This window comes from Psittacula echo, assembly GCF_963264785.1.
Source record: "Psittacula echo genome assembly, chromosome: 21".
Classification (NCBI taxonomy): domain Eukaryota; kingdom Metazoa; phylum Chordata; class Aves; order Psittaciformes; family Psittacidae; genus Psittacula; species Psittacula echo.
The window spans coordinates 2,394,918-2,464,495 of NC_137757.1; positions in this window are offsets into that span (position 1 = coordinate 2,394,918).

The window sequence follows — 69,578 nt, forward strand, 5'->3', positions numbered from 1 at the left end:
GAGTTGGGAAATGGAGGAGCGACAGCAATGCGGATGGCACCGTTGCAAAGCTGACTTTCTGCAGAAGAGGCACAGCTCAAGTTTTTTGCCCTGGCTCTTCGGCTGTGGGAGCAGAGGCCAACCGTTCGTGCTCTACTCCCTGGGATGCCGGGCAGCCGAGCACGGGTGCCAAAGAGGTTCCATTGTAATGGACTTTGAGTTGGGAAATGGAGGAGCGACAGCAATGCGGATGGCACCGTTGCAAAGCTGACTTTCTGCAGAAGAGGCACAGGTCAAGTTTTTTGCCCTGGCTCTTCGGCTGTGGGAGCAGAGGCCAACCGTTGGTGCTCTACTCCCTGGGATGCTGGGCAGCCGAGCACGGGTGCCAAAGAGGTTCCATTGTAATGGACTTTGAGTTGGGAAATGGAGGAGCGACAGCAATGCGGATGGCACCGTTGCAAAGCTGACTTTCTGCAGAAGAGGCACAGCTCAAGTTTTTTGCCCTGGCTCTTCGGCTGTGGGAGCAGAGGCCAAGCGTTCGTGCTCTCCTCCCTGGGATGCTGGGCAGCCGAGCACGGGTGCCAAAGAGGTTCCATTGTAATGGAGTTTGAGTTGGGAAATCGAGGAGCGACAGCAATGCGGATGGCACCGTTGCAAAGCTGACTTTCTGCAGCAGAGGCACAGCTCAAGTTTTTTGCCCTGGGTCTTTGGCTGTGGGAGCAGAGGCCAACCGTTCGTGCTCTACTCCCTGGGATGCTGGGCAGCCGAGCACGGGTGCCAAAGATGTTCCATTGTAATGGACTTTGAGTTGGGAAATGGAGGAGTGACAGCAATGTGGATGGCACCGTTGCAAAGCTGACTTTCTGCAGAAGAGGCACAGCTCAAGTTTTTTGCCCTGGCTCTTTGGCTGTGGGAGCAGAGGCCAACCGTTCGTGCTCTACTCCCTGGGATGCTGGGCAGCCGAGCACAGGTGCCAAAGAAGTTCCGTTGTAATGGACTTTGAGTTGGGAAATCGAGGAGCGACAGCAATGCGGATGGCACCGTTGCAAAGCTGACTTTCTGCAGAAGAGGCACAGCTCAAGTTTTTTGCCCTGGCTCTTCGGCGGTGGGAGCAGAGGCCAAACGTTCGTGCTCTACTCCCTTGGATGTTGGGCAGATGAGAACTGTTGCCAGAGAGGTTCCATTGTAATGGACTTTGAGTTGGGATATCGAGGAGCGACAGCAATGCGGATGGCACCGTTGCAAAGCTGACTTTCTGCAGAAGAGGCACAGCTCAAGTTTTTTGCCCTGGCTCTTCGGCTGTGGGAGCAGAGGCCAAGCGTTCGTGCTCTACTCCCTGGGATGCTGGGCAGCCGAGCACGGGTGCCAAAGAGGTTCCATTCTAATGGACTTTGAGTTGGGAAATGGAGGAGCGACAGCAATGCAGATGGCACCGTTGCAAAACTGACTTTCTGCAGAAGAGGCACAGCTCAAGTTTTTTGCCCTGGCTCTTCGGCTGTGGGAGCAGAGGCCAACCGTTCGTGCTCTACTCCCTGGGATGCTGGGCAGATGAGAACTGTTGCCAGAGAGGTTCCATTGTAATGGACTTTGAGTTGGGATATCTAGGAGCGACAGCAATGTGGATGGCACCGTTGCAAAGCTGACTTTCTGCAGAAGAGGCACAGCTCAAGTTTGTTGCCCTGGCTCTTCGGCTGTGGGAGCAGAGGCCAAGCGTTCGTGCTCTACTCCCTGGGATGCTGGGCAGCCGAGCACGGGTGCCAAAGAGTTTCCATTCTAATGGACTTTGAGTTGGGAAATCGAGGAGCGACAGCAATGCGGATGGCACCGTTGCAAAGCTGCCTTTCTGCAGAAGAGGCACAGCTCAAGTTTTTTGCCCTGGCTCTTCGGCTGTGGGAGCAGAGGCCAACCGTTCGTGCTCTACTCCCTGGGATGCTGGGCAGACGAGCACGGGTGCCAAAGAGGTTCCATTCTAATGGACTTTGAGTTGGGAAATGGAGGAGCGACAGCAATGTGGATGGCACCGTTGCAAAGCTGACTTTCTGCAGAAGAGGCACAGCTCAAGTTTTTTGCCCTGGGTCTTTGGCTGTGGGAGCAGAGGCCAACCGTTCGTGCTCTACTCCCTGGGATGCTGGGCAGATGAGAACTGTTGCCAGAGAGGTTCCATTGTAATGGACTTTGAGTTGGGATATCGAGGAGCGACAGCAATGCGGATGGCACCGTTGCAAAGCTGACTTTCTGCAGAAGAGCCACAGCTCAAGTTTTTTGCCCTGGCTCTTCGGCTGTGGGAGCAGAGGCCAACCGTTCGTGCTCTACTCCCTGGGATGCTGGGCAGCCGAGCACGGGTGCCAAAGAGGTTCCATTGTAATGGACTTTGAGTTGAGAAATCGAGGAGCGACAGCAACGTGGATGGCACCGTTGCAAAGCTGCCTTTCTGCAGAAGAGGCACAGCTCAAGTTTTTTGCCCTGACTCTTCGGCTGTGGGAGCAGAGGCCAACCGTTAATGCTCTACTCCCTGGGATGCTGGGCAGACGAGCACGGGTGCCAAAGAGGTTCCATTGTAATGGACTTTGAGTTGGGAAATGGAGGAGCGACAGCAATGCGGATGGCACCGTTGCAAAGCTGACTTTCTGCAGAAGAGGCACAGCTCAAGTTTTTTGCCCTGGCTCTTCAGCTGTGGGAGCAGAGGCCAAGCGTTCGTGCTCTACTCCCTGGGATGCTGGGCAGATGAGAACTGTTGCCAGAGAGGTTCCATTGTAATGGACTGTGAGTTGGGATATCGAGGAGCGACAGCAATGTGGATGGCACCGTTGCAAAGCTGACTTTCTGCAGAAGAGGCACAGCTCAAGTTTTTTGCCATGGCTCTTCGGCTGTGGGAGCAGAGGCCAAGCGTTCGTGCTCTACTCCCTGGGATGCTGGGCAGCCGAGCACGGGTGCCAAAGAGGTTCCATTGTAATGGACTTTGAGTTGGGAAATCGAGGAGCGACAGCAATGCAGATGGCACCGTTGCAAAGCTGACTTTCTGCAGAAGAGGCACAGCTCAAGTTTTTTGCCCTGGCTCTTCGGCTGTGGGAGCAGAGGCCAACCGTTCATGCTCTACTCCCTGGGATGCCGGGCAGCCGAGCAGGGGTGCCAAAGAGGTTCCATTGTAATGGACTTTGAGTTGGGAAATCGAGGAGCGACAGCAATGCGGATGGCACCGTTGCAAAGCTGACTTTCTGCAGAAGAGGCACAGCTCAAGTTTTTTGCCCTGGCTCTTCGGCTGTGGGAGCAGAGGCCAACCGTTCGTGCTCTCCTCCCTGGGATGCTGGGCAGCCGAGCACGGGTGCCAAAGAGGTTCCATTGTAATGGACTTTGAGTTGAGAAATCGAGGAGCGACAGCAATGTGGATGGCACCGTTGCAAAGCTGCCTTTCTGCAGAAGAGGCACAGCTCAAGTTTTTTGCCCTGGCTCTTCGGCTGTGGGAGCAGAGGCCAACCGTTCGTGCTCTACTCCCTGGGATGCTGGGCAGACGAGCACGGGTGCCAAAGAGGTTCCATTCTAATGGACTTTGAGTTGGGAAATCGAGGAGCGACAGCAATGCAGATGGCACCGTTGCAAAGCTGACTTTCTGCAGAAGAGGCACAGCTCAAGTTTTTTGCCCTGGGTCTTTGGCTGTGGGAGCAGAGGCCAACCGTTCGTGCTCTACTCCCTGGGATGCTGGGCAGCCGAGCACGGGTGCCAAAGAGTTTCCATTCTAATGGACTTTGAGTTGGGAAATGGAGGAGCGACAGCAATGCGGATGGCACCGTTGCAAAGCTGACTTTCTGCAGAAGAGGCACAGCTCAAGTTTTTTGCCCTGACTCTTCGGCTGTGGGAGCAGAGGCCAACCGTTCGTGCTCTACTCCCTGGGATGCTGGGCAGCCCAGCACGGGTGCCAAATAGGTTCCATTCTAATGGACTTTGAGTTGGGAAGTGGAGGAGCGACAGCAATGCAGATGGCACCGTTGCAAAGCTGACTTTCTGCAGAAGAGGCACAGCTCAAGTTTTTTGCCCTGGCTCTTCGGCTGTGGGAGCAGAGGCCAAGCGTTCGTGCTCTACTCCCTGGGATGCTGGGCAGATGAGAACTGTTGCCAGAGAGGTTCCATTGTAATGGACTTTGAGTTGGGATATCGAGGAGCGACAGCAATGTGGATGGCACCGTTGCAAAGCTGACTTTCTGCAGAAGAGGCACAGCTCAAGTTTTTTGCCCTGGCTCTTCGGCTGTGGGAGCAGAGGCCAACCGTTCGTGCTCTACTCCCTGGGATGCTGGGCAGCCGAGCACGGGTGCCAAAGAGGTTCCATTCTAATGGACTTTGAGTTGGGAAATCGAGGAGCGACAGCAATGCGGATGGCACCGTTGCAAAGCTGACTTTCTGCAGAAGAGGCAGAGCTCAAGTTTTTTGCCCTGGCTGTCGGCTGTGGGAGCAGAGGCCAACCGTTCGTGCTCTACTCCCTGGGATGCTGGGCAGCCGAGCAGGGGTGCCAAAGAGGTTCCATTGTAATGGACTTTGAGTTGGGAAATGGAGGAGCGACAGCAATGCGGATGGCACCGTTGCAAAGCTGACTTTCTGCAGAAGAGGCACAGCTCAAGTTTTTTGCCCTGGCTCTTCGGCTGTGGGAGCAGAGGCCAAGCGTTCGTGCTCTACTCCCTGGGATGCTGGGCAGCCGAGCACGGGTGCCAAAGAGGTTCCATTGTAATGGACTTTGAGTTGAGAAATGGAGGAGCGACAGCAATGTGGATGGCACCGTTGCAAAGCTGCCTTTCTGCAGAAGAGGCACAGCTCAAGTTTTTTGCCCTGACTCTTCGGCTGTGGGAGCAGAGGCCAACCGTTCGTGCTCTACTCCCTGGGATGCTGGGAAGATGAGCACGGGTGCCAAAGAGCTTCAATTGTAATGGATTTTGAGTTGGGAAATCGAGGAGCGACAGCAATGCAGATGGCACCGTTGCAAAGCTGACTGTCTGCAGAAGAGGCAGAGCTCAAGTTTTTTGCCCTGGCTCTTCGGCTGTGGGAGCAGAGGCCAAGCGTTCGTGCTCTACTCCCTGGGATGCCGGGCAGCCGAGTAGGGGTGCCAAAGAGGTTCCATTGTAATGGACTTTGAGTTGGGAAATCGAGGAGCGACAGCAATGCGGATGGCACCGTTGCAAAGCTGACTTTCTGCAGAAGAGGCACAGCTCAAGTTTTTTGCCCTGGGTCTTTGGCTGTGGGAGCAGAGGCCAACCGTTCGTGCTCTCCTCCCTGGGATGCTGGGCAGCCGAGCACGGGTGCCAAAGAGGTTCCATTGTAATGGACTTTGAGTTGGGAAATGGAGGAGCGACAGCAATGCGGATGGCACCGTTGCAAAGCTGACTTTCTGCAGAAGAGGCACATCTCCAGTTTTTTGCCCTGGCTCTTCGGCTGTGGGAGCAGAGGCCAACCGTTCATGCTCTACTCCCTGGGATGCCGAGCAGCCGAGCAGGGGTGCCAAAGAGGTTCCATTGTAATGGACTTTGAGTTGGGAAATCGAGGAGCGACAGCAATGCGGATGGCACCGTTGCAAAGCTGACTTTCTGCAGAAGAGGCACAGCTCAAGTTTTTTGCCCTGGCTCTTCGGCTGTGGGAGCAGAGGCCAACCGCTCGTGCTCTACTCCCTGGGATGCTGGGCAGCCGAGCACGGGTGCCAAAGAGGTTCCATTGTAATGGACTTTGAGTTGGGAAATGGAGGAGCGACAGCAATGCGGATGGCACCGTTGCAAAGCTGACTTTCTGCAGAAGAGGCACAGCTCAAGTTTTTTGCCCTGGCTCTTCGGCTGTGGGAGCAGAGGCCAAGCGTTCGTGCTCTCCTCCCTGGGATGCTGGGCAGCCGAGCACGGGTGCCAAAGAGGTTCCATTGTAATGGACTTTGAGTTGGGAAATCGAGGAGCGACAGCAATGCGGATGGCACCGTTGCAAAGCTGACTTTCTGCAGCAGAGGCACAGCTCAAGTTTTTTGCCCTGGGTCTTTGGCTGTGGGAGCAGAGGCCAACCGTTCGTGCTCTACTCCCTGGGATGCTGGGCAGCCGAGCACGGGTGCCAAAGAGGTTCCATTGTAATGGACTTTGAGTTGGGAAATCGAGGAGCGACAGCAATGCGGGTGGCACCGTTGCAAAGCTGACTTTCTGCAGAAGAGGCACAGCTCAAGTTTTTTGCCCTGGCTCTTCGGCTGTGGGAGCAGAGGCCAAGCGTTCGTGCTCTACTCCCTGGGATGCTGGGCAGACGAGCACGGGTGCCAAAGAGGTTCCATTGTAATGGACTTTGAGTTGGGAAATGGAGGAGCGACAGCAATGCGGATGGCACCGTTGCAAAGCTGACTTTCTGCAGAAGAGGCACAGCTCAAGTTTTTTGCCCTGGCTCTTCAGCTGTGGGAGCAGAGGCCAAGCGTTCGTGCTCTACTCCCTGGGATGCTGGGCAGATGAGAACTGTTGCCAGAGAGGTTCCATTGTAATGGACTGTGAGTTGGGATATCGAGGAGCGACAGCAATGAGGATGGCACCGTTGCAAAGCTGACTTTGTGCAGAAGAGGCACAGCTCAAGTTTTTTGCCCTGGCTCTTCGGCTGTGGGAGCAGAGGCCAAGCGTTCGTGCTCTACTCCCTGGGATGCTGGGCAGCCGAGCACGGGTGCCAAAGAGGTTCCATTGTAATGGACTTTGAGTTGGGAAATCGAGGAGCGACAGCAATGCGGATGGCACCGTTGCAAAGCTGACTTTCTGCAGAAGAGGCACAGCTCAAGTTTTTTGCCCTGGCTCTTCGGCTGTGGGAGCAGAGGCCAACCGTTCATGCTCTACTCCCTGGGATGCCGGGCAGCCGAGCAGGGGTGCCAAAGAGGTTCCATTGTAATGGACTTTGAGTTGGGAAATCGAGGAGCGACAGCAATGCGGATGGCACCGTTGCAAAGCTGACTTTCTGCAGAAGAGGCACAGCTCAAGTTTTTTGCCCTGGCTCTTCGGCTGTGGGAGCAGAGGCCAACCGTTCGTGCTCTCCTCCCTGGGATGCTGGGCAGCCGAGCACGGGTGCCAAAGAGGTTCCATTGTAATGGACTTTGAGTTGAGAAATCGAGGAGCGACAGCAATGTGGATGGCACCGTTGCAAAGCTGCCTTTCTGCAGAAGAGGCACAGCTCAAGTTTTTTGCCCTGGCTCTTTGGCTGTGGGAGCAGAGGCCAAGCGTTCGTGCTCTACTCCCTGGGATGCTGGGCAGACGAGCACGGGTGCCAAAGAGGTTCCATTCTAATGGACTTTGAGTTGGGAAATCGAGGAGCGACAGCAATGCAGATGGCACCGTTGCAAAGCTGACTTTCTGCAGAAGAGGCACAGCTCAAGTTTTTTGCCCTGGGTCTTTGGCTGTGGGAGCAGAGGCCAACCGTTCGTGCTCTACTCCCTGGGATGCTGGGCAGCCGAGCACGGGTGCCAAAGAGTTTCCATTCTAATGGACTTTGAGTTGGGAAATGGAGGAGCGACAGCAATGCGGATGGCACCGTTGCAAAGCTGACTTTCTGCAGAAGAGGCACAGCTCAAGTTTTTTGCCCTGACTCTTCGGCTGTGGGAGCAGAGGCCAACCGTTCGTGCTCTACTCCCTGGGATGCTGGGCAGCCCAGCACGGGTGCCAAATAGGTTCCATTCTAATGGACTTTGAGTTGGGAAATCGAGGAGCGACAGCAATGCAGATGGCACCGTTGCAAAGCTGACTTTCTGCAGAAGAGGCACAGCTCAAGTTTTTTGCCCTGGCTCTTCGGCTGTGGGAGCAGAGGCCAAGCGTTCGTGCTCTACTCCCTGGGATGCTGGGCAGATGAGAACTGTTGCCAGAGAGGTTCCATTGTAATGGACTTTGAGTTGGGATATCGAGGAGCGACAGCAATGTGGATGGCACCGTTGCAAAGCTGACTTTCTGCAGAAGAGGCACAGCTCAAGTTTTTTGCCCTGGCTCTTCGGCTGTGGGAGCAGAGGCCAACCGTTCGTGCTCTACTCCCTGGGATGCCGGGCAGCCGAGCACGGGTGCCAAAGAGGTTCCATTCTAATGGACTTTGAGTTGGGAAATCGAGGAGCGACAGCAATGCGGATGGCACCGTTGCAAAGCTGACTTTCTGCAGAAGAGGCAGAGCTCAAGTTTTTTGCCCTGGCTGTCGGCTGTGGGAGCAGAGGCCAACCGTTCGTGCTCTACTCCTTGGGATGCTGGGCAGCCGAGCAGGGGTGCCAAAGAGGTTCCATTCTAATGGACTTTGAGTTGGGAAATGGAGGAGCGACAGCAATGCGGATGGCACCGTTGCAAAGCTGACTTTCTGCAGAAGAGGCACAGCTCACGTTTTTTGCCCTGGCTCTTCGGCGGTGGGAGCAGAGGCCAACCGTTCGTGCTCTACTCCCTGGGATGCTGGGCAGCCGAGCACGGGTGCCAAAGAGGTTCCATTGTAATGGACTTTGAGTTGAGAAATGGAGGAGCGACAGCAATGTGGATGGCACCGTTGCAAAGCTGCCTTTCTGCAGAAGAGGCACAGCTCAAGTTTTTTGCCCTGACTCTTCGGCTGTGGGAGCAGAGGCCAACCGTTCGTGCTCTACTCCCTGGGATGCTGGGAAGATGAGCACGGGTGCCAAAGAGCTTCAATTGTAATGGACTTTGAGTTGGGAAATCGAGGAGCGACAGCAATGCGGATGGCACCGTTGCAAAGCTGACTGTCTGCAGAAGAGGCAGAGCTCAAGTTTTTTGCCCTGGCTCTTCGGCTGTGGGAGCAGAGGCCAAGCGTTCGTGCTCTACTCCCTGGGATGCCGGGCAGCCGAGTAGGGGTGCCAAAGAGGTTCCATTGTAATGGACTTTGAGTTGGGAAATCGAGGAGCGACAGCAATGCGGATGGCACCGTTGCAAAGCTGACTTTCTGCAGAAGAGGCACAGCTCAAGTTTTTTGCCCTGGGTCTTCGGCTGTGGGAGCAGAGGCCAACCGTTCGTGCTCTCCTCCCTGGGATGCTGGGCAGCCGAGCACGGGTGCCAAAGAGGTTCCATTGTAATGGACTTTGAGTTGGGAAATGGAGGAGCGACAGCAATGCGGATGGCACCGTTGCAAAGCTGACTTTCTGCAGCAGAGGCACATCTCCAGTTTTTTGCCCTGGCTCTTCGGCTGTGGGATCAGAGGCCAACTGTTCGTGCTCTACTCCCTGGGATGCCGGGCAGCCGAGCACGGGTGCCAAAGAGGTTCCATTGTAATGGACTTTGAGTTGGGAAATGGAGGAGAGACAGCAATGCGGGTGGCACCGTTGCAAAGCTGACTTTCTGCAGAAGAGGCACAGCTCAAGTTTTTTGCCCTGGCTCTTCGGCTGTGGGAGCAGAGGCCAAGCGTTCGTGCTCTACTCCCTGGGATGCTGGGCAGACGAGCACAGGTGCCAAAGAGGTTCCATTGTAATGGACTTTGAGTTGGGAAATGGAGGAGCGACAGCAATGCGGATGGCACCGTTGCAAAGCTGACTTTCTGCAGAAGAGGCAGAGCTCAAGTTTTTTGCCCTGGCTCTTCGGCTGTGGGAGCAGAGGCCAAGCGTTCGTGCTCTACTCCCTGGGATGCCGGGCAGCCGAGTAGGGGTGCCAAAGAGGTTCCATTGTAATGGACTTTGAGTTGGGAAATCGAGGAGCGACAGCAATGCGGATGGCACCGTTGCAAATCTGACTTTCTGCAGAAGAGGCACAGCTCAAGTTTTTTGCCCTGGCTCTTTGGCTGTGGGTGCAGAGGCCAACCGTTCGTGCTCTTCTCCCTGGGATGCTGGGCAGCCGAGCACGGGTGCCAAAGAGGTTCCATTCTAATGGACTTTGAGTTGGGAAATCGAGGAGCGACAGCAATGCGGATGGCACCGTTGCAAAGCTGACTTTCTGCAGAAGAGGCACAGGTCAAGTTTTTTGCCCTGGCTCTTCGGCTATGGGAGCAGAGGCCAAGCGTTCGTGCTCTACTCCCTGGGATGCTGGGCAGATGAGAACTGTTGCCAGAGAGGTTCCATTGTAATGGACTTTGAGTTGGGATATCGAGGAGCGACAGCGATGTGGATGGCACCGTTGCAAAGCTGACTTTCTGCAGAAGAGGCAGAGCTCAAGTTTTTTGCCCTGGCTCTTCGGCTGTGGGAGCAGAGGCCAACCGTTCGTGCTCTACTCCCTGGGATGCCGGGCAGCCCAGCACGGGTGCCAAAGAGGTTCCATTGTAATGGACTTTGAGTTGGGAAATGGAGGAGCGACAGCAATGCGGATGGCACCGTTGCAAAGCTGACTTTCTGCAGAAGAGGCACAGCTCAAGTTTTTTGCCCTGACTCTTCGGCTGTGGGAGCAGAGGCCAACCGTTCGTGCTCTACTCCCTGGGATGCTGGGAAGACGAGCACGGGTGCCAAAGAGCTTCAATTGTAATGGACTTTGAGTTGGGAAATAGAGGAGCGACAGCAATGCAGATGGCACCGTTGCAAAGCTGACTGTCTCCAGAAGAGGCACAGCTCAAGTTTTTTGCCCTGGCTCTTCGGCTGTGGGAGCAGAGGCCAAGCGTTCGTGCTCTACTCCCTGGGATGCCGGGCAGCCGAGTAGGGGTGCCAAAGAGGTTCCATTGTAATGGACTTTGAGTTGGGAAATCGAGGAGCGACAGCAATGCGGATGGCACCGTTGCAAATCTGACTTTCTGCAGAAGAGGCACAGCTCAAGTTTTTTGCCCTGGCTCTTTGGCTGTGGGTGCAGAGGCCAACCGTTCGTGCTCTTCTCCCTGGGATGCTGGGCAGCCGAGCACGGGTGCCAAAGAGGTTCCATTGTAATGGACTTTGAGTTGGGAAATCGAGGAGCGACAGCAATGCGGATGGCACCGTTGCAAATCTGACTTTCTGCAGAAGAGGCACAGCTCAAGTTTTTTGCCCTGGCTCTTTGGCTGTGGGTGCAGAGGCCAACCGTTCGTGCTCTTCTCCCTGGGATGCTGGGCAGCCGAGCACGGGTGCCAAAGAGGTTCCATTCTAATGGACTTTGAGTTGGGAAATCGAGGAGCGACAGGAATGCAGATGGCACCGTTGCAAAGCTGACTTTCTGCAGAAGAGGCACAGCTCAAGTTTTTTGCCCTGGCTCTTTAGCTGTGGGAGCAGAGGCCAACCGTTCGTGCTCTACTCCCTGGGATGCCGGGCAGCCGAGCACGGGTGCCAAAGAGGTTCCATTGTAATGGACTTTGAGTTGGGAAATCGAGGAGCAACAGCAATGCGGATGGCACCGTTGCAAAGCTGACTTTCTGCAGAAGAGGCAGAGCTCAAGTTTTTTGCCCTGGCTCTTCGGCTGTGGGAGCAGAGGCCAAGCGTTCGTGCTCTACTCCCTGGGATGCTGGGCAGCCGAGCACGGGTGCCAAAGAGGTTCCGTTGTAATGGACTTTGAGTTGGGAAATGGAGGAGCGACAGCAATGCGGATGGCACCGTTGCAAAGCTGACTTTCTGCAGAAGAGGCACAGCTCAAGTTTTTTGCCCTGGCTCTTCGGCTGTGGGATCAGAGGCCAACCGTTCGTGCTCTACTCCCTGGCATGCTGGGCAGCTGAGCATGGGTGCCAAAGAGGTTCCATTGTAATGGACTTTGAGTTGGGAAATCGAGGAGCGACAGCAATGTGGATGGCACCGTTGCAAATCTGACTTTCTGCAGAAGAGGCACAGCTCAAGTTTTTTGCCCTGGCTCTTCGGCTGTGGGATCAGAGGCCAACCGTTCGTGCTCTACTCCCTGGCATGCTGGGCAGCTGAGCACGGGTGCCAAAGAGGTTCCATTGTAATGGACTTTGAGTTGGGAAATGGAGGAGCGACAGCAATGTGGATGGCACAGTTGCAAAGCTGACTTTCTGCAGAAGAGGCACAGCTCAAGTTTTTTGCCCTGGCTCTTCGGCTGTGGGATCAGAGGCCAACCGTTCGTGCTCTACTCCCTGGCATGCTGGGCAGCTGAGCACGGGTGCCAAAGAGGTTCCATTGTAATGGACTTTGAGTTGGGAAATGGAGGAGCGACAGCAATGTGGATGGCACCGTTGCAAAGCTGACTTTCTGCAGAAGAGGCACAGCTCAAGTTTTTTGCCCTGGCTCTTTGGCTGTGGGAGCAGAGGCCAACCGTTCGTGCTCTACTCCCTGGGATGCTGGGCAGCCGAGCACGGGTGCCAAAGAGGTTCCATTGTAATGGACTTTGAGTTGGGAAATCGAGGAGCGACAGCAATGCGGATGGCACCGTTGCAAAGCTGACTTTCTGCAGAAGAGGCACACCTCAAGTTTTTTGCCCTGGCTCTTCGGCTGTGGGAGCAGAGGCCAAGCGTTCGTGCTCTACTCCCTGGGATGCCGGGCAGCCCAGCACGGGTGCCAAAGAGGTTCCATTGTAATGGACTTTGAGTTGGGAAATCGAGGAGCGAAAGCAATGCGGGTGGCACCGTTGCAAAGCTGACTTTCTGCAGAAGAGGCACAGCTCACGTTTTTTGCCCTGGCTCTTCGGCTGTGGGAGCAGAGGCCTAACGTTCGTGCTCTACTCCCTGGGATGCCGGGCAGCCGAGCACGGGTGCCAAAGAGGTTCCATTCTAATGGACTTTGAGTTGGGAAATGGAGGAGCGACAGCAATGCGGATGGCACCGTTGCAAAGCTGACTTTCTGCAGAAGAGGCACAGCTCAAGTTTTTTGCCCTGGCTCTTCGGCTGTGGGAGCAGAGGCCAACCGTTCGTGCTCTACTCCCTGCGATGCCGGGCAGCCGAGCACCGGTGCCAAAGAGGTTCCATTGTAATGGACTTTGAGTTGGGAAATGGAGGAGCGACAGCAATGCGGATGGCACCGTTGCAAAGCTGACTTTCTGCAGAAGAGGCACAGGTCAAGTTTTTTGCCCTGGCTCTTTGGCTGTGGGATCAGAGGCCAACCGTTCGTGCTCTACTCCCTGGCATGCTGGGCAGCTGAGCACGGGTGCCAAAGAGGTTCCATTGTAATGGACTTTGAGTTGGGAAATGGAGGAGCGACAGCAATGTGGATGGCACAGTTGCAAAGCTGACTTTCTGCAGAAGAGGCACAGCTCAAGTTTTTTGCCCTGGCTCTTCGGCTGTGGGATCAGAGGCCAACCGTTCGTGCTCTACTCCCTGGCATGCTGGGCAGCTGAGCACGGGTGCCAAAGAGGTTCCATTGTAATGGACTTTGAGTTGGGAAATGGAGGAGCGACAGCAATGTGGATGGCACCGTTGCAAAGCTGACTTTCTGCAGAAGAGGCACAGCTCAAGTTTTTTGCCCTGGCTCTTTGGCTGTGGGAGCAGAGGCCAACCGTTCGTGCTCTACTCCCTGGGATGCTGGGCAGCCGAGCACGGGTGCCAAAGAGGTTCCATTGTAATGGACTTTGAGTTGGGAAATCGAGGAGCGACAGCAATGCGGATGGCACCGTTGCAAAGCTGACTTTCTGCAGAAGAGGCACACCTCAAGTTTTTTGCCCTGGCTCTTCGGCTGTGGGAGCAGAGGCCAAGCGTTCGTGCTCTACTCCCTGGGATGCCGGGCAGCCCAGCACGGGTGCCAAAGAGGTTCCATTGTAATGGACTTTGAGTTGGGAAATCGAGGAGCGAAAGCAATGCGGGTGGCACCGTTGCAAAGCTGACTTTCTGCAGAAGAGGCACAGCTCACGTTTTTTGCCCTGGCTCTTCGGCTGTGGGAGCAGAGGCCTAACGTTCGTGCTCTACTCCCTGGGATGCCGGGCAGCCGAGCACGGGTGCCAAAGAGGTTCCATTCTAATGGACTTTGAGTTGGGAAATGGAGGAGCGACAGCAATGCGGATGGCACCGTTGCAAAGCTGACTTTCTGCAGAAGAGGCACAGCTCAAGTTTTTTGCCCTGGCTCTTCGGCTGTGGGAGCAGAGGCCAACCGTTCGTGCTCTACTCCCTGCGATGCCGGGCAGCCGAGCACCGGTGCCAAAGAGGTTCCATTGTAATGGACTTTGAGTTGGGAAATGGAGGAGCGACAGCAATGCGGATGGCACCGTTGCAAAGCTGACTTTCTGCAGAAGAGGCACAGGTCAAGTTTTTTGCCCTGGCTCTTCGGCTGTGGGAGCAGAGGCCAACCGTTTGTGCTCTACTCCCTGGGATGCTGGGCAGCCGAGCACGGGTGCCAAAGAGGTTTCGTTGTAATGGACTTTGAGTTGGGAAATCGAGGAGCGACAGCAATGCGGATGGCACAGTTGCAAAGCTGACTTTCTGCAGAAGACGCACAGCTCAAGTTTTTTGCCCTGGCTCTTCGGCTGTGGGAGCAGAGGCCAAGCGTTCGTACTCTACTCCCTGGGATGCTGGGCAGCCGAGCACGGGTGCCAAAGAGGTTCCATTGTAATGGACTTTGAGTTGGGAAATCGAGGAGCGACAGCAATGCGGGTGGCACCGTTGCAAAGCTGACTTTCTGCAGAAGAGGCACAGCTCAAGTTTTTTGCCCTGCCTCTTCGGCTGTGGGAGCAGAGGCCAAGCGTTCGTGCTCTACTACCTGGCATGCTGGGCAGCTGAGCACGGGTGCCAAGGAGGTTCCATTGTAATGGACTTTGAGTTGGGAAATGGAGGAGCGACAGCAATGCGGATGGCACCGTTGCAAAGCTGACTTTCTGCAGAAGAGGCACAGCTCAAGTTTTTTGCCCTGGCTCTTCGGCTGTGGGAGCAGAGGCCAAGCGTTCGTACTCTACTCAATGGGATGCTGGGCAGCCGAGCACGGGTGCCAAAGAGGTTCCATTGTAATGGACTTTGAGTTGGGAAATCGAGGAGCGACAGCAATGCGGATGGCACCGTTGCAAAGCTGACTTTCTGCAGAAGAGGCACAGCTCAAGTTTTTTGCCCTGGCTCTTCGGCTGTGGGAGCAGAGGCCAACCGTTCGTGCTCTACTCCCTGGGATGCCGGGCAGCCGAGCACGGGTGCCAAAGAGGTTCCGTTGTAATGGACTTTGAGTTGGGAAATGGAGGAGCGACAGCAATGCGGATGGCACCGTTGCAAGGCTGACTTTCTGCAGAAGAGGCACAGGTCAAGTTTTTTGCCCTGGCTCTTCGGCTGTGGGAGCAGAGGCCAAACGTTCGTGCTCTACTCCCTGGGATGCCGGGCAGCCGAGCACGGGTGCCAAAGAGGTTCCATTGTAATGGACTTTGAGTTGGGAAATGGAGGAGAGACAGCAATGCGGATGGCACCGTTGCAAAGCTGACTTTCTGCAGAAGAGGCACAGGTCAAGTTTTTTGCCCTGGCTCTTCGGCTGTGGGAGCAGAGGCCAAGCGTTCGTGCTCTACTCCCTGGGATGCCGGGCAGCCCAGCACGGGTGCCAAAGAGGTTCTATTGTAATGGAATTTGAGTTGGGAAATGGAGGAGCGACAGCAATGCGGGTGGCACCGTTGCAAAGCTGACTTTCTGCAGAAGAGGCACAGCTCAAGTTTTTTGCCCTGGCTCTTCGGCTGTGGGAGCAGAGGCCAAGCGTTCGTGCTCTACTCCCTGGGATGCTGGGCAGCCGAGCACGGGTGCCAAAGAGGTTCCATTGTAATGGACTTTGAGTTGGGAAATCGAGGAGCGACAGCAATGCGGGTGGCACCGTTGCAAAGCTGACTTTCTGCAGAAGAGGCACAGCTCAAGTTTTTTGCCCTGCCTCTTCGGCTGTGGGAGCAGAGGCCAACCGTTCGTGCTCTACTCCCTGGGATGCTGGGCAGCCGAACACGGGTGCCAAAGAGGTTCCATTCTAAGGGACTTTGAGTTGGGAAATCGAGGAGCGACAGCAATGCAGATGGCACCGTTGCAAAGCTGACTTTCTGCAGAAGAGGCACAGCTCAAGTTTTTTGCCCTGGGTCTTTGGCTGTGGGAGCAGAGGCCAACCGTTCGTGCTCTACTCCCTGGGATGCTGGGCAGCTGAGCACGGGTGCCAATGAGGTTCCATTGTAATGGACTTTGAGTTGGGAAATGGAGGAGAGACAGCAATGCGGATGGCACCGTTGCAATGCTGACTTTCTGCAGAAGAGGCACAGCTCAAGTTTTTTGCCCTGGCTCTTCGCCTGTGGGAGCAGAGGCCAAGCGTTTGTGCTCTACTCCCTGGGATGCTGGGCAGCCGAGCACGGGTGCCAAAGATGTTCCATTGTAATGGACTTTGAGTTGGGAAATGGAGGAGCGACAGCAATGCGGATGGCACCGTTGCAAAGCTGACTTTCTGCAGAAGAGGCACAGCTCAAGGTTTTTGCCCTGGCTCTTTAGCTGTGGGAGTAGAGGCCAAGCGTTCGTGTTCTACTCCCTGGGATGCTGGGCAGCCGAGCACGGGTGCCAAAGAGGTTCCATTGTAATGGACTTTGAGTTGGGAAATCGAGGAGCAACAGCAATGCGGATGGCACCGTTGCAAAGCTGACTTTCTGCAGAAGAGGCACAGCTCAAGTTTTTTGCCCTGGCTCTTTGGCTGTGGGAGCAGAGGCCAACCGTTCGTGCTCTACTCCCTGGGATGCTGGGCAGCCGAGCACGGGTGCCAAAGAGGTTCCATTGTAATGGACTTTGAGTTGGGAAATCGAGGAGCGACAGCAGTGCGGATAGCAAAGTTGCAAAGCTGACTTTCTGCAGAAGAGGCGCAGCTCAAGTTTTTTGCCCTGGCTCTTCGGCTGTGGGAGCAGAGGCCAAACGTTCGTGTTCTACTCCCTGGGATGCCGGGCAGCCGAGCACGGGTGCCAAAGAGGTTCCATTGTAATGGACTTTGAGTTGGGAAATGGAGGAGCGACAGCAATGCGGATGGCACCGTTGCAAAGCTGACTTTCTGCAGAAGAGGCACAGCTCAAGTTTTTTGCCCTGGCTCTTCGGCTGTGGGAGCAGAGGCCAACCGTTCGTGCTCTACTCCCTGGGATGCTGGGCAGCCCAGCACGGGTGCCAAAGAGGTTCCATTGTAATGGACTTTGAGTTGGGAAATGGAGGAGCGACAGCAATGCGGATGGCACCGTTGCAAAGCTGACTTTCTGCAGAAGAGGCACAGCTCAAGTTTTTTGCCCTGCCTCTTCGGCTGTGGGAGCAGAGGCCAACCGTTCGTGCTCTACTCCCTGGGATGCTGGGCAGCCGAGCACGGGTGCCAAAGAGGTTCCGTTGTAATGGACTTTGAGTTGGGAAATCGAGGAGCGACAGCAATGCGGATGGCACAGTTGCAAAGCTGACTTTCTGCAGAAGAGGCACAGCTCAAGTTTTTTGCCCTGGCTCTTCGGCTGTGGGAGCAGAGGCCAAGCGTTCGTGCTCTACTCCCTGGGATGCTGGGCAGCCAAGCACGGGTGCCAAAGAGGTTCCATTCTAATGGACTTTGAGTTGGGAAATGGAGGAGCGACAGCAATGTGGATGGCACCGTTGCAAATCTGACTTTCTGCAGAAGAGGCACAGCTCAAGTTTTTTGCCCTGGCTCTTTGGCTGTGGGAGCAGAGGCCAAGCGTTTGTGCTCTACTCCCTGGGATGCTGGGCAGCCGAGCACGGGTGCCAAAGAGGTTCCATTGTAATGGACTTTGAGTTGGGAAATGGAGGAGCGACAGCAATGCGGATGGCACCGTTGCAAAGCTGACTTTCTGCAGAAGAGGCACAGGTCAAGTTTTTTGCCCTGGCTCTTTAGCTGTGGGAGTAGAGGCCAAGCGTTCGTGTTCTACTCCCTGGGATGCTGGGCAGCCGAGCACGGGTGCCAAAGAGGTTCCATTGTAATGGACTTTGAGTTGGGAAATCGAGGAGCGACAGCAGTGCGGATAGCAAAGTTGCAAAGCTGACTTTCTGCAGAAGAGGCACAGCTCAAGTTTTTTGCCCTGGCTCTTCGGCTGTGGGAGCAGAGGCCAAACGTTCGTGTTCTACTCCCTGGGATGCCGGGCAGCCGAGCACGGGTGCCAAAGAGGTTCCATTGTAATGGACTTTGAGTTGGGAAATGGAGGAGCGACAGCAATGCGGATGGCACCGTTGCAAAGCTGACTTTCTGCAGAAGAGGCACAGTTAAAGTTTTTTGCCCTGGCTCTTCGGCTGTGGGAGCAGAGGACAACCGTTCGTGCTCTACTCCCTGGGATGCTGGGCAGCCCAGCACGGGTGCCAAAGAGGTTCCATTGTAATGGACTTTGAGTTGGGAAATGGAGGAGCGACAGCAATGCGGATGGCACCGTTGCAAAGCTGACTTTCTGCAGAAGAGGCACAGCTCAAGTTTTTTGCCCTGGCTCTTCGGCTGTGGGAGCAGAGGACAACCGTTCGTGCTCTACTCCCTGCGATGCTGGGCAGCCGAGCACGGGTGCCAAAGAGGTTCCATTCTAAGGGACTTTGAGTTGGGAAATCGAGGAGCGACAGCAATGCGGGTGGCACCGTTGCAAAGCTGACTTTCTGCAGAAGAGGCACAGCTCAAGTTTTTTGCCCTGCCTCTTCGGCTGTGGGAGCAGAGGCCAACCGTTCGTGCTCTACTCCCTGGGATTCTGGGCAGCCGAACACGGGTGCCAAAGAGGTTCCATTCTAAGGGACTTTGAGTTGGGAAATCGAGGAGCGACAGCAATGCAGATGGCACCGTTGCAAAGCTGACTTTCTGCAGAAGAGGCACAGCTCAAGTTTTTTGCCCTGGGTCTTTGGCTGTGGGAGCAGAGGCCAACCGTTCGTGCTCTACTCCCTGGGATGCCGGGCAGCCGAGCACGGGTGCCAAAGAGGTTCCATTGTAATGGACTTTGAGTTGGGAAATGGAGGAGAGACAGCAATGCGGATGGCACCGTTGCAAAGCTGACTTTCTGCAGAAGAGGCACAGCTCAAGTTTTTTGCCCTGGCTCTTCGCCTGTGGGAGCAGAGGCCAAGCGTTTGTGCTCTACTCCCTGGGATGCTGGGCAGCCGAGCACGGGTGCCAAAGAGGTTCCATTGTAATGGACTTTGAGTTGGGAAATGGAGGAGCGACAGCAATGCGGATGGCACCGTTGCAAAGCTGACTTTCTGCAGAAGAGGCACAGCTCAAGTTTTTTGCCCTGGCTCTTTAGCTGTGGGAGTAGAGGCCAAGCGTTCGTGTTCTACTCCCTGGGATGCTGGGCAGCCGAGCACGGGTGCCAAAGAGGTTCCATTGTAATGGACTTTGAGTTGGGAAATGGAGGAGCAACAGCAATGCGGATGGCACCGTTGCAAAGCTGACTTTCTGCAGAAGAGGCACAGCTCAAGTTTTTTGCCCTGGCTCTTTGGCTGTGGGAGCAGAGGCCAAGCGTTCGTGCTCTACTCCCTGGGATGCTGGGCAGCCGAGCACGGGTGCCAAAGAGGTTCCATTGTAATGGACTTTGAGTTGGGAAATCGAGGAGCGACAGCAGTGCGGATAGCAAAGTTGCAAAGCTGACTTTCTGCAGAAGAGGCACAGCTCAAGTTTTTTGCCCTGGCTCTTCGGCTGTGGGAGCAGAGGCCAAACGTTCGTGTTCTACTCCCTGGGATGCCGGGCAGCCGAGCACGGGTGCCAAAGAGGTTCCATTGTAATGGACTTTGAGTTGGGAAATGGAGGAGCGACAGCAATGCGGATGGCACCGTTGCAAAGCTGACTTTCTGCAGAAGAGGCACAGTTAAAGTTTTTTGCCCTGGCTCTTCGGCTGTGGGAGCAGAGGCCAACCGTTCGTGCTCTACTCCCTGGGATGCTGGGCAGCCCAGCACGGGTGCCAAAGAGGTTCCATTGTAATGGACTTTGAGTTGGGAAATCGAGGAGCGACAGCAATGCGGATGGCACCGTTGCAAAGCTGACTTTCTGCAGAAGAGGCACAGCTCAAGTTTTTTGCCCTGGCTCTTCGGCTGTGGGAGCAGAGGCCAAGCGTTCGTGCTCTACTCCCTGGGATGCTGGGCAGCCGAGCACGGGTGCCAAAGAGGTTCCATTGTAATGGACTTTGAGTTGGGAAATTGAGGAGCGACAGCAATGCGGATGGCACCGTTGCAAAGCTGACTTTCTGCAGAAGAGGCACAGCTCAAGTTTTTTGCCCTGCCTCTTCGGCTGTGGGAGCAGAGGCCAAGCGTTCGTGCTCTACTCCCTGGGATGCTGGGCAGCCGAGCACGGGTGCCAAAGAGGTTCCATTGTAATGGACTTTGAGTTGGGAAATCGAGGAGCGACAGCAATGCGGATGGCACCGTTGCAAAGCTGACTTTCTGCAGAAGAGGCACAGGTCAAGTTTTTTGCCCTGGCTCTTCGGCTGTGGGAGCAGAGGCCAAGCGTTCGTGCTCTACTCCCTGGGATGCTGGGCAGCCGAGCACGGGTGACAAAGATGTTCCATTCTAATGGACTTAGAGTTGGGAAATCGAGGAGCGACAGCAATGCGGATGGCACCGTTGCAAAGCTGACTTTCTGCAGAAGAGGCACAGCTCAAGTTTTTTGCCCTGGCTCTTCGGCTGTGGGAGCAGAGGCCAAGCGTTCGTGCTCTACTCCCTGGGATGCTGGGCAGCTGAGCACGGGTGCCAAAGAGGTTCCATTGTAATGGACTTTGAGTTGGGAAATGGAGGAGCGACAGCAATGCGGATGGCACCGTTGCAAAGCTGACTTTCTGCAGAAGAGGCACAGCTCAAGTTTTTTGCCCTGGCTCTTCGGCTGTGGGAGCAGAGGCCAAGCGTTCGTGCTCTCCTCCCTGGGATGCTGGGCAGCCGAGCACGGGTGCGAAAGAGGTTCCATTGTAATGGACTTTGAGTTGGGAAATGGAGGAGCGACAGCAATGCGGATGGCACCGTTGCAAAGCTGACTTTCTGCAGAAGAGGCACAGCTCAAGTTTTTTGCCCTGGCTCTTCGGCTGTGGGAGCAGAGGCCAAGCGTTCGTGCTCTACTCCCTGGGATGCTGGGCAGCCGAGCACGGGTGCCAAAGATGTTCCATTGTAATGGACTTTGAGTTGGGAAATCGAGGAGCGACAGCAATGCGGATGGCACCATTGCAAAGCTGACTATCTGCAGAAGAGGCACAGCTCAAGATTTTTGCCCTGGCTCTTCGGCTGTGGGAGCAGAGGCCAACCGTTCGTGCTCTACTCCCTGGGATGCTGGGCAGCCGAGCACGGGTGCCAAAGAGGTTCCATTGTAATGGACTTTGAGTTGGGAAATGGAGGAGCGACAGCAATGCGGATGGCACCGTTGCAAAGCTGACTTTCTGCAGAAGAGGCACAGCTCAAGTTTTTTGCCCTGGCTCTTCGGCTGTGGGAGCAGAGGCCAACCGTTGGTGCTCTACTCCCTGGGATGCTGGGCAGCCAAGCACGGGTGCCAAAGAGGTTCCATTGTAATGGACTTTGAGTTGGGAAATCGACGAGCGACAGCAATGCGGATGGCACCGTTGAAAAGCTGACTTTCTGCAGAAGAGGCACAGCTCAAGTTTTTTGCCCTGGCTCTTCGGCTGTGGGAGCAGAGGCCAAGCGTTCGTGCTCTACTCCCTGGGATGCTGGGCAGCCGAGCACGGGTGCCAAAGAGGTTCCATTGTAATGGACTTTGAGTTGGGAAATCGAGGAGCAACAGCAATGCGGATGGCACCGTTGCAAAGCTGACTTTCTGCAGAAGAGGCACAGCTCAAGTGTTTTGCCCTGGCTCTTCGGCTGTGGGAGCAGAGGCCATCCATTTGTGCTCTACTCCCTGGGATGCTGGGCAGCCGAGCACGGGTGCCAAAGAGGTTCCATTGTAATGGACTTTGAGTTGGGAAATCGAGGAGCGACAGCAATGCGGATGGCACCATTGCAAAGCTGACTATCTGCAGAAGAGGCACAGCTCAAGTTTTTTGCCCTGGCTCTTCAGCAGTGGGAGGAGAGGTCAACCGTTCGTGCTCTACTCCCTGGGATGCTGGGCAGCCGAGCACGGGTGCCAAAGAGGTTCCATTGTAATGGACTTTGTGTTGGGAAATCGAGGAGCGACAGCAATGAGAATGGCACTGTTGCAAAGCTGACTTTCTGCAGAAGAGGCACAGCTCAAGTTTTTTGCCCTGGCTCTTCGGCTGTGGGAGCAGAGGCCAACCGTTGGTGCTCTACTCCCTGGGATGCTGGGCAGCCGAGCACGGGTGCCAAAGAGTTTCCATTCTAATGGACTTTGAGTTGGGAAATCGAGGAGCAACAGCAATGCGGATGGCACTGTTGCAAAGCTGACTTTCTGCAGAAGAGGCACAGCTCAAGTTTTTTGCCCTGGCTCTTCGGCTGTGGGAGCAGAGGCCAACCGTTCGTGCTCTACTCCCTGGGATGCCGGGAAGCCGAGCACGGGTGCCAAAGAGGTTCCATTGTAATGGACTTTGAGTTGGGAAATCGAGGAGCGACAGCAATGCGGATGGCACCGTTGCAAAGCTGACTATCTGCAGAAGAGGCACAGCTCAAGTTTTTTGCCCTGGCTCTTCGGCTGTGGGAGCAGAGGCCAGCCGTTGGTGCTCTACTCCCTGGGATGCTGGGCAGCCGAGCACGGGTGCCAAAGAGGTTCCATTGTAATGGACTTTGAGTTGGGAAATCGAGGAGCGACAGCAATGCGGATGGCACCGTTGCAAAGCTGACTTTCTGCAGAAGAGGCACAGCTCAAGTTTGTTGCCCTGGCTATTCGGCTGTGGGAGCAGAGGCCAACCATTTGTGCTCTACTCCCTGGGATGCTGGGCAGCCGAGCACGTGTGCCAAAGAGGTTCCATTGTAATGGACTTTGAGTTGGGAAATCGAGGAGCGACAGCAATGAGAATGGCACTGTTGCAAAGCTGACTTTCTGCAGAAGAGGCACAGCTCAAGTTTTTTGCCCTGGCTCTTCGGCTGTGGGAGCAGAGGCCAACCGTTGGTGCTCTACTCCCTGGGATGCTGGGCAGCTGAGCACGGGTGCCAAAGAGGTTCCATTGTAATGGACTTTGAGTTGGGAAATCGAGGAGCGACAGCAATGCGGATGGCACCGTTGCAAAGCTGACTTTCTGCAGAAGAGGCACAGCTCAAGTTTTTTGCCCTGGCTCAACGGCTGTGGGAGCAGAGGCCAGCCGTTGGTGCTCTACTCCCTGGGATGACGGGCAGCCGAGCACGGGTGCCAAAGAGGTTCCATTGTAATGGACTTTGAGTTGGGAAATCGAGGAGCGACAGCAATGAGAATGGCACTGTTGCAAAGCTGACTTTCTGCAGAAGAGGCACAGCTCAAGTTTTTTGCCCTGGCTCTTCGGCTGTGGGAGCAGAGGCCAACCGTTCGTGCTCTACTCCCTGCGATGCTTGGGCAGCCGAGCACGGGTGCCAAAGAGGTTCCATTGTAATGGACTTTGAGTTGGGAAATCGAGGAGCGACAGCAATGAGAATGGCACTGTTGCAAAGCTGACTTTCTGCAGAAGAGGCACAGCTCAAGTTTTTTGCCCTGGCTCTTCGGCTGTGGGAGCAGAGGCCAACCGTTGGTGCTCTACTCCCTGGGATGCTGGGCAGCCCAGCACGGGTGCCAAAGAGGTTCCATTGTAATGGACTTTGAGTTGGGAAATCGAGGAGCAACAGCAATGCGGATGGCACCGTTGCAAAGCTGACTTTCTGCAGAAGAGGCACAGCTCAAGTTTTTTGCCCTGGCTCTTCGGCTGTGGGAGCAGAGGCCAACCATTTGTGCTCTACTCCCTGGGATGCTGGGCAGCCGAGCACGGGTGCCAAAGAGGTTCCATTGTAATGGACTTTGAGTTGGGAAATCGAGGAGCGACAGCAATGCGGATGGCACCATTGCAAAGCTGACTATCTGCAGAAGAGGCACAGCTCAAGTTTTTTGCCCTGGCTCTTCAGCTGTGGGAGGAGAGGTCAACCGTTCATGCTCTACTCCCTGGGATGCTGGGCAGCCGAGCACGGGTGCCAAAGAGGTTCCATTGTAATGGACTTTGTGTTGGGAAATCGAGGAGCGACAGCAATGAGAATGGCACCGTTGCAAAGCTGACTTTCTGCAGAAGAGGCACAGCTCAAGTTTTTTGCCCTGGCTCTTCGGCTGTGGGAGCAGAGGCCAGCCGTTCGTGCTCTACTCCCTGGGATGCTTGGGCAACCTAGCACGGGTGCCAAAGAGGTTCCATTGTAATGGACTTTGAGTTGGGAAATCGAGGAGCGACAGCAATGTGGATGGCACCGTTGCAAAGCTGACTTTCTGCAGAAGAGGCACAGCTCAAGTTTTTTGCCCTGGCTCTTCGGCTGTGGGAGCAGAGGCCAACCGTTCGTGCTCTACTCCCTGGGATGCCGGGAAGCCGATCACGGGTGCCAAAGAGGTTCCATTGTAATGGACTTTGAGTTGGGAAATCGAGGAGCGACAGCAATGCGGATGGCACCGTTGCAAAGCTGACTATCTGCAGAAGAGGCACAGCTCAAGTTTTTTGCCCTGGCTCTTCGGCTGTGGGAGCAGAGGCCAGCCGTTGGTGCTCTACTCCCTGGGATGCTGGGCAGCCGAGCACGGGTGCCAAAGAGGTTCCATTGTAATGGACTTTGAGTTGGGAAATCGAGGAGCGACAGCAATGCGGATGGCACCGTTGCAAAGCTGACTTTCTGCAGAAGAGGCACAGCTCAAGTTTTTTGCCCTGGCTATTCGGCTGTGGGAGCAGAGGCCAACCATTTGTGCTCTACTCCCTGGGATGCTGGGCAGCCGAGCACGTGTGCCAAAGAGGTTCCATTGTAATGGACTTTGAGTTGGGAAATCGAGGAGCGACAGCAATGAGAATGGCACTGTTGCAAAGCTGACTTTCTGCAGAAGAGGCACAGCTCAAGTTTTTTGCCCTGGCTCTTCGGCTGTGGGAGCAGAGGCCAACCGTTGGTGCTCTACTCCCTGGGATGCTGGGCAGCTGAGCACGGGTGCCAAAGAGGTTCCATTGTAATGGACTTTGAGTTGGGAAATCGAGGAGCGACAGCAATGCGGATGGCACCGTTGCAAAGCTGACTTTCTGCAGAAGAGGCACAGCTCAAGTTTTTTGCCCTGGCTCAACGGCTGTGGGAGCAGAGGCCAGCCGTTGGTGCTCTACTCCCTGGGATGACGGGCAGCCGAGCACGGGTGCCAAAGAGGTTCCATTGTAATGGACTTTGAGTTGGGAAATCGAGGAGCGACAGCAATGAGAATGGCACTGTTGCAAAGCTGACTTTCTGCAGAAGAGGCACAGCTCAAGTTTTTTGCCCTGGCTCTTCGGCTGTGGGAGCAGAGGCCAACCGTTCGTGCTCTACTCCCTGCGATGCTTGGGCAGCCGAGCACGGGTGCCAAAGAGGTTCCATTGTAATGGACTTTGAGTTGGGAAATCGAGGAGCGACAGCAATGAGAATGGCACTGTTGCAAAGCTGACTTTCTGCAGAAGAGGCACAGCTCAAGTTTTTTGCCCTGGCTCTTCGGCTGTGGGAGCAGAGGCCAACCGTTGGTGCTCTACTCCCTGGGATGCTGGGCAGCCCAGCACGGGTGCCAAAGAGGTTCCATTGTAATGGACTTTGAGTTGGGAAATCGAGGAGCAACAGCAATGCGGATGGCACCGTTGCAAAGCTGACTTTCTGCAGAAGAGGCACAGCTCAAGTTTTTTGCCCTGGCTCTTCGGCTGTGGGAGCAGAGGCCAACCATTTGTGCTCTACTCCCTGGGATGCTGGGCAGCCGAGCACGGGTGCCAAAGAGGTTCCATTGTAATGGACTTTGTGTTGGGAAATCGAGGAGCGACAGCAATGAGAATGGCACCGTTGCAAAGCTGACTTTCTGCAGAAGAGGCACAGCTCAAGTTTTTTGCCCTGGCTCTTCGGCTGTGGGAGCAGAGGCCAGCCGTTCGTGCTCTACTCCCTGGGATGCTTGGGCAACCGAGCACGGGTGCCAAAGAGGTTCCATTGTAATGGACTTTGAGTTGGGAAATCGAGGAGCGACAGCAATGTGGATGGCACCGTTGCAAAGCTGACTTTCTGCAGAAGAGGCACAGCTCAAGTTTTTTGCCCTGGCTATTCGGCTGTGGGAGCAGAGGCCAACCATTTGTGCTCTACTCCCTGGGATGCTGGGCAGCCGAGCACGGGTGCCAAAGAGGTTCCATTGTAATGGACTTTGAGTTGGGAAATCGAGGAGCGACAGCAATGAGAATGGCACTGTTGCAAAGCTGACTTTCTGCAGAAGAGGCACAGCTCAAGTTTTTTGCCCTGGCTCTTCGGCTGTGGGAGCAGAGGCCAACCGTTGGTGCTCTACTCCCTGGGATGCTGGGCAGCCGAGCACGGGTGCCAAAGAGGTTCCATTGTAATAGACTTTGAGTTGGGAAATGGAGGAGCGACAGCAATGCGGATGGCACCGTTGCAAAGCTGACTTTCAGCAGAAGAGGCACAGCTCAAGTTTTTTGCCCTGGCTCTTCGGCTGTGGGAGCAGAGGCCAAGCGTTCGTGCTCTACTCCCTGGGATGCTGGGCAGCCGAGCACGGGTGCCAAAGAGGTTCCATTGTAATGGACTTTGAGTTGGGAAATCGAGGAGCGACAGCAATGCGGATGGCACCATTGCAAAGCTGACTATCTGCAGAAGAGGCACAGCTCAAGATTTTTGCCCTGGCTCTTCGGCTGTGGGAGCAGAGGCCAAGCGTTCGTGCTCTACTCCCTGGGATGCTGGGCAGCCGAGCACGGGTGCCAAAGAGGTTCCATTGTAATGGACTTTGAGTTGGGAAATGGAGGAGCGACAGCAATGCGGATGGCACCGTTGCAAAGCTGACTTTCTGCAGAAGAGGCACAGCTCAAGTTTTTTGCCCTGGCTCTTCGGCTGTGGGAGCAGAGGCCAACCGTTGGTGCTCTACTCCCTGGGATGCTGAGCAGCCCAGCACGGGTGCCAAAGAGGTTCCATTGTAATGGACTTTGAGTTGGGAAATCGAGGAGCGACAGCAATGCGGATGGCACCGTTGCAAAGCTGACTTTCTGCAGAAGAGGCACAGCTCAAGTTTTTTGCCCTGGCTCTTCGGCTGTGGGAGCAGAGGCCAAGCGTTCGTGCTCTACTCCCTGGGATGCCGGGCAGCCGAGCACGGGTGCCAAAGATGTTCCATTGTAATGGACTTTGAGTTGGGAAATCGAGGAGCGACAGCAATGCGGATGGCACCATTGCAAAGCTGACTATCTGCAGAAGAGGCACAGCTCAAGATTTTTGCCCTGGCTCTTCGGCTGTGGGAGCAGAGGCCAACCGTTGGTGCTCTACTCCCTGGGATGCTGGGCAGCCGAGCACGGGTGCCAAAGAGGTTCCATTGTAATGGACTTTGAGTTGGGAAATGGAGGAGCGACAGCAATGCGGATGGCACCGTTGCAAAGCTGACTTTCTGCAGAAGAGGCACAGCTCAAGTTTTTTGCCCTGGCTCTTCGGCTGTGGGAGCAGAGGCCAACCGTTCGTGCTCTACTCCCTGGGATGCTGGGCAGCCAAGCACGGGTGCCAAAGAGGTTCCATTGTAATGGACTTTGAGTTTGGAAATCGACGAGCGACAGCAATGCGGATGGCACCGTTGAAAAGCTGACTTTCTGCAGAAGAGGCACAGCTCAAGTTTTTTGCCCTGGCTCTTCGGCTGTGGGAGCAGAGGCCAACCGTTCGTGCTCTACTCCCTGGGATGCTGGGCAGCTGAGCACGGGTGCCAAAGATGTTCCATTGTAATGGACTTTGAGTTGGGAAATCGAGGAGCGACAGCAATGCGGATGGCACTGTTGCAAAGCTGACTTTCTGCAGAAGAGGCACAGCTCAAGTTTTTTGCCCTGCCTCTTCGGCTGTGGGAGCAGAGGCCAACCGTTCATGCTCTACTCCCTGGGATGCTGGGCAGCTGAGCACGGGTGCCAATGAGGTTCCATTGTAATGGACTTTGAGTTGGGAAATCGAGGAGCGACAGCAATGCGGATGGCACCGTTGCAAAGCTGACTTTCTGCAGCAGAGGCACAGCTCATGTTTTTTGCCCTGGCTCTTCGGCTGTGGGAGCAGAGGCCAACCGTTCGTGCTCTACTCCCTGCGATGCTTGGGCAGCCGAGCACGGGTGCCAAAGAGGTTCCATTGTAATGGACTTTGAGTTGGGAAATCGAGGAGCGACAGCAATGCGGATGGCACTGTTGCAAAGCTGACTATCTGCAGAAGAGGCACAGATCAAGTTTTTTGCCCTGGCTCTTCGGCTGTGGGAGCAGAGGCCAGCCGTTCGTGCTCTACTCCCTGGGATGCTGGGCAGCCCAGCACGGGTGCCAAAGAGTTTCCATTCTAATGGACTTTGAGTTGGGAAATCGAGGAGCGACAGCAATGCGGATGGCACTGTTGCAAAGCTGACTTTCTGCAGAAGAGGCACAGCTCAAGTTTTTTGCCCTGGCTCTTTGGCTGTGGGAGCAGAGGCCAACCGTTCGTGCTCTACTCCCTGCGATGCCGTGAAGCCGAGCACTGGTGCCAAAGAGGTTCCATTGTAATGGACTTTGAGTTGGGAAATCGAGGAGCGACAGCAATGCGGATGGCACCGTTGCAAAGCTGACTATCTGCAGAAGAGGCACAGCTCAAGTTTTTTGCCCTGGCTCTTCGGCTGTGGGAGCAGAGGCCAGCCGTTGGTGCTCTACTCCCTGGGATGCTGGGCAGCCGAGCACGGGTGCCAAAGAGGTTCCATTGTAATGGACTTTGAGTTGGGAAATCGAGGAGCGACAGCAATGCGGATGGCACCGTTGCAAAGCTGACTTTCTGCAGAAGAGGCACAGCTCAAGTTTTTTGCCCTGGCTATTCGGCTGTGGGAGCAGAGGCCAACCATTTGTGCTCTACTCCCTGGGATGCTGGGCAGCCGAGCACGGGTGCCAAAGAGGTTCCATTGTAACGAACTTTGAGTTGGGAAATCGAGGAGCGACAGCAATGCGGATGGCACCGTTGCAAAGCTGACTTTCTGCAGAAGAGGCACAGCTCAAGTTTTTTGCCCTGGCTCTTCGGCTGTGGGAGCAGAGGCCAACCGTTCGTACTCTACTCCCTGCGATGCTGGGCAGCCGAGCACGGGTGCCAAAGAGGTTCCATTGTAATGGACTTTGAGTTGGAAAATCGAGGAGCGACAGCAATGAGGATGGCACCGTTGCAAAGCTGACTTTCTGTAGAAGACGCACAGCTCAAGTTTTTTGCCCTGGCTCTTCGGCAGTGGGAGCAGAGGCCAAGCGTTCGTGCTCTACTCCCTGGGATGCTGGGCAGCCGAGCATGGGTGCCAAAGAGGTTCCATTGTAATGGACTTTGAGTTGGGAAATGGAGGAGCGACAGCAATGCGGATGGCACCGTTGCAAAGCTGACTTTCTGCAGAAGAGGCACAGCTCAAGTTTTTTGCCATGGCTCTTTGGCAGTGGGAGCAGAGACCAAACGTTCGTGCTCTACTGCCTGGGATGCTGGGCAGCCGAGCAGGGGTGCCAAAGAGGTTCCATTGTAATGGCCTTTGAGTTGGGAAATCGAGGAGCGACAGCAATGCGGATGGCACCGTTGCAAAGCTGACTTTCTGCAGAAGAGGCACAGCTCAATTTTCTTGCCCTGGCTCTTTGGCTGTGGGAGCAGAGGCCAAGCGTTCGTGCTCTACTCCCTGGGATGCTGGGCAGCCGAGCACGGGTGACAAAGATGTTCCATTGTAATGGACTTTGAGTTGGGAAATCGAGGAGCGACTGCAATGCGGGTGGCACCGTTGCAAAGCTGACTTTCTGCAGAAGAGGCACAGCTCAAGTTTTTTGCCCTGGCTCATCGGCTGTGGGAGCAGAGGCCAACAGTTCGTGCTCTACTCCCTGGGATGCCGGGCAGCCGAGCACGGGTGCCAAAGAGGTTCCATTGTAATGGACTTTGAGTTGGGAAATCGAGGAGCGACAGCAATGCGGATGGCACTGTTGCAAAGCTGACTTTCTGCAGAAGAGGCACAGCTCAAGTTTTTTGCCCTGGCTCTTCGGCTGTGGGAGCAGAGGCCAACCGTTCGTGCTCTCCTCCCTGGGATGCTGGGCAGCCGAGCACGGGTGCCAAAGAGTTTCCATTCTAATGGACTTTGAGTTGGGAAATCGAGGAGCGACAGCAATGCGGATGGCACTGTTGCAAAGCTGACTTTCTGCAGAAGAGGCACAGCTCAAGTTTTTTGCCCTGGCTCTTCGGCTGTAGGAGTAGAGGCCAAACGTTCATGCTCTACTGCCTGGGATGCCGGGAAGCCGAGCACTGGTGCCAAAGAGGTTCCATTCTAATGGACTTTGAGTTGGGAAATGGAGGAGCAACAGCAATGCGGATGGCACTGTTGCAAAGCTGACTATCTGCAGAAGAGGCACAGCTCAAGTTTTTTGCCCTGGCTCTTCAGCTGTGGGAGGAGAGGTCAACCGTTCGTGCTCTACTCCCTGGGATGCTGGGCAGCCGAGCACGGGTGCCAAAGAGGTTCCATTGTAATGGACTTTGTGTTGGGAAATGGAGGAGCGACAGCAATGAGAATGGCACTGTTGCAAAGCTGACTTTCTGCAGAAGAGGCACAGCTCAAGTTTTTTGCCCTGGCTCTTCGGCTGTGGGAGCAGAGGCCAACCGTTGGTGCTCTACTCCCTGGGATGCTGGGCAGCCGAGCACGGGTGCCAAATAGGTTCCATTGTAATGGACTTTGAGTTTGGAAATCGAGGAGCAACAGCAATGCGGATGGCACCGTTGCAAAGCTGACTTTCTGCAGAAGAGGCACAGCTCAAGTTTTTTGCCCTGGCTCTTCGGCTGTGGGAGCAGAGGCCAACCATTTGTGCTCTACTCCCTGGGATGCTGGGCAGCCGAGCACGGGTGCCAAAGAGGTTCCATTGTAATGGACTTTGAGTTGGGAAATCGAGGAGCGACAGCAATGCGGATGGCACCATTGCAAAGCTGACTATCTGCAGAAGAGGCACAGCTCAAGATTTTTGCCCTGGCTCTTCGGCTGTGGGAGCAGAGGCCAACCGTTGGTGCTCTACTCCCTGGGATGCTGGGCAGCCGAGCACGGGTGCCAAAGAGGTTCCATTGTAATGGACTTTGAGTTGGGAAATGGAGGAGCGACAGCAATGCGGATGGCACCGTTGCAAAGCTGACTTTCTGCAGAAGAGGCACAGCTCAAGTTTTTTGCCCTGGCTCTTCGGCTGTGGGAGCAGAGGCCAACCGTTCGTGCTCTACTCCCTGGGATGCTGGGCAGCCAAGCACGGGTGCCAAAGAGGTTCCATTGTAATGGACTTTGAGTTTGGAAATCGAGGAGCGACAGCAATGCGGATGGCACCGTTGCAAAGCTGACTTTCTGCAGAAGAGGCACAGCTCAAGTTTTTTGCCCTGGCTATTCGGCTGTGGGAGCAGAGGCCAACCCTTTGTGCTCTACTCCCTGGGATGCTGGGCAGCCGAGCACGGGTGCCAAAGAGGTTCCATTGTAATGGACTTTGAGTTGGGAAATCGAGGAGCGACAGCAATGAGAATGGCACTGTTGCAAAGCTGACTTTCTGCAGAAGAGGCACAGCTCAAGTTTTTTGCCCTGGCTCTTCGGCTGTGGGAGCAGAGGCCAACCGTTGGTGCTCTACTCCCTGGGATGCTGGGCAGCCGAGCACGGGTGCCAAAGAGGTTCCATTGTAATGGACTTTGAGTTGGGAAATCGAGGAGCGACAGCAATGCGGATGGCACCGTTGCAAAGCTGACTTTTTGCAGAAGAGGCACAGCTCAAGTTTTTTGCCCTGGCTCTTCGGCTGTGGGAGCAGAGGCCAACCATTTGTGCTCTACTCCCTGGGATGCTGGGCAGCCGAGCACGTGTGCCAAAGAGGTTCCTTTGTAATGGACTTTGTGTTGGGAAATCAAGGAGCGACAGCAATGAGAATGGCACTGTTGCAAAGCTGACTTTCTGCAGAAGAGGCACAGCTCAAGTTTTTTTGCCCTGGCTCTTCGGCTGTGGGAGCAGAGGCCAACCGTTCGTACTCTACTCCCTGCGATGCTGGGCAGCCGAGCACGGGTGCCAAAGAGGTTCCATTGTAATGGACTTTGAGTTGGAAAATCGAGGAGCGACAGCAATGAGGATTGCACCGTTGCAAAGCTGACTTTCTGCAGAAGAGGCACAGCTCAAGTTTTTTGCCCTGGCTCTTCGGCAGTGGGAGCAGAGGCCAAGCGTTCGTGCTCTACTCCCTGGGATGCTGGGCAGCCGAGCATGGGTGCCAAAGAGGTTCCATTGTAATGGACTTTGAGTTGGGAAATCGAGGAGCGACAGCAATGCGGATGGCACCGTTGCAAAGCTGACTTTCTGCAGAAGAGGCACAGCTCAAGTTTTTTGCCCTGCCTCTTTGGCAGTGGGAGCAGAGACCAAACGTTCGTGCTCTACTGCCTGGGATGCTGGGCAGCCCAGCACGGGTGCCAAAGAGGTTCCATTGTAATGGCCTTTGAGTTGGGAAATCGAGGAGCGACAGCAATGCGGATGGCACCGTTGCAAAGCTGACTTTCTGCAGAAGAGGCACAGCTCAATTTTCTTGCCCTGGCTCTTTGGCTGTGGGAGCAGAGGCCAAGCGTTCGTGCTCTACTCCCTGGGATGCTGGGCAGCCGAGCACGGGTGACAAAGATGTTCCATTTTAATGGACTTTGAGTTGGGAAATCGAGGAGCGACTGCAATGGGGGTGGCACCGTTGCAAAGCTGACTTTCTGCAGAAGAGGCACAGCTCAAGTTTTTTGCCCTGGCTCATCGGCTGTGGGAGCAGAGGCCAACCGTTCGTGCTCTACTCCCTGGGATGCCGGGCAGCCGAGCACGGGTGCCAAAGAGGTTCCATTGTAATGGACTTTGAGTTGGGAAATCGAGGAGCGACAGCAATGCGGATGGCACTGTTGCAAAGCTGACTTTCTGCAGAAGAGGCACAGCTCAAGTTTTTTGCCCTGGCTCTTCGGCTGTGGGAGCAGAGGCCAACCGTTCGTGCTCTCCTCCCTGGGATGCTGGGCAGCCGAGCACGGGTGCCAAAGAGTTTCCATTCTAATGGACTTTGAGTTGGGAAATCGAGGAGCGACAGCAATGCGGATGGCACTGTTGCAAAGCTGACTTTCTGCAGAAGAGGCACAGCTCAAGTTTTTTGCCCTGGCTCTTCGGCTGTAGGAGTAGAGGCCAAACGTTCATGCTCTACTGCCTGGGATGCCGGGAAGCCGAGCACTGGTGCCAAAGAGGTTCCATTCTAATGGACTTTGAGTTGGGAAATCGAGGAGCAACAGCAATGCGGATGGCACTGTTGCAAAGCTGACTATCTGCAGAAGAGGCACAGCTCAAGTTTTTTGCCCTGGCTCTTCAGCTGTGGGAGGAGAGGTCAACCGTTCGTGCTCTACTCCCTGGGATGCAGGGCAGCCGAGCACGGGTGCCAAAGAGGTTCCATTGTAATGGACTTTGTGTTGGGAAATGGAGGAGCGACAGCAATGAGAATGGCACCGTTGAAAAGCTGACTTTCTGCAGAAGAGGCACAGCTCAAGTTTTTTGCCCTGGCTCTTCAGCTGTGGGAGCAGAGGCCAACCGTTGGTGCTCTACTCCCTGGGATGCTGGGCAGCCGAGCACGGGTGCCAAAGAGGTTCCATTGTAATGGACTTTGAGTTTGGAAATCGAGGAGCAACAGCAATGCGGATGGCACCGTTGCAAAGCTGACTTTCTGCAGAAGAGGCACAGCTCAAGTTTTTTGCCCTGGCTCTTCGGCTGTGGGAGCAGAGGCCAACCATTTGTGCTCTACTCCCTGGGATGCTGGGCAGCCGAGCACGGGGGCCAAAGAGGTTCCATTGTAATGGACTTTGAGTTGGGAAATCGAGGAGCGACAGCAATGCGGATGGCACCATTGCAAAGCTGACTATCTGCAGAAGAGGCACAGCTCAAGTTTTTTGCCCTGGCTCTTCGGCTGTGGGAGGAGAGGTCAACCGTTCATGCTCTACTCCCTGGGATGCTGGACAGCCGAGCACGGGTGCCAAAGAGGTTCCATTGTAATGGACTTTGTGTTGGGAAATCGAGGAGCGACAGCAATGAGAATGGCACCGTTGCAAAGCTGACTTTCTGCAGAAGAGGCACAGCTCAAGTTTTTTGCCCTGGCTCTTCGGCTGTGGGAGCAGAGGTCAGCCGTTCGTGCTCTACTCCCTGGGATGCTTGGGCAACCGAGCACGGGTGCCAAAGAGGTTCCATTGTAATGGACTTTGAGTTGGGAAATCGAGGAGCGACAGCAATGCGGATGGCACCGTTGCAAAGCTGACTATCTGCAGAAGAGGCACAGCTCAAGTTTTTTGCCCTGGCTCTTCGGCTGTGGGAGCAGAGGCCAGCCGTTGGTGCTCTACTCCCTGGGATGCTGGGCAGCCGAGCACAGGTGCCAAAGAGGTTCCATTGTAATGGACTTTGAGTTGGGAAATCGAGGAGCGACAGCAATGTGGATGGCACCGTTGCAAAGCTGACTTTCTGCAGAAGAGGCACAGCTCAAGTTTTTTGCCCTGGCTATTCGGCTGTGGGAGCAGAGGCCAACCATTTGTGCTCTACTCCCTGGGATGCTGGGCAGCCGAGCACGGGTGCCAAAGAGGTTCCATTGTAATGGACTTTGAGTTGGGAAATCGAGGAGCGACAGCAATGAGAATGGCACTGTTGCAAAGCTGACTTTCTGCAGAAGAGGCACAGCTCAAGTTTTTTGCCCTGGCTCTTCGGCTGTGGGAGCAGAGGCCAACCGTTGGTGCTCTACTCCCTGGGATGCTGGGCAGCCGAGCACGGGTGCCAAAGAGGTTCCATTGTAATGGACTTTGAGTTGGGAAATGGAGGAGCGACAGGAATGCGGATGGCACCGTTGCAAAGCTGACTTTCTGCAGAAGAGGCACAGCTCAAGTTTTTTGCCCTGGCTCTTCGGCAGTGGGAGCAGAGGCCAAGCGTTCGTGCTCTACTCCCTGGGATGCTGGGCAGCCGAGCACGGGTGCCAAAGAGGTTCCATTGTAATGGACTTTGAGTTGGGAAATCGAGGAGCGACAGCAATGCGGATGGCACCATTGCAAAGCTGACTATCTGCAGAAGAGGCACAGCTCAAGTTTTTTGCCCTGGCTCTTCGGCTGTGGGAGCAGAGGCCAAGCGTTCGTGCTCTACTCCCTGGGATGCTGGGCAGCCGAGCACGGGTGCCAAAGAGGTTCCATTGTAATGGACTTTGAGTTGGGAAATGGAGGAGCGACAGCAATGCGGATGGCACCGTTGCAAAGCTGACTTTCTGCAGAAGAGGCACAGCTCAAGTTTTTTGCCCTGGCTCTTCGGCTGTGGGAGCAGAGGCCAACTGTTGGTGCTCTACTCCCTGGGATGCTGGGCAGCCCAGCACGGGTGCCAAAGAGGTTCCATTGTAATGGACTTTGAGTTGGGAAATCGAGGAGCGACAGCAATGCGGATGGCACCGTTGCAAAGCTGACTTTCTGCAGAAGAGGCACAGCTCAAGTTTTTTGCCCTGGCTCTTCGGCTGTGGGAGCAGAGGCCAAGCGTTCGTGCTCTACTCCCTGGGATGCTGGGCAGCCGAGCACGGGTGCCAAAGAGCTTCCATTGTAATGGAATTTGAGTTGGGAAATCGAGGAGCGACAGCAATGCGGATGGCACCATTGCAAAGCTGACTATCTGCAGAAGAGGCACAGCTCAAGATTTTTGCCCTGGCTCTTCGGCTGTGGGAGCAGAGGCCAACCGTTGGTGCTCTACTCCCTGGGATGCTGGTCAGCCGAGCACGGGTGCCAAAGAGGTTCCATTCTAATGGACTTTGAGTTGGGAAATGGAGGAGCGACAGCAATGCGGATGGCACCGTTGCAAAGCTGACTTTCTGCAGAAGAGGCACAGCTCAAGTTTTTTGCCCTGGCTCTTCGGCTGTGGGAGCAGAGGCCAACCGTTCGTGCTCTACTCCCTGGGATGCTGGGCAGCCAAGCACGGGTGCCAAAGAGGTTCCATTGTAATGGACTTTGAGTTTGGAAATCGACGAGCGACAGCAATGCAGATGGCACCGTTGAAAAGCTGACTATCTGCAGAAGAGGCACAGCTCAAGTTTTTTGCCCTGGCTCTCCCGCTGTGGGAGCAGAGGCCAAGCGTTCGTGCTCTACTCCCTGGGATGCTGGGCAGCCGAGCACGGGTGCCAAAGAGGTTCCATTGTAACGGACTTTGAGTTGGGAAATCGAGGAGCGACAGCAATGCGGATGGCACCGTTGCAAAGCTGACTTTCTGCAGAAGAGGCACAGGTCAAGTTTTTTGCCCTGGCTCTTCGGCTGTGGGAGCAGAGGCCAACCGTTCGTGCTCTACTCCCTGGGATGCTGGGCAGCCGAGCACGGGTGCCAAAGAGGTTCCATTGTAATGGACTTTGAGTTGGGAAATCGAGGAGCGACAGCAATGAGGATGGCACCGTTGCAAAGCTGACTTTCTGCAGAAGAGGCACAGCTCAAGTTTTTTGCCCTGGCTCTTCGGCTGTGGGAGCAGAGGCCAAGCGTTCGTGCTCTACTCCCTGGGATGCTGGGCAGCCGAGCATGGGTGCCAAAGAGGTTCCATTGTAATGGACTTTGAGTTGGGAAATGGAGGAGCGACAGCAATGCGGATGGCACCGTTGCAAAGCTGACTTTCTGCAGAAGAGGCACAGCTCAAGTTTTTTGCCATGGCTCTTAGGCTGTGGGAGCAGAGACCAAACGTTCGTGCTCTACTCCCTGGGATGCTGGGCAGCCCAGCACGGGTGCCAAAGAGGTTCCATTTTAATGGCCTTTGAGTTGGGAAATCGAGGAGCGACAGCAATGCGGATGGCACCGTTGCAAAGCTGACTTTCTGCAGAAGAGGCACAGCTCAATTTTCTTGCCCTGGCTCTTTGGCTGTGGGAGCAGAGGCCAAGCGTTCGTGCTCTACTCCCTTGGATGCTGGGCAGCCCAGCACGGGTGCCAAAGAGGTTCCATTGTAATGGACTTTGAGTTGGGAAATGGAGGAGCGACAGCAATGCGGATGGCACCGTTGCAAAGCTGACTTTCTGCAGAAGAGGCACAGCTCAAGTTTTTTGCCCTGGCTCTTCGGCTGTGGGAGCAGAGGCCAACCGTTCATGCTCTCCTTCCTGGGATGCTGGGCAGCCGAGCACAGGTGCCAAAGAGGTTCCATTGTAATGGACTTTGAGTTGGGAAATCGAGGAGCGACAGCAATGCGGGTGGCACCGTTGCAAAGCTGACTTTCTGTAGAAGACGCACAGCTCAAGTTTTTTGCCCTGGCTCTTCGGCTGTGGGAGCAGAGGCCAAGCGTTCGTGCTCTACTCCCTGGGATGCTGGGCAGCCGAGCACGGGTGCCAAAGAGGTTCCATTTTAATGGACTTTGAGTTGGGAAATCGAGGAGCGACAGCAATGCGGATGGCACCGTTGCAAAGCTGACTTTCTGCAGAAGAGGCACAGCTCAAGTTTTTTGCCCTGGCTCTTCGGCTGTGGGAGCAGAGGCCAAGCGTTCGTGCTCTACTCCCTGGGATGCTGGGCAGCCGAGCACGGGTGCCAAAGAGGTTCCATTGTAATGGACTTTGAGTTTGGAAATCGACGAGCGACAGCAATGCAGATGGCACCGTTGAAAAGCTGACTATCTGCAGAAGAGGCACAGCTCAAGTTTTTTGCCCTGGCTCTCCCGCTGTGGGAGCAGAGGCCAAGCGTTCGTGCTCTACTCCCTGGGATGCTGGGCAGCCGAGCACGGGTGCCAAAGAGGTTCCATTGTAACGGACTTTGAGTTGGGAAATCGAGGAGCGACAGCAATGCGGATGGCACCGTTGCAAAGCTGACTTTCTGCAGAAGAGGCACAGGTCAAGTTTTTTGCCCTGGCTCTTCGGCTGTGGGAGCAGAGGCCAACCGTTCGTGCTCTACTCCCTGGGATGCTGGGCAGCCGAGCACGGGTGCCAAAGAGGTTCCATTGTAATGGACTTTGAGTTGGGAAATCGAGGAGCGACAGCAATGAGGATGGCACCGTTGCAAAGCTGACTTTCTGCAGAAGAGGCACAGCTCAAGTTTTTTGCCCTGGCTCTTCGGCTGTGGGAGCAGAGGCCAAGCGTTCGTGCTCTACTCCCTGGGATGCTGGGCAGCCGAGCATGGGTGCCAAAGAGGTTCCATTGTAATGGACTTTGAGTTGGGAAATGGAGGAGCGACAGCAATGCGGATGGCACCGTTGCAAAGCTGACTTTCTGCAGAAGAGGCACAGCTCAAGTTTTTTGCCATGGCTCTTAGGCTGTGGGAGCAGAGACCAAACGTTCGTGCTCTACTCCCTGGGATGCTGGGCAGCCCAGCACGTGTGCCAAAGAGGTTCCATTTTAATGGCCTTTGAGTTGGGAAATCGAGGAGCGACAGCAATGCGGATGGCACCGTTGCAAAGCTGACTTTCTGCAGAAGAGGCACAGCTCAATTTTCTTGCCCTGGCTCTTTGGCTGTGGGAGCAGAGGCCAAGCGTTCGTGCTCTACTCCCTTGGATGCTGGGCAGCCCAGCACGGGTGCCAAAGAGGTTCCATTGTAATGGACTTTGAGTTGGGAAATGGAGGAGCGACAGCAATGCGGATGGCACCGTTGCAAAGCTGACTTTCTGCAGAAGAGGCACAGCTCAAGTTTTTTGCCCTGGCTCTTCGGCTGTGGGAGCAGAGGCCAACCGTTCATGCTCTCCTTCCTGGGATGCTGGGCAGCCGAGCACAGGTGCCAAAGAGGTTCCATTGTAATGGACTTTGAGTTGGGAAATCGAGGAGCGACAGCAATGCGGATGGCACCGTTGCAAAGCTGACTTTCTGCAGAAGAGGCACAGCTCAAGTTTTTTGCCCTGGCTCTTCGGCTGTGGGAGCAGAGGCCAACCGTTCGTGCTCTACTCCCTGGGATGCTGGGCAGCCGAGCACGGGTGCCAAAGAGGTTCCATTGTAATGGACTTTGAGTTGGGAAATGGAGGAGCGACAGCAATGCGGATGGCACCGTTGCAAAGCTGACTTTCTGCAGAAGAGGCACAGCTCAAGTTTTTTGCCATGGCTCTTAGGCTGTGGGAGCAGAGACCAAACGTTCGTGCTCTACTCCCTGGGATGCTGGGCAGCCGAGCACGGGTGCCAAAGAGGTTCCATTGTAATGGACTTTGAGTTGGGAAATGGAGGAGCGACAGCAATGCGGATGGCACCGTTGCAAAGCTGACTTTCTGCAGAAGAGGCACAGCTCAAGTTTTTTGCCATGGCTCTTAGGCTGTGGGAGCAGAGACCAAACGTTCGTGCTCTACTCCCTGGGATGCTGGGCAGCCCAGCACGGGTGCCAAAGAGGTTCCATTTTAATGGCCTTTGAGTTGGGAAATCGAGGAGCGACAGCAATGCGGATGGCACCGTTGCAAAGCTGACTTTCTGCAGAAGAGGCACAGCTCAATTTTCTTGCCCTGGCTCTTTGGCTGTGGGAGCAGAGGCCAAGCGTTCGTGCTCTACTCCCTTGGATGCTGGGCAGCCCAGCACGGGTGCCAAAGAGGTTCCATTGTAATGGACTTTGAGTTGGGAAATGGAGGAGCGACAGCAATGCGGATGGCACCGTTGCAAAGCTGACTTTCTGCAGAAGAGGCACAGCTCAAGTTTTTTGCCCTGGCTCTTCGGCTGTGGGAGCAGAGGCCAACCGTTCATGCTCTCCTTCCTGGGATGCTGGGCAGCCGAGCACAGGTGCCAAAGAGGTTCCATTGTAATGGACTTTGAGTTGGGAAATCGAGGAGCGACAGCAATGCGGGTGGCACCGTTGCAAAGCTGACTTTCTGTAGAAGACGCACAGCTCAAGTTTTTTGCCCTGGCTCTTCGGCTGTGGGAGCAGAGGCCAAGCGTTCGTGCTCTACTCCCTGGGATGCTGGGCAGCCGAGCACGGGTGCCAAAGAGGTTCCATTTTAATGGACTTTGAGTTGGGAAATCGAGGAGCGACAGCAATGCGGATGGCACCGTTGCAAAGCTGACTTTCTGCAGAAGAGGCACAGCTCAAGTTTTTTGCCCTGGCTCTTCGGCTGTGGGAGCAGAGGCCAAGCGTTCGTGCTCTACTCCCTGGGATGCTGGGCAGCCGAGCACGGGTGCCAAAGAGGTTCCATTGTAATGGACTTTGAGTTGGGAAATCGAGGAGCGACAGCAATGCGGATGGCACCGTTGCAAAGCTGACTTTCTGCAGAAGAGGCACAGCTCAAGTTTTTTGCCCTGGCTCTTCGGCTGTGGGAGCAGAGGCCAGCCGTTCGTGCTCTACTCCCTGGGATGCTGGGCAGCCGAGCACGGGTGCCAAAGAGGTTCCATTCTAATGGACTTTGAGTTGGGAAATCGAGGAGCGACAGCAATGCGGATGGCACTGTTGCAAAGCTGACTTTCTGCAGAAGAGGCACAGCTCAAGTTTTTTGCCCTGGCTCTTCGGCTGTGGGAGCAGAGGCCAACCGTTCGTGCTCTACTCCCTGGGATGCCGGGAAGCCGAGCACAGGTGCCAAAGAGGTTCCATTGTAATGGACTTTGAGTTGGGAAATCGAGGAGCGACAGCAATGCGGATGGCACCGTTGCAAAGCTGACTATCTGCAGAAGAGGCACAGCTCAAGTTTTTTGCCCTGGCTCTTCGCCTGTGGGAGCAGAGGCCAGCCGTTGGTGCTCTACTCCCTGGGATGCTGGGCAGCCGAGCACGGGTGCCAAAGAGGTTCCATTGTAATGGACTTTGAGTTGGGAAATCGAGGAGCGACAGCAATGCGGATGGCACCGTTGCAAAGCTGACTTTCTGCAGAAGAGGCACAGCTCAAGTTTTTTGCCCTGGCTATTCGGCTGTGGGAGCAGAGGCCAACCATTTGTGCTCTACTCCCTGGGATGCTGGGCAGCCGAGCACGGGTGCCAAAGAGGTTCCATTGTAATGGACTTTGAGTTGGGAAATCGAGGAGCGACAGCAATGAGAATGGCACTGTTGCAAAGCTGACTTTCTGCAGAAGAGGCACAGCTCAAGTTTTTTGCCCTGGCTCTTCGGCTGTGGGAGCAGAGGCCAACCGTTGGTGCTCTACTCCCTGGGATGCTGGGCAGCCGAGCACGGGTGCCAAAGAGGTTCCATTGTAATGGACTTTGAGTTGGGAAATCGAGGAGCGACAGCAATGCGGATGGCACCGTTGCAAAGCTGACTTTCTGCAGAAGAGGCACAGGTCAAGTTTTTTGCCCTGGCTCTTCGGCTGTGGGAGCAGAGGCCAACCATTTGTGCTCTACTCCCTGGGATGCTGGGCAGCCGAGCACGGGTGCCAAAGAGGTTCCATTGTAATGGACTTTGAGTTGGGAAATGGAGGAGCGACAGCAATGCGGATGGCACCGTTGCAAAGCTGACTTTCTGCAGAAGAGGCACAGCTCAAGTTTTTTGCCATGGCTCTTCGGCAGTGGGAGCAGAGACCAAACGTTCGTGCTCTACTCCCTGGGAGGCTGGGCAGCCCAGCACGGGTGCCAAAGAGGTTCCATTTTAATGGCCTTTGAGTTGGGAAATCGAGGAGCGACAGCAATGCGGATGGCACCGTTGCAAAGCTGACTTTCTGCAGAAGAGGCACAGCTCAATTTTCTTGCCCTGGCTCTTTGGCTGTGGGAGCAGAGGCCAAGCGTTCGTGCTCTACTCCCTGGGATGCTGGGCAGCCGAGCACGGGTGCCAAAGAGGTTCCATTGTAATAGACTTTGAGTTGGGAAATCAAGGAGCGACTGCAATGCGGGTGGCACCGTTGCAAAGCTGACTTTCTGCAGAAGAGGCACACCTCAAGTTTTTTGCCCTGGCTCTTCGGCTGTGGGAGCAGAGGCCAACCGTTCGTGCTCTACTCCCTGGGATGCTGGGCAGCTGAGCACGGGTGCCAAAGATGTTCCATTGTAATGGACTTTGAGTTGGGAAATGGAGGAGCGACAGCAATGCGGATGGCACCATTGCAAAGATGACTATCTGCAGAAGAGGCACAGCTCAAGATTTTTGCCCTGGCTCTTCGGTTGTGGGAGCAGAGGCCAACCGTTCGTGCTCTACTCCCTGCGATGCTGGGCAGCCGAGCACGGGTGCCAAAGAGGTTCCATTGTAATGGACTTTGAGTTGGGAAATGGAGGAGCGACAGCAATGCGGATGGCACCGTTGCAAAGCTGACTTTCTGCAGAAGAGGCACAGATCAAGTTTTTTGCCCTGGCTCTTCGGCTGTGGGAGCAGAGGCCAACCGTTCGTGCTCTTCTCCCTGGGATGCTGGGCAGCCCAGCACGGGTGCCAAAGAGGTTCCATTCTAATGGACTTTGAGTTGGGAAATCGAGGAGCGACAGCAATGCGGATGGCACTGTTGCAAAGCTGACTTTCTGCAGAAGAGGCACAGCTCAAGTTTTTTGCCCTGGCTCTTCGGCTGTAGGAGCAGAGGCCAAACGTTCGTGCTCTACTCCCTGGGATGCCGGGAAGCCGTGCACGGGTGCCAAAGAGGTTCCATTCTAATGGACTTTGAGTTGGGAAATCGAGGAGCAACAGCAATGCGGATGGCACCGTTGCAAAGCTGACTATCTGCAGAAGAGGCACAGCTCAAGTTTTTTGCCCTGGCTCTTCGGCTGTGGGAGCAGAGGCCAACCGTTCGTGCTCTACTCCCTGGGATGCTGGGCAGCCGAGCACGGGTGCCAAAGAGGTTCCATTGTAACGGACTTTGAGTTGGGAAATCGAGGAGCGACAGCAATGCGGATGGCACCGTTGCAAAGCTGACTTTCTGCAGAAGAGGCACAGCTCAAGTTTTTTGCCCTGGCTCTTCGGCTGTGGGAGCAGAGGCCAAGCGTTCGTGCTCTACTCCCTGGGATGCTGGGCAGCCGAGCACGGGTGCCAAAGAGGTTCCATTGTAATGGACTTTGAGTTGGGAAATCGAGGAGCGACAGCAATGAGGATGGCACCGTTGCAAAGCTGACTTTTTGCAGAAGAGGCACAGGTCAAGTTTTTTGCCCTGGCTCTTTGGCTATGGGAGCAGAGGCCAAGCGTTCGTGCTCTACTCCCTGGGATGCTGGGCAGCCGAGCAGGGGTGCCAAAGAGGTTCCATTGTAATGGACTTTGAGTTGGGAAATGGAGGAGCGACAGCAATGCGGATGGCACCGTTGCAAAGCTGACTTTCTGCAGAAGAGGCACAGCTCAAGTTTTTTGCCATGGCTCTTAGGCTGTGGGAGCAGAGACCAAACGTTCGTGCTCTACTCCCTGGGATGCTGGGTAGCCCAGCACGGGTGCCAAAGAGGTTCCATTTTAATGGCCTTTGAGTTGGGAAATCGAGGAGCGACAGCAATGCGGATGGCACCGTTGCAAAGCTGACTTTCTGCAGAAGAGGCACAGCTCAATTTTCTTGCCCTGGCTCTTTGGCTGTGGGAGCAGAGGCCAAGCGTTCGTGCTCTACTCCCTGGGATGCTGGGCAGCCGAGCACGGGTGCCAAAGAGGTTCCATTGTAATGGACTTTGAGTTGGGAAATCAAGGAGCGACTGCAATGCGGGTGGCACCGTTGCAAAGCTGACTTTCTGCAGAAGAGGCACAGCTCAAGTTTTTTGCCCTGGCTCATCGGCTGTGGGAGCAGAGGCCAACCGTTCGTGCTCTACTCCCTGGGATGCAGGGCAGCCGAGCACGGGTGCCAAAGAGGTTCCATTGTAATGGACTTTGAGTTGGGAAATCGAGGAGCGACAGCAATGCGGATGGCACCGTTGCAAAGCTGACTTTCTGCAGAAGAGGCACAGCTCAAGTTTTTTACCCTGGCTCTTCGGCTGTGGGAGCAGAGGCCAACCGTTCGTGCTCTACTCCCTGGGATGCTGGGCAGCCGAGCACGGGTGCCAAAGATGTTCCATTGTAATGGACTTTGAGTTGGGAAATGGAGGAGCGACAGCAATGCGGATGGCACCGTTGCAAAGCTGACTTTCTGCAGAAGAGGCACAGCTCAAGTTTTTTGCCCTGGCTCTTCGGCTGTGGGAGCAGAGGCCAACCGTTCATGCTCTCCTTCCTGGGATGCTGGGCAGCCGAGCACAGGTGCCAAAGAGGTTCCATTGTAATGGACTTTGAGTTGGGAAATCGAGGAGCGACAGCAATGCGGGTGGCACCGTTGCAAAGCTGACTTTCTGTAGAAGACGCACAGCTCAAGTTTTTTGCCCTGGCTCTTCGGCTGTGGGAGCAGAGGCCAAGCGTTCGTGCTCTACTCCCTGGGATGCTGGGCAGCCGAGCACGGGTGCCAAAGAGGTTCCATTTTAATGGACTTTGAGTTGGGAAATGGAGGAGCGACAGCAATGCGGATGGCACCGTTGCAAAGCTGACTTTCTGCAGAAGAGGCACAGCTCAAGTTTTTTGCCCTGGCTCTTCGGCTGTGGGAGCAGAGGCCAAGCGTTCGTGCTCTACTCCCTGGGATGCTGGTCAGCCGAGCACGGGTGCCAAAGAGGTTCCATTGTAATGGACTTTGAGTTGGGAAATGGAGGAGCGACAGCAATGCGGATGGCACCGTTGCAAAGCTGACTTTCTGCAGAAGAGGCACAGGTCAAGTTTTTTACCCTGGCTCTTCGGCTGTGGGAGCAGAGGCCAAGCGTTCGTGCTCTACTCCCTGGGATGCTGGGCAGCCGAGCACGGGTGCCAAAGAGGTTCCATTCTAATGGACTTTGAGTTGGGAAATGGAGGAGCGACAGCAATGCGGATGGCACCGTTGCAAAGCTGACTTTCTGCAGAAGAGGCACAGCTCAAGTTTTTTGCCCTGGCTCTTCGGCTGTGGGAGCAGAGGCCAACCGTTCGTGCTCTCCTTCCTGGGATGCTGGGCAGCCGAGCACAGGTGCCAAAGAGGTTCCATTGTAATGGACTTTGAGTTGGGAAATCGAGGAGCGACAGCAATGCGGATGGCACCGTTGCAAAGCTGACTTTCTGCAGAAGAGGCACAGCTCAAGTTTTTTGCCCTGGCTCTTCGGCTGTAGGAGCAGAGGCCAAACGTTCGTGCTCTACTCCCTGGGATGCCGGGAAGCCGAGCACGGGTGCCAAAGATGTTCCATTGTAATGGACTTTGAGTTGGGAAATCGAGGAGCAACAGCAATGCGGATGGCACAGTTGCAAAGCTGACATTCTGCAGAAGAGGCACAGCTCAAGTTTTTTGCCCTGGCTCTTTGGCTGTGGGAGCAGAGGCCAAGCGTTCGTGCTCTACTCCCTGGGATGCTGGGCAGCCGAGCACGGGTGCCAAAGAGGTTCCATTGTAATGGACTTTGAGTTGGGAAATGGAGGAGGGACAGCTATGCGGATGGCACCGTTGCAAAGCTGACTTTCTGCAGAAGACGCACAGCTCAAGTTTTTTGCCCTGGCTCTTCGGCTGTGGGAGCAGAGGCCAAGCGTTCGTGCTCTACTCCCTGGGATGCTGGGCAGCCGAGAACGGGTGCCAAAGAGGTTCAATTCTAATGGACTTTGAGTTGGGAAATCGAGGAGCGACAGCAATGCGGATGGCACCGTTGCAAAGCTGACTTTCTGCAGAAGAGGCACAGCTCAACTTTTTTGCCCTGGCTCTTCGGCTGTGGGAGCAGAGGCCAACCGTTCGTGCTCTACTCCCTGGGATGCTGGGCAGCCGAGCACGGGTGCCAAAAAGGTTCCATTGTAATGGACTTTGAGTTGGGAAATCGAGGAGCGACAGCAATGCGGATGGCACCGTTGCAAAGCTGACTTTCTGCAGAAGAGGCACAGCTCAAGTTTTTTGCCCTGGCTCTTCGGCTGTGGGTGCAGAGGCCAACCGTTCGTGCTCTACTCCCTGGGATGCTGGGCAGCCGAGCACGGGTGACAAAGAGGTTCCATTGTAATGGACTTTGAGTTGGGAAACCGAGGAGCGACAGCAATGCGGATGGCACCGTTGCAAAGCTGACTTTCTGCAGAAGACGCACAGCTCAAGTTTTTTGCACTGGCTCTTCTGCTGTGGGAGCAGAGGCCAACCGTTGGTGCTCTACTCCCTGGGATGCTGGGCAGCCGAGCACGGGTGCCAAAGAGGTTCCATTGTAATGGACTTTGAGTTGGGAAATGGAGGAGCGACAGCAATGCGGATGGCACCGTTGCAAAGCTGACTTTCTGCAGAAGAGGCACAGCTCAAGTGTTTTGCCCTGGCTCTTCGGCTGTGGGAACAGAGGCCAACCGTTCGTGCTCTACTCCCTGGGATGCTGGGCAGCCGAGAACGGGTGCCAAAGAGGTTCCATTGTAATGGACTTTGAGTTGGGAAATGGAGGAGCGACAGCAATGCGGATGGCACCGTTGCAAAGCTGACTTTCTGCAGAAGAGGCACAGCTCAAGTTTTTTGCCCTGGCTCTTTGGCTGTGGGAGCAGAGGCCAAGCGTTCGTGCTCTACTCCCTGGGATGCTGGGCAGCCGAGCACGGGTGCCAAAGAGGTTCCATTGTAATGGACTTTGAGTTGGGAAATGGAGGAGCGACAGCAATGCGGATGGCACCGTTGCAAAGCTGACTTTCTGCAGAAGAGGCACAGCTCAATTTTCTTGCCCTGGCTCTTTGGCTGTGGGAGCAGAGGCCAAGCGTTCGTGCTCTACTCCCTGGGATGCTGGGCAGCCGAGCACGGGTGCCAAAGAGGTTCCATTGTAATGGACTTTGAGTTGGGAAATGGAGGAGCGACAGCAATGCGGATGGCACCGTTGCAAAGCTGACTTTCTGCAGAAGAGGCACAGCTCAAGTTTTTGCCCTGGCTCTTCGGCTGTGGGAGCAGAGGCCAACCGTTGGTGCTCTACTCCCTGGGATGCTGGGCAGCAGAGCACGGGTGCCAAAGACGTTCCATTGTAATGGACTTTGAGTTGGGAAATCGAGGAGCGACAGCAATGCGGATGGCACCGTTGCAAAGCTGACTTTCTGCAGAAGAGGCACAGCTCAAGTTTTTTGCCCTGGCTCTTCGGCTGTGGGAGCAGAGGCCAAGCGTTCGTGCTCTACTCCCTGGGATGCTGGGCAGCCGAGCACGGGTGCCAAAGAGGTTCCATTGTAATGGACTTTGAGTTGGGAAATGGAGGAGCGACAGCAATGCGGATGGCACCGTTGCAAAGCTGACTTTCTGCAGAAGAGGCACAGCTCAAATTTTTTGCCCTGGCTCTTCGGCTGTGGGAGCAGAGGCCAACCGTTCGTGCTCTACTCCCTGGGATGCTGGGCAGCAGAGCACGGGTGCCAAAGACGTTCCATTTTAATGGACTTTGAGTTGGGAAATCGAGGAGCGACAGCAATGCGGATGGCACCGTTGCAAAGCTGACTTTCTGCAGAAGAGGCACAGCTCAAGTTTTTTGCCCTGGCTCTTCGGCTGTGGGAGCAGAGGCCAACCGTTCGTGCTCTACTCCCTGGGATGCTGGTCAGCCGATCACGGGTGCCAAAGAGGTTCCATTGTAATGGACTTTGAGTTGGGAAATGGAGGAGCGACAGCAATGCGGATGGCACCGTTGCAAAGCTGACTTTCTGCAGAAGAGGCACAGCTCAATTTTCTTGCCCTGGCTCTTTGGCTGTGGGAGCAGAGGCCAAGCGTTCGTGCTCTACTCCCTGGGATGCTGGGCAGCCGAGCACGGGTGCCAAAGAGGTTCCATTGTAATGGACTTTGAGTTGGGAAATGGAGGAGCGACAGCAATGCGGATGGCACCGTTGCAAAGCTGACTTTCTGCAGAAGAGGCACAGCTCAAGTTTTTTGCCCTGGCTCTTCGGCTGTGGGAGCAGAGGCCAACCGTTCGTGCTCTACTCCCTGGGATGCTGGGCAGCAGAGCACGGGTGCCAAAGACGTTCCATTGTAATGGACTTTGAGTTGGGAAATGGAGGAGCGACAGCAATGCGGATGGCACCGTTGCAAAGCTGACTTTCTGCAGAAGAGGCACAGCTCAAGTTTTTTGCCCTGGCTCTTCGCCTGTGGGAGCAGAGGCCAACCGTTCGTGCTCTACTCCCTGGGATGCTGGGCAGCCGAGCACGGGTGCCAAAGAGGTTCCATTCTAATGGACTTTGAGTTGGGAAATGGAGGAGCGACAGCAATGCGGATGGCACCGTTGCAAAGCTGACTTTCTGCAGAAGAGGCACAGCTCAATTTTCTTCCCCTGGCTCTTTGGCTGTGGGAGCAGAGGCCAAGCGTTCATGCTCTACTCCCTGGGATGCTGGGCAGCCGAGCACGGGTGCCAAAGAGGTTCCATTGTAATGGACTTTGAGTTGGGAAATGGAGGAGCGACAGCAATGCGGATGGCACCGTTGCAAAGCTGACTTTCTGCAGAAGAGGCACAGGTCAAGTTTTTGCCCTGGCTCTTCGGCTGTGGGAGCAGAGGCCAACCGTTGGTGCTCTACTCCCTGGGATGCTGGGCAGCCGAGCACGGGTGCCAAAGACGTTCCATTGTAATGGACTTTGAGTTGGGAAATCGAGGAGCGACAGCAATGCGGATGGCACCGTTGCAAAGCTGACTTTCTGCAGAAGAGGCACAGCTCAAGTTTTTTGCCCTGGCTCTTCGGCTGTGGGAGCAGAGGCCAACCGTTCGTGCTCTACTCCCTGGGATGCTGGTCAGCCGATCACGGGTGCCAAAGAGGTTCCATTGTAATGGACTTTGAGTTGGGAAATGGAGGAGCGACAGCAATGCGGATGGCACCGTTGCAAAGCTGACTTTCTGCAGAAGAGGCACAGCTCAAATTTTTTGCCCTGGCTCTTCGGCTGTGGGAGCAGAGGCCAACCGTTCGTGCTCTACTCCCTGGGATGCTGGGCAGCAGAGCACGGGTGCCAAAGACGTTCCATTTTAATGGACTTTGAGTTGGGAAATCGAGGAGCGACAGCAATGCGGATGGCACCGTTGCAAAGCTGACTTTCTGCAGAAGAGGCACAGCTCAAGTTTTTTGCCCTGGCTCTTCGGCTGTGGGAGCAGAGGCCAACCGTTCGTGCTCTACTCCCTGGGATGCTGGGCAGCCGAGCACGGGTGCCAAAGAGGTTCCATTGTAATGGACTTTGAGTTGGGAAATGGAGGAGCGACAGCAATGCGGATGGCACCGTTGCAAAGCTGACTTTCTGCAGAAGAGGCACAGCTCAAATTTTTTGCCCTGGCTCTTCGGCTGTGGGAGCAGAGGCCAACCGTTCGTGCTCTACTCCCTGGGATGCTGGTCAGCCGATCACGGGTGCCAAAGAGGTTCCATTGTAATGGACTTTGAGTTGGGAAATGGAGGAGCGACAGCAATGCGGATGGCACCGTTGCAAAGCTGACTTTCTGCAGAAGAGGCACAGCTCAATTTTCTTGCCCTGGCTCTTTGGCTGTGGGAGCAGAGGCCAAGCGTTCGTGCTCTACTCCCTGGGATGCTGGGCAGCCGAGCACGGGTGCCAAAGAGGTTCCATTGTAATGGACTTTGAGTTGGGAAATGGAGGAGCGACAGCAATGCGGATGGCACCGTTGCAAAGCTGACTTTCTGCAGAAGAGGCACAGCTCAAGTTTTTTGCCCTGGCTCTTCGGCTGTGGGAGCAGAGGCCAACCGTTGGTGCTCTACTCCCTGGGATGCTGGGCAGCAGAGCACGGGTGCCAAAGACGTTCCATTGTAATGGACTTTGAGTTGGGAAATCGAGGAGCGACAGCAATGCGGATGGCACCGTTGCAAAGCTGACTTTCTGCAGAAGAGGCACAGCTCAAGTTTTTTGCCCTGGCTCTTCGCCTGTGGGAGCAGAGGCCAACCGTTCGTGCTCTACTCCCTGGGATGCTGGGCAGCCGAGCACGGGTGCCAAAGAGGTTCCATTCTAATGGACTTTGAGTTGGGAAATGGAGGAGCGACAGCAATGCGGATGGCACCGTTGCAAAGCTGACTTTCTGCAGAAGAGGCACAGCTCAATTTTCTTCCCCTGGCTCTTCGGCTGTGGGAGCAGAGGCCAAGCGTTCGTGCTCTACTCCCTGGGATGCTGGGCAGCCGAGCACGGGTGCCAAAGAGGTTCCATTGTAATGGACTTTGAGTTGGGAAATGGAGGAGCGACAGCAATGCGGATGGCACCGTTGCAAAGCTGACTTTCTGCAGAAGAGGCACAGCTCAAGTTTTTGCCCTGGCTCTTCGGCTGTGGGAGCAGAGGCCAACCGTTGGTGCTCTACTCCCTGGGATGCTGGGCAGCCGAGCACGGGTGCCAAAGACGTTCCATTGTAATGGACTTTGAGTTGGGAAATCGAGGAGCGACAGCAATGCGGATGGCACCGTTGCAAAGCTGACTTTCTGCAGAAGAGGCACAGCTCAAGTTTTTTGCCCTGGCTCTTCGGCTGTGGGAGCAGAGGCCAACCGTTCGTGCTCTACTCCCTGGGATGCTGGGCAGCCCAGCACGGGTGCCAAAGAGGTTCCATTGTAATGGACTTTGAGTTGGGAAATGGAGGAGCGACAGCAATGCGGATGGCACCGTTGCAAAGCTGACTTTCTGCAGCAGAGGCACAGCTCAAATTTTTTGCCCTGGCTCTTCGGCTGTGGGAGCAGAGGCCAACCGTTCGTGCTCTACTCCCTGGGATGCTGGGCAGCAGAGCACGGGTGCCAAAGACGTTCCATTTTAATGGACTTTGAGTTGGGAAATCGAGGAGCGACAGCAATGCGGATGGCACCGTTGCAAAGCTGACTTTCTGCAGAAGAGGCACAGCTCCAGTTTTTTGCCCTGGCTCTTCGGCTGTGGGAGCAGAGGCCAAGTGTTCGTGCTCTACTCCCTGGGATGCTGGGCAGCCGAGCACGGGTGCCAAAGAGGTTCCATTGTAATGGACTTTGAGTTGGGAAATCGAGGAGCGACAGCAATGCGGATGGCACCGTTGCAAAGCTGACTTTCTGCAGAAGAGGCACACCACAAGTTTTTTGCCCTGGCTCTTCGGCTGTGGGAGCAGAGGCCAACCGTTCGTGCTCTCCTCCCTGGGATGCTGGGCAGCCGAGCACGGGTGCCAAAGATGTTCCATTGTAATGGACTTTGAGTTGGGAAATGGAGGAGCGACAGCAATGCGGATGGCACCGTTGCAAAGCTGACTTTCTGCAGAAGAGGCACAGGTCAAGTTTTTTGCCCTGGCTCTTCGGCTGTGGGAGCAGAGGCCAACCGTTCGTGCTCTACTCCCTGGGATGCTGGGCAGCCGAGCATGGGTGCCAAAGAGGTTCCATTCTAATGGACTTTGAGTTGGGAAATGGAGGAGCGACAGCAATGCGGATGGCACCGTTGCAAAGCTGACTTTCTGCAGAAGAGGCACAGCTCAATTTTCTTCCCCTGGCTCTTTGGCTGTGGGAGCAGAGGCCAACCGTTCGTGCTCTACTCCCTGGGATGCTGGGCAGCCGAGCACGGGTGCCAAAGAGGTTCCATTGTAATGGACTTTGAGTTGGGAAATGGAGGAGCGACAGCAATGCGGATGGCACCGTTGCAAAGCTGACTTTCTGCAGAAGAGGCACAGGTCAAGTTTTTGCCCTGGCTCTTCGGCTGTGGGAGCAGAGGCCAACCGTTGGTGCTCTACTCCCTGGGATGCTGGGCAGCCGAGCACGGGTGCCAAAGACGTTCCATTGTAATGGACTTTGAGTTGGGAAATCGAGGAGCGACAGCAATGCGGATGGCACCGTTGCAAAGCTGACTTTCTGCAGAAGAGGCACAGCTCAAGTTTTTTGCCCTGGCTCTTCGGCTGTGGGAGCAGAGGCCAACCGTTCGTGCTCTACTTCCTGGGATGCTGGGCAGCCGATCACGGGTGCCAAAGAGGTTCCATTGTAATGGACTTTGAGTTGGGAAATGGAGGAGCGACAGCAATGCGGATGGCACCGTTGCAAAGCTGACTTTCTGCAGAAGAGGCACAGCTCAAATTTTTTGCCCTGGCTCTTCGGCTGTGGGAGCAGAGGCCAACCGTTCGTGCTCTACTCCCTGGGATGCTGGGCAGCAGAGCACGGGTGCCAAAGACGTTCCATTTTAATGGACTTTGAGTTGGGAAATCGAGGAGCGACAGCAATGCGGATGGCACCGTTGCAAAGCTGACTTTCTGCAGAAGAGGCACAGCTCAAGTTTTTTGCCCTGGCTCTTCGGCTGTGGGAGCAGAGGCCAACCGTTCGTGCTCTACTCCCTGGGATGCTGGGCAGCCGAGCACGGGTGCCAAAGAGGTTCCATTCTAATGGACTTTGAGTTGGGAAATGGAGGAGCGACAGCAATGCGGATGGCACCGTTGCAAAGCTGACTTTCTGCAGAAGAGGCACAGCTCAATTTTCTTGCCCTGGCTCTTTGGCTGTGGGAGCAGAGGCCAAGCGTTCGTGCTCTACTCCCTGGGATGCTGGGCAGCCGAGCACGGGTGCCAAAGAGGTTCCATTGTAATGGACTTTGAGTTGGGAAATCGAGGAGCGACAGCAATGCGGATGGCACCGTTGCAAAGCTGACTTTCTGCAGAAGAGGCACAGCTCAAGTGTTTTGCCCTGGCTCTTCGGCTGTGGGAGCAGAGGCCAACCGTTGGTGCTCTACTCCCTGGGATGCTGGGCAGCCGAGCACGGGTGCCAAAGAGGTTCCATTGTAATGGACTTTGAGTTGGGAAATGGAGGAGCGACAGCAATGCGGATGGCACCGTTGCAAAGCTGACTTTCTGCAGAAGAGGCACAGCTCAAGTTTTTTGCCCTGGCTCTTCGGCTGTGGGAGCAGAGGCCAAGCGTTCTTGCTCTATTCCCTGGGATGCTGGGCAGCCGAGCACGGGTGCCAAAGAGTTTCCATTGTAATGGACTTTGAGTTGGGAAATGGAGGAGCGACAGCAATGCGGATGGCACCGTTGCAAAGCTGACTTTCTGCAGAAGAGGCACAGCTCAAGTTTTTTGCCCTGGCTCTTCGGCTGTGGGAGCAGAGGCCAACCGTTCGTGCTCTACTCCCTGGGATGCTGGGCAGCCGAGCACGGGTGCCAAAGAGGTTCCATTGTAATGGACTTTGAGTTGGGAAATCGAGGAGCGACAGCAATGCGGATGGCACCGTTGCAAAGCTGACTTTCTGCAGAAGAGGCACAGCTCAAGTTTTTTGCCCTGGCTCTTCGGCTGTGGGAGCAGAGGCCAACCGTTCGTGCTCTACTCCCTGGGATGCTGGGCAGCCCAGCACGGGTGCCAAAGAGGTTCCATTGTAATGGACTTTGAGTTGGGAAATCGAGGAGCGACAGCAATACGGATGGCACCGTTGCAAAGCTGACTTTCTGCAGAAGAGGCACAGCTCAAGTTTTTTGCCCTGGCTCTTCGGCTGTGGGAGCAGAGGCCAACCGTTCGTGCTCTACTCCCTGGGATGCTGGGAAGCCGAGCACGGGTGCCAAAGAGGTTCCATTTTAATGGACTTTGAGTTGGGAAATCGAGGAGCGACAGCAATGCGGATGGCACCGTTGCAAAGCTGCCTTTCTGCAGAAGAGGCACAGCTCAAGTTTTTTGCCCTGGCTCTTCGGCTGTGGGAGCAGAGGCCAAGCGTTCGTGCTCTACTCCCTGGGATGCTGGGCAGCCGATCACGGGTGCTAAAGAGGTTCCATTGTAATGGACTTTGAGTTGGGAAATCGAGGAGCGACAGCAATGCGGATGGCACCGTTGCAAAGCTGACTTTCTGCAGAAGAGGCACAGCTCAAGTTTTTTGCCCTGGCTCATCGGCTGTGGGAGCAGAGGCCAAGCGTTCGTGCTCTACTCCCTGGGATGCTGGGCAGCCGAGCACGGGTGCCAAAGAGGTTCCATTGTAATGGACTTTGAGTTGGGAAATCGAGGAGCGACAGCAATGCGGATGGCACCGTTGCAAAGCTGACTTTCTGCAGAAGAGGCACAGCTCAATTTTCTTGCCCTGGCTCTTTGGCTCTGGGAGCAGAGGCCAACTGTTCGTGCTCTACTCCCTGGGATGCTGGGCAGCCGAGCACGGGTGCCAAAGAGGTTCCATTGTAATGGACTTTGAGTTGGGAAATCGAGGAGCGACAGCAATGCGGATGGCACCGTTGCAAAGCTGACTTTCTGCAGAAGAGGCACAGGTCAAGTGTTTTGCCCTGGCTCTTCGGCTGTGGGAGCAGAGGCCAACCGTTCGTGCTCTACTCCCTGGGATGCTGGGCAGCAGAGCACGGGTGCCAAAGACGTTCCATTGTAATGGACTTTGAGTTGGGAAATCGAGGAGCGACAGCAATGCGGATGGCACCGTTGCAAAGCTGACTTTCTGCAGAAGAGGCACAGCTCAAGTTTTTTGCCCTGGCTCTTCGGCTGTGGGAGCAGAGGCCAACGGTTCGTGCTCTACTCCCTGGGATGCTGGGCAGCCGAGCACGGGTGCCAAAGAGGTTCCATTGTAATGGACTTTGAGTTGGGAAATCGAGGAGCGACAGCAATGCGGATGGCACCGTTGCAAAGCTGACTTTCTGCAGAAGAGGCACAGCTCACGTTTTTTGCCCTGGCTCTTCGGCTGTGGGAGCAGAGGCCAACCGTTCGTGCTCTACTCCCTGGGATGCTGGGAAGCCGAGCACGGGTGCCAAAGAGGTTCCATTGTAATGGACTTTAAGTTGGGAAATCGAGGAGCGACAGCAATGCGGATGGCACCGTTGCAAAGCTGACTTTCTGCAGAAGAGGCACAGCTCAAGTTTTTTGCCCTGGCTCTTCGGCTGTGGGAGCAGAGGCCAAGCGTTCGTGCTCTACTCCCTGGGATGCTGGGCAGCCGAGCACGGGTGCCAAAGAGGTTCCATTGTAATGGACTTTGAGTTGGGAAATGGAGGAGCGACAGCAGTGCGGATGGCACCGTTGCAAAGCTGACTTTCTGCAGAAGAGGCACAGCTCAAGTGTTTGCCCTGGCTCTTCGGCTGTGGGAGCAGAGGCCAACCGTTCGTGCTCTACTCCCTGGGATGCTGGGCAGCCGAGCACGGGTGCCAAAGATGTTTCATTGTAATGGACTTTGAGTTGGGAAATGGAGGAGCGACAGCAATGCGGATGGCACCGTTGCAAAGCTGACTTTCTGCAGGAGAGGCACAGCTCAAGTTTTTTGCCCTGGCTCTTCGGCTGTGGGAGCAGAGGCCAACAGTTTGTGCTCTACTCCCTGGGATGCTGGGCAGCCGAGCACGGGTGCCAAAGAGGTTCCATTGTAATGGACTTTGAGTTGGGAAATCAAGGAGAGACAGCAATGCGGGTGGCACCGTTGCAAAGCTGACTTTCTGCAGAAGAGGCACAGCTCAAGTTTTTTGCCCTGGCTCTTCGGCTGTGGGAGCAGAGGCCAACTGTTCGTGCTCTACTCCCTGGGATGCTGGGCAGCCGAGCACGGGTGCCAAAGAGGTTCCATTGTAATGGACTTTGAGTTGGGAAATCGAGGAGCGACAGCAATGCAGATGGCACTGTTGCAAAGCTGACTTTCTGCAGAAGAGGCACAGCTCAAGTTTTTTGCCATGGCTCTTCGGCTGTGGGAGCAGAGGCCAAGCGTTCGTGCTCTACTCCCTGGGATGCTGGGCAGCCGAGCACGGGTGCCAAAGAGCTTCCATTGTAATGGACTTTGAGTTGGGAAATCGAGGAGCAACAGCAATGTGGATGGCACCGTTGCAAAGCTGACTTTCTGCAGAAGAGGCACAGCTCAAGTTTTTTGCCCTGGCTCTTCGGCTGTGGGAGCAGAGGCCAACCGTTCGTGCTCTACTCCCTGGGATGCTGGGCAGCCGAGCACGGGTGCCAAAGATGTTCCATTGTAATGGACTTTGAGTTGGGAAATCGAGGAGCGACAGCAATGCGGATGGCACCGTTGCAAAGCTGACTTTCTGCAGAAGAGGCACAGCTCAAGTTTTTTGCCGTGGCTCTTAGGCTGTGGGAGCAGAGGCCAACCGTTCGTGCTCTACTCCCTGGGATGCTGGGCAGCCGAGCACGGGTGAAAAAGAGGTTCCATTGTAATGGACTTTGAGTTGGGAAATCGAGGAGCGACAGCAATGCGGATGGCACCGTTGCAAAGCTGACTTTCTGCAGAAGAGGCACAGCTCAAGTTTTTTGCCCTGGCTCTTCGGCTGTGGGAGCAGAGGCCAACCGTTCGTGCTCTACTCCCTGGGATGCTGGGCAGCCGAGCACGGGTGCCAAAGAGGTTCCATTGTAATGGACTTTGAGTTGGGAAATCGAGGAGCGACAGCAATGCGGATGGCACCGTTGCAAAGCTGACTTTCTGCAGAAGAGGCACACCTCAAGTTTTTTGCCCTGGCTCTTTGGCTGTGGGAGCAGAGGCCAACCGTTCGTGCTCTACTCCCTGGGATGCCGGGCAGCCGAGCAAGGGTGCCAAAGAGGTTCCATTGTAATGGACTTTGAGTTGGGAAATCGAGGAGCGACAGCAATGCGGATGGCACTGTTGCAAAGCTGACATTCTGCAGAAGAGGCACAGCTCAAGTTTTTTGCCCTGGCTCTTCGGCTGTGGGAGCAGAGGCCAACCGTTCGTGCTCTACTCCCTGGGATGCTGGGCAGCCGAGCAAGGGTGCCAAAGAGGTTCCATTGTAATGGACTTTGAGTTGGGAAATCGAGGAGCGACAGCAATGCGGATGGCACCGTTGCAAAGCTGACTTTCTGCAGAAGAGGCACAGCTCAAGTTTTTTGCCCTGGCTCTTCGGCTGTGGGAGCAGAGGCCAACCGTTCGTGCTCTACTCCCTGGGATGCTGGGCAGCGGAGTACGGGTGCCAAAGAGGTTCCATTGTAATGGACTTTGAGTTGGGAAATGGAGGAGCGACAGCAATGCGGATGGCACCGTTGCAAAGCTGACTTTCTGCAGAAGAGGCACAGCTCATGTTTTTTGCCCTGGCTCTTCGGCTGTGGGAGCAGAGGCCAACCGTTCGTGCTCTACTCCCTGGGATGCTGGGCAGCCGAGCACGGGTGCCAAAGAGGTTCCATTGTAATGGACTTTGAGTTGGGAAATCGAGGAGCGACAGTAATGCGGATGGCACCGTTGCAAAGCTGACTTTCTGCAGAAGAGGCAGAGCTCAAGTTTTTTGCCCTGGCTCTTCGGCTGTGGGAGCAGAGGCCAAACGTTCGTGCTCTACTCCCTGGGATGCTGGGCAGCCCAGCACGGGTGCCAAAGAGGTTCCATTGTAATGGACTTTGAGTTGGGAAATCGAGGAGCAACAGCAATGCGGATGGCACCGTTGCAAAGCTGACTTTCTGCAGAAGAGACACAGCTCAAGTTTTTTGCCCTGGCTCTTCGGCTGTGGGAGCAGAGGCCAACCGTTCGTGCTCTACTCCCTGGGATGCTGGGCAGCCGAGCACGGGTGCCAAAGAGGTTCCATTGTAATGGACTTTGAGTTGGGAAATCGAGGAGCGACAGCAATGCGGATGGCACCGTTGCAAAGCTGAATTTCTGCAGAAGAGGCACAGCTCAAGTTTCTTGCCGTAGCTCATCGGCTGTGGGAGCAGAGGCCAACCGTTCGTGCTCTACTCCCTGGGATGCTGGGCAGCCGAGCACGGGTGAAAAAGAGGTTCCATTGTAATGGACTTTGAGTTGGGAAATCGAGGAGCGACAGCAATGCGGATGGCACCGTTGCAAAGCTGACTTTCTGCAGAAGAGGCACACCTCAAGTTTTTTGCCATGGCTCTTCGGCTGTGGGAGCAGAGGCCAACCGTTCGTGCTCTACTCCCTGGGATGCTGGGCAGCCGAGCACGGGTGCCAAAGAGGTTCCATTGTAATGGACTTTGAGTTGGCAAATCGAGGAGCAACAGCAATGTGGATGGCACCGTTGCAAAGCTGACTTTCTGCAGAAGAGGCACAGCTCAAGTTTTTTGCCATGGCTCTTCGGCTGTGGGAGCAGAGGCCAACCGTTCCTGCTCTACTCCCTGGGATGCCGGGCAGCCGAGCACGGGTGCCAAAGAGGTTCCATTGTAATGGACTTTGAGTTGGGAAATCGAGGAGCGACAGCAATGCGGATGGCACCGTTGCAAAGCTGACTTTCTGCAGAAGAGGCACAGCTCAAGTTTTTTGCCCTGGCTCTTTGGCTGTGGGAGCAGAGGCCAAGCATTCGTGCTCTACTCCCTGGGATGCTGGGCAGCCCAGCACGGGTGCCAAAGAGGTTCCATTGTAATGGACTTTGAGTTGGGAAATCGAGGAGCGAAAGCAATGCGGATGGCACCGTTGCAAAGCTGACTGTCTGCAGAAGAGGCACAGCTCAAGTTTTTTGCCCTGGCTCTTCGGCTGTGGGAGCAGAGGCCAACCGTTCATGCTCTACTCCCTGGGATGCTGGGCAGCCGAGCATGGGTGCCAAAGATGTTCCATTGTAATGGACTTTGAGTTGGGAAATCGAGGAGCGACAGCAATGCGGATGGCACCGTTGCAAAGCTGACTTTCTGCAGAAGAGGCAGAGCTCAAGTTTTTTGCCCTGGCTCTTCGGCTGTGGGAGCAGAGGCCAACCGTTCGTGCTCTACTCCCTGGGATGCTGGGCAGCCGAGCACGGGTGCCAAAGAGGTTCCATTGTAATGGTCTTTGAGTTGGGAAATGGAGGAGCGACAGCAATGCGAATGGCACCGTTGCAAAGCTGACTTTCTGCAGAAGAGGCACAGCTCAAGTTTTTTGCCCTGGCTCTTCGGCTGTGGGAGCAGAGGCCAACCGTTCGTGCTCTACTCCCTGGGATGCTGGGCAGCCGAGCACGGGTGACAAAGAGGTTCCATTGTAATGGACTTTGAGTTGGGAAATCGAGGAGCGACAGCAATGCGGATGGCACCGTTGAAAAGCTGACTTTCTGCAGAAGAGGCACAGGTCAAGTTTTTTGCCCTGGCTCTTCGGCTGTGGGAGCAGAGGCCAACCGTTCGTGCTCTACTCCCTGGGATGCTGGGCAGCCGAGCATGGGTGCCAAAGAGGTTCCATTGTAATGGACTTTGAGTTGGCAAATCGAGGAGCGACAGCAATGCGGATGGCACCGTTGCAAAGCTGACTTTCTGCAGAAGAGGCACACCTCAAGTTTTTTGCCCTGGCTCTTCGGCTGTGGGAGCAGAGGCCAACCGTTCGTGCTCTACTCCCTGGGATGCTGGGCAGCCGAGCACAGGTGCCAAAGAGGTTCCATTCTAATGGAATTTGATTTGGGAATTGGAGGAGCGACAGCAATGCGGATGGCACCGTTGCAAAGCTGACTTTCTGCAGAAGAGGCACAGCTCAAGTTTTTTGCCCTGGCTCTTCGGCTGTGGGAGCAGAGGCCAACCGTTTGTGCTCTACTCCCTGGGATGCTGGGCAGCCGAGCACGGGTGCCAAAGAGGTTCCATTGTAATGGACTTTGAGTTGGGAAATGGAGGAGCGACAGCAATGCGGATGGCACCGTTGCAAAGCTGACTTTCTGCAGAAGAGGCACAGCTCAAGTTTTTTGCCCTGGCTCTTCGGCTGTGGGAGCAGAGGCCAACCGTTCGTGCTCTACTACCTGGGATGCTGGGCAGCCGAGCACGGGTGCCAAAGAGGTTCCATTCTAATGGAATTTGAGTTGGGAAATCGAGGAGCGACAGCAATGCGGATGGCACCGTTGCAAAGCTGACTTTCTGCAGAAGAGGCACACCTCAAGTTTTTTGCCCTGGCTCTTCGGCTGTGGGAGCAGAGGCCAACCGTTCGTGCTCTACTCCCTGGGATGCTGGGCAGCCGAGCATGGGTGCCAAAGAGGTTCCATTGTAATGGACTTTGAGTTGGGAAATCGAGGAGCGACAGCAATGCGGATGGCACTGTTGCAAAGCTGACATTCTGCAGAAGAGCCACAGCTCAACTTTTTTGCCATGCCTCTTCGGCTGTGGGAGCAGAGGCCAAGCGTTCGTGCTCTACTCCCTGGGATGCTGGGCAGCCGAGCACGGGTGCCAAAGAGGTTCCATTCTAATGGACTTTAAGTTGTGAAATCGAGGAGCGACAGCAATGCGGATGGCACCGTTGCAAAGCTGACTTTCTGCAGAAGAGGCACAGCTCAAGTTTTTTGCCCTGGCTCTTTGGCTGTGGGAGCAGAGGCCAAGCATTCGTGCTCTACTCCCTGGGATGCTGGGCAGCCCAGCACGGGTGCCAAAGAGGTTCCATTGTAATGGACTTTGAGTTGGGAAATCGAGGAGCGACAGCAATGCGGATGGCACCGTTGCAAAGCTGACTGTCTGCAGAAGAGGCACAGCTCAAGTTTTTTGCCCTGGCTCTTCGCCTGTGGGAGCAGAGGCCAACCGTTCATGCTCTACTCCCTGGGATGCTGGGCAGCCGAGCACGGGTGCCAAAGAGGTTCCATTGTAATGGACTTTGAGTTGGGAAATCGAGGAGCGACAGCAATGCGGATGGCACTGTTGCAAAGCTGACATTCTGCAGAAGAGGCACAGCTCAAGTTTTTTGCCCTGGCTCTTCGGCTGTGGGAGCAGAGGCCAACCGTTCGTGCTCTACTCCCTGGGATGCTGGGCAGCCGAGCAAGGGTGCCAAAGAGGTTCCATTGTAATGGACTTTGAGTTGGGAAATGGAGGAGCGACAGCAATGCGGATGGCACCGTTGCAAAGCTGACTTTCTGCAGAAGAGGCACAGCTCAAGTTTTTTGCCCTGGCTCTTCGGCTGTGGGAGCAGAGGCCAGCCGTTCGTGCTCTACTCCCTGGGATGCTTGGGCAACCGAGCACGGGTGCCAAAGAGGTTCCATTGTAATGGACTTTGAGTTGGGAAATGGAGGAGCGACAGCAATGCGGATGGCACCGTTGCAAAGCTGACTTTCTGCAGAAGAGGCACAGCTCATGTTTTTTGCCCTGGCTCTTCGGCTGTGGGAGCAGAGGCCAACCGTTCGTGCTCTACTCCCTGGGATGCTGGGCAGCCGAGCACGGGTGCCAAAGAGGTTCCATTGTAATGGACTTTGAGTTGGGAAATCGAGGAGCGACAGTAATGCGGATGGCACCGTTGCAAAGCTGACTTTCTGCAGAAGAGGCAGAGCTCAAGTTTTTTGCCCTGGCTCTTCGGCTGTGGGAGCAGAGGCCAACCGTTCGTGCTCTACTCCCTGGGATGCTGGGCAGCCGAGCACGGGTGCCAAAGAGGTTCCATTGTAATGGACTTTGAGTTGGGAAATCGAGGAGCAACAGCAATGCGGATGGCACCGTTGCAAAGCTGACTTTCTGCAGAAGAGACACAGCTCAAGTTTTTTGCCCTGGCTCTTCGGCTGTGGGAGCAGAGGCCAACCGTTCGTGCTCTACTCCCTGGGATGCTGGGCAGCCGAGCACGGGTGCCAAAGATGTTCCATTGTAATGGACTTTGAGTTGGGAAATCGAGGAGCGACAGCAATGCGGATGGCACCGTTGCAAAGCTGAATTTCTGCAGAAGAGGCACAGCTCAAGTTTCTTGCCGTAGCTCATCGGCTGTGGGAGCAGAGGCCAACCGTTCGTGCTCTACTCCCTGGGATGCTGGGCAGCCGAGCACGGGTGAAAAAGAGGTTCCATTGTAATGGACTTTGAGTTGGGAAATCGAGGAGCGACAGCAATGCGGATGGCACCGTTGCAAAGCTGACTTTCTGCAGAAGAGGCACACCTCAAGTTTTTTGCCATGGCTCTTCGGCTGTGGGAGCAGAGGCCAACCGTTCGTGCTCTACTCCCTGGGATGCTGGGCAGCCGAGCACGGGTGCCAAAGAGGTTCCATTGTAATGGACTTTGAGTTGGCAAATCGAGGAGCAACAGCAATGTGGATGGCACCGTTGCAAAGCTGACTTTCTGCAGAAGAGGCACAGCTCAAGTTTTTTGCCATGGCTCTTCGGCTGTGGGAGCAGAGGCCAACCGTTCCTGCTCTACTCCCTGGGATGCCGGGCAGCCGAGCACGGGTGCCAAAGAGGTTCCATTGTAATGGACTTTGAGTTGGGAAATCGAGGAGCGACAGCAATGCGGATGGCACCGTTGCAAAGCTGACTTTCTGCAGAAGAGGCACAGCTCAAGTTTTTTGCCCTGGCTCTTTGGCTGTGGGAGCAGAGGCCAAGCATTCGTGCTCTACTCCCTGGGATGCTGGGCAGCCCAGCACGGGTGCCAAAGAGGTTCCATTGTAATGGACTTTGAGTTGGGAAATCGATGAGCGAAAGCAATGCGGATGGCACCGTTGCAAAGCTGACTGTCTGCAGAAGAGGCACAGCTCAAGTTTTTTGCCCTGGCTCTTCGGCTGTGGGAGCAGAGGCCAACCGTTCATGCTCTACTCCCTGGGATGCTGGGCAGCCGAGCATGGGTGCCAAAGATGTTCCATTGTAATGGACTTTGAGTTGGGAAATCGAGGAGCGACAGCAATGCGGATGGCACCGTTGCAAAGCTGACTTTCTGCAGAAGAGGCAGAGCTCAAGTTTTTTGCCCTGGCTCTTCGGCTGTGGGAGCAGAGGCCAAGCGTTCGTGCTCTACTCCCTGGGATGCTGGGCAGCCGAGCACGGGTGCCAAAGAGGTTCCATTGTAATGGTCTTTGAGTTGGGAAATGGAGGAGCGACAGCAATGCGAATGGCACCGTTGCAAAGCTGACTTTCTGCAGAAGAGGCACAGCTCAAGTTTTTTGCCCTGGCTCTTCGGCTGTGGGAGCAGAGGCCAACCGTTCGTGCTCTACTCCCTGGGATGCTGGGCAGCCGAGCACGGGTGCCAAAGAGGTTCCATTGTAATGGACTTTGAGTTGGGAAATCGAGGAGCGACAGCAATGCGGATGGCACCGTTGAAAAGCTGACTTTCTGCAGAAGAGGCACAGCTCAAGTTTTTTGCCCTGGCTCTTCGGCTGTGGGAGCAGAGGCCAACCGTTCGTGCTCTACTCCCTGGGATGCTGGGAAGCCGAGCATGGGTGCCAAAGATGTTCCATTGTAATGGACTTTGAGTTGGGAAATCGAGGAGCGACAGCAATGCGGATGGCACCGTTGCAAAGCTGACTTTCTGCAGAAGAGGCACAGCTCAAGTTTTTTGCCCTGGCTCTTCGGCTGTGGGAGCAGAGGCCAACCGTTCGTGCTCTACTCCCTGGGATGCTGGGCAGCCGAGCATGGGTGCCAAAGAGGTTCCATTGTAATGGACTTTGAGTTGGGAAATCGAGGAGCGACAGCAATGCGGATGGCACCGTTGCAAAGCTGACTTTCTGCAGAAGAGGCACAGCTCAAGTTTTTTGCCCTGGCTCTTTGGCTGTGGGAGCAGAGGCCAAGCATTCGTGCTCTACTCCCTGGGATGCTGGGCAGCCCAGCACGGGTGCCAAAGAGGTTCCATTGTAATGGACTTTGAGTTGGGAAATCGAGGAGCGACAGCAATGCGGATGGCACCGTTGCAAAGCTGACTGTCTGCAGAAGAGGCACAGCTCAAGTTTTTTGCCCTGGCTCTTCGGCTGTGGGAGCAGAGGCCAACCGTTCATGCTCTACTCCCTGGGATGCTGGGCAGCCGAGCATGGGTGCCAAAGATGTTCCATTGTAATGGACTTTGAGTTGGGAAATCGAGGAGCGACAGCAATGCGGATGGCACCGTTGCAAAGCTGACTTTCTGCAGAAGAGGCAGAGCTCAAGTTTTTTGCCCTGGCTCTTCGGCTGTGGGAGCAGAGGCCAACCGTTCGTGCTCTACTCCCTGGGATGCTGGGCAGCCGAGCACAGGTGCCAAAGAGGTTCCATTCTAATGGAATTTGAGTTGGGAATTGGAGGAGCGACAGCAATGCGGATGGCACCGTTGCAAAGCTGACTTTCTGCAGAAGAGGCACAGCTCAAGTTTTTTGCCCTGGCTCTTCGGCTGTGGGAGCAGAGGCCAACCGTTTGTGCTCTACTCCCTGGGATGCTGGGCAGCCGAGCACGGGTGCCAAAGAGGTTCCATTGTAATGGACTTTGAGTTGGGAAATGGAGGAGCGACAGCAATGCGGATGGCACCGTTGCAAAGCTGACTTTCTGCAGAAGAGGCACACCTCAAGTTTTTTGCCCTGGCTCTTCGGCTGTGGGAGCAGAGGCCAACCGTTCGTGCTCTACTCCCTGGGATGCTGGGCAGCCGAGCATGGGTGCCAAAGAGGTTCCATTGTAATGGACTTTGAGTTGGGAAATCGAGGAGCGACAGCAATGCGGATGGCACTGTTGCAAAGCTGACATTCTGCAGAAGAGCCACAGCTCAACTTTTTTGCCATGCCTCTTCGGCTGTGGGAGCAGAGGCCAACAGTTCGTGCTCTACTCCCTGGGATGCTGGGCAGCCGAGCACGGGTGCCAAAGAGGTTCCATTCTAATGGACTTTAAGTTGTGAAATCGAGGAGCGACAGCAATGCGGATGGCACCGTTGCAAAGCTGACTTTCTGCAGAAGAGGCACAGCTCAAGTTTTTTGCCCTGGCTCTTTGGCTGTGGGAGCAGAGGCCAAGCATTCGTGCTCTACTCCCTGGGATGCTGGGCAGCCCAGCACGGGTGCCAAAGAGGTTCCATTGTAATGGACTTTGAGTTGGGAAATCGAGGAGCGACAGCAATGCGGATGGCACCGTTGCAAAGCTGACTGTCTGCAGAAGAGGCACAGCTCAAGTTTTTTGCCCTGGCTCTTCGGCTGTGGGAGCAGAGGCCAACCGTTCATGCTCTACTCCCTGGGATGCTGGGCAGCCGAGCACGGGTGCCAAAGAGGTTCCATTGTAATGGACTTTGAGTTGGGAAATGGAGGAGCGACAGCAATGCGGATGGCACCGTTGCAAAGCTGACTTTCTGCAGAAGAGGCAGAGCTCAAGTTTTTTGCCCTGGCTCTTCGGCTGTGGGAGCAGAGGCCAACCGTTCGTGCTCTACTCCCTGGGATGCTGGGCAGCCGAGCACGGGTGCCAAAGAGGTTCCATTGTAATGGTCTTTGAGTTGGGAAATGGAGGAGCGACAGCAATGCGAATGGCACCGTTGCAAAGCTGACTTTCTGCAGAAGAGGCACAGCTCAAGTTTTTTGCCCTGGCTCTTCGACTGTGGGAGCAGAGGCCAACCGTTCGTGCTCTACTCCCTGGGATGCTGGGCAGCCCAGCACGGGTGCCAAAGAGGTTCCATTGTAATGGACTTTGAGTTGGGAAATTGAGGAGCGACAGCAATGCGGATGGCACCGTTGCAAAGCTGACTTTCTGCAGAAGAGGCACAGCTCAAGTTTTTTGCCCTGGCTCTTCGGCTGTGGGAGCAGAGGCCAAGCGTTCGTGCTCTACTCCCTGGGATGCTGGGCAGCCGAGCACGGGTGCCAAAGAGGTTCCATTGTAATGGACTTTGAGTTGGGAAATTGAGGAGCGACAGCAATGTGGATGGCACCGTTGCAAAGCTGACTTTCTGCAGAAGAGGCACAGCTCAAGTTTTTTGCCCTGGCTCTTCGGCTGTGGGAGCAGAGGCCAAGCGTTCGTGCTCTACTCCCTGGGATGCTGGGCAGCCGAGCACGGGTGCCAAAGAGGTTCCATTGTAATGGACTTTGAGTTGGGAAATCGAGGAGCGACAGCAATGCGGATGGCACCGTTGCAAAGCTGACTTTCTGCAGAAGAGGCACAGCTCAAGTTTTTTGCCCTGGCTCTTCGGCTGTGGGAGCAGAGGCCAAGCGTTCGTGCTCTACTCCCTGGGATGCTGGGCAGCCGAGCACGGGTGCCAAAGAGGTTCCATTCTAATGGACTTTGAGTTGGGAAATCGAGGAGCGACAGCAATGCGGATGGCACCGTTGCAAAGCTGACTTTCTGCAGAAGAGGCAGAGCTCAATTTTTTTGCCCTGGCTCTTCGGCTGTGGGAGCAGAGGCCAACCGTTCGTGCTCTACTCCCTGGGATGCTGGGCATGCCAGCACGGGTGCCAAAGAGGTTCCATTCTAATGGACTTTGAGTTGGGAAATTGAGGAGCGACAGCAATGCGGATGGCACCGTTGCAAAGCTGACTTTCTGCAGAAGAGGCACAGCTCAAGTTTTTTGCCCTGGCTCTTCGGCTGTGGGAGCAGAGGCCAACCGTTCGTGCTCTCCTCCCTGGGATGCTGGGCAGCCGAGCACGGGTGCCAAAGAGGTTCCATTGTAATGGACTTTGAGTTGGGAAATGGAGGAGCGACAGCAATGCGGATGGCACCGTTGCAAAGCTGCCTTTCTGCAGAAGAGGCACAGCTCAAGTTTTTTGCCCTGGCTCTTCGGCTGTGGGATCAGAGGCCAACCGTTCGTGCTCTACTCCCTGGGATGCTGGGCAGCCGAGCACGGGTGCCAAAGAGGTTCCATTGTAATGGACTTTGAGTTGGGAAATCGAGGAGCGACAGCAGTGCGCATGGCACCGTTGCAAAGCTGACTTTCTGCAGAAGAGGCACAGCTCAAGTTTTTTGCCCTGGCTCTTTGGCTGTGGGAGCAGAGGCCAACCGTTCATGCTCTACTGCCTGGGATGCTGGGCAGCCGAGCACGGGTGCCAAAGATGTTCCATTGTAATGGACTTTGAGTTGGGAAATCGAGGAGCGACAGCAATGCGGATGGCACCGTTGCAAAGCTGACTTTCTGCAGAAGAGGCACAGCTCAAGTTTTTTGCCCTGGCTCTTCGGCTGTGGGAGCAGAGGCCAACCGTTCGTGCTCTACTCCCTGGTATGCTGGGCAGCCGAGCACGGGTGCCAAAGAGGTTCCATTGTAATGGACTTTGAGTTGGGAAATCGAGGAGCGACAGCAATGCGGATGGCACCGTTGCAAAGCTGACATTCTGCAGAAGAGCCACACCTCAACTTTTTTGCCCTGGCTCTTCGGCTGTGGGAGCAGAGGCCAACCGTTCGTGCTCTCCTCCCTGGGATGCTGGGCAGCCGAGCACGGGTGCCAAAGAGGTTCCATTGTAATGGACTTTGAGTTGGGAAATCGAGGAGCAACAGCAATGCGGATGGCACCGTTGCAAAGCTGACTTTCTGCAGAAGAGGCACAGCTCAAGTTTTTTGCCCTGGCTCTTTGGCTGTGGGAGCAGAGGCCAAGCATTCGTGCTCTACTCCCTGGGATGCTGGGCAGCCGAGCACGGGTGCCAAAGAGCTTCCATTGTAATGGACTTTGAGTTGGGAAATCGAGGAGCGACAGCAATGCGGATGGCACCGTTGCAAAGCTGACTTTCTGCAGAAGAGGCACAGCTCAAGTTTTTTGCCCTGGCTCTTTGGCTGTGGGAGCAGAGGCCAACCGTTCGTGCTCTACTCCCTGGGATGCTGGGCAGCCGCGCACGGGTGCCAAAGAGGTTCCATTGTAATGGACTTTGAGTTGGGAAATCGAGGAGCGACAGCAATGCGGATGGCACCGTTGCAAAGCTGACTTTCTGCAGAAGAGGCACAGCTCAAGTTTTTTGCCCTGGCTCTTCGGCTGTGGGAGCAGAGGCCAACCGTTCGTGCTCTACTCCCTGGGATGCTGGGCAGCCGAGCATGGGTGCCAAAGAGGTTCCATTGTAATGGACTTTGAGTTGGGAAATCGAGGAGCGACAGCAATGCGGATGGCACTGTTGCAAAGCTGACATTCTGCAGAAGAGCCACACCTCAACTTTTTTGCCCTGGCTCTTCGGCTGTGGGAGCAGAGGCCAACCGTTCGTGCTCTACTCCCTGGGATACTGGGCAGCCGAGCACGGGTGCCAAAGAGGTTCCATTCTAATGGACTTTAAGTTGGGAAATGGAGGAGCGACAGCAATGCGGATGGCACCGTTGCAAAGCTGACTTTCTGCAGAAGAGGCACAGCTCATGTTTTTTGCCCTGGCTCTTCGGCTGTGGGAGCAGAGGCCAACCGTTCCTGCTCTACTCCCTGGGATGCTGGGCAACCGAGCACGAGTGCCAAAGAGGTTCCATTGTAATGGACTTTGAGTTGGGAAATGGAGGAGCGACACCAATGCGGATGGCACCGTTGCAAAGCTGACTTTCTGCAGAAGAGGCACAGCTCAAGTTTTTTGCCCTGGCTCTTCGGCTGTGGGAGCAGAGGCCAAGCGTTCGTGCTCTACTCCCTGGGATGCTGGGCAGCCGAGCACGGGTGCCAAAGAGGTTCCATTGTAATGGACTTTGAGTTGGGAAATCGAGGAGCGACAGCAATGCGGATGGCACCGTTGCAAAGCTGACTTTCTGCAGAAGAGGCACAGCTCAAGTTTTTTGCCCTGGCTCTTCGGCTGTGGGAGCAGAGGCCAACCGTTCGTGTTCTACTCCCAGGGATGCTGGGCAGCCAAGCACGGGTGCCAAAGAGGTTCCATTGTAATGGACTTTGAGTTGGGAAATCGAGGAGCGACAGCAGTGCGGATGGCACCGTTGCAAAGCTGACTTTCTGCAGAAGAGGCACAGCTCAAGTTTTTTGCCCTGGCTCTTCGGCTGTGGGAGCAGAGGCCAACCGTTCGTGCTCTACTCCCTGGGATGCTGGGCAGCCGAGCACGGGTGCCAAAGAGGTTCCATTGTAATGGACTTTGAGTTGGGAAATCGAGGAGCGACAGCAATGCGGATGGCACCGTTGCAAAGCTGACTTTCTGCAGAAGAGGCACAGCTCAAGTTTTTTGCCCTGGCTCTTCGGCTGTGGGAGCAGAGGCCAACCGTTCGTGCTCTACTCCCTGGGATGCCGGGCAGCCGAGCACGGGTGCCAAAGAGGTTCCATTGTAATGGACTTTGAGTTGGGAAATGGAGGAGCGACAGCAATGCGGATGGCGCCGTTGAAAAGCTGACTTTCTGCAGAAGAGGCACAGCTCAAGTTTTTTGCCCTGGCTCTTTGGCTGTGGGAGCAGAGGCCAACCGTTCGTGCTCTACTCCCTGGGATGCCGGGCAGCCGAGCACGGGTGCCAAAGAGGTTCCATTCTAATGGACTTTGAGTTGGGAAATGGAGGAGCGACAGCAATGCGGATGGCACCGTTGCAAAGCTGACTTTCTGCAGAAGAGGCACAGCTCCAGTTTTTTGCCCTGGCTCTTCGGCTGTGGGAGCAGAGGCCAAGCGTTCGTGCTCTACTCCCTGGGATGCTGGGCAGCCGAGCACGGGTGCCAAAGAGGTTCCATTGTAATGGACTTTGAGTTGGGAAATCGAGGAGCGACAGCAATGCGGATGGCACCGTTGCAAAGCTGACTTTCTGCAGAAGAGGCACACCACAAGTTTTTTGCCCTGGCTCTTCGGCTGTGGGAGCAGAGGCCAACCGTTCGTGCTCTCCTCCCTGGGATGCTGGGCAGCCGAGCACGGGTGCCAAAGATGTTCCATTGTAATGGACTTTGAGTTGGGAAATCGAGGAGCGACAGCAATGCGGATGGCACCGTTGCAAAGCTGACTTTCTGCAGAAGAGGCACAGCTCAAGTTTTTTGCCCTGGCTCTTCGGCTGTGGGAGCAGAGGCCAAGCGTTCGTGCTCTACTCCCTGGGATGCTGGGCAGCCGAGCACGGGTGCCAAAGATGTTCCATTGTAATGGACTTTGAGTTGGGAAATCGAGGAGCGACAGCAATGCGGATGGCACCGTTGAAAAGCTGACTTTCTGCAGAAGAGGCACAGCTCAAGTTTTTTGCCATGGCTCTTCGGCTGTGGGAGCAGAGGCCAAGCATTCGTGCTCTACTCCCTGGGATGCTGGGCAGCCGAGCACGGGTGCCAAAGAGGTTCCATTGTAATGGACTTTGAGTTGGGAAATCGAGGAGCGACAGCAATGCGGATGGCACCGTTGAAAAGCTGACTTTCTGCAGAAGAGGCACAGCTCAAGTTTTTTGCCCTGGCTCTTTGGCTGTGGGAGCAGAGGCCAACCGTTCATGCTCTACTCCCTGGGATGCCGGGCAGCCGAGCACGGGTGCCAAAGAGGTTCCATTGTAATGGACTTTGAGTTGGGAAATGGAGGAGCGACAGCAATGCGGATGGCACCGTTGCAAAGCTGACTTTCTGCAGAAGAGGCACAGCTCAAATTTTTTGCCCTGGCTCTTCGGCTGTGGGAGCAGAGGCCAACCGTTCGTGCTCTACTCCCTGGGATGCTGGGCAGCCGAGCACGGGTGCCAAAGAGGTTCCATTGTAATGGACTTTGAGTTGGCAAATCGAGGAGCGACAGCAATGCGGATGGCACCGTTGCAAAGCTGACTTTCTGCAGAAGAGGCACAGCTCAAGTTTTTTGCCCTGGCTCTTCGGCTGTGGGAGCAGAGGCCAACCGTTCGTGCTCTACTCCCTGGGATGCTGGGCAGCCGAGCACGGGTGCCAAAGAGGTTCCATTGTAATGGAC